Source organism: Nesoenas mayeri, assembly GCF_963082525.1.
Source record: "Nesoenas mayeri genome assembly, chromosome: 11".
NCBI lineage: Eukaryota > Metazoa > Chordata > Aves > Columbiformes > Columbidae > Nesoenas > Nesoenas mayeri.
This window is the reverse complement of record NC_137563.1, coordinates 12,606,109-12,667,056: the sequence shown is the minus strand read 5'-3', so window position 1 is coordinate 12,667,056 and position 60,948 is coordinate 12,606,109. Positions and strand designations below refer to the sequence as shown.

Below are 60,948 nucleotides of genomic sequence, written 5' to 3'. Positions count from 1 at the left end.
GAGGTGGTGGTTGTTTCAGAGGCTCTCGAATTATCTGCTGGGTTGTGGGCAAGGAGGGATGTGAGAGTGGAAGCTGCCCTGTGAGCAGGACAGGGGTTGTTTTATCGATGGAGTCACAATGCAGATTGCTCACTGGCCCTGAGTAACTGGGCAAACAAGTACGTTCAAATCACAGAATCCAAGAGGGAAGGAGACTGAGGCTGTTCAGCAGGGCTGGAGGCTCACCAGGTTAACCAGCCCTGCATTTAGGCACCAAGTCCAGGAGCAGAAGTGTCCCCGCAGCCAAGGCTGTGGGCTCCTCGAGAGCCGGGAGCAGTGTGGGATGGGGGCGTGCGTGCTCTGCGGGGGGAAGAACTGCCCAGCGGTGCTGGGGGGGTCCTGGCTGCCCAGACAGTGTCTGGTGTCTGCTCTGAGCACACCCTGGCACATGGAAAAGCACGGGGAAGAGGGGCCAGAGGAAAGGCCTCTTTTTTGCATAGTTCTCAGGCTGTTAGGGTATTTTGACCCATGGGTATTTTTTTTTGTCTCTCTCTTGAAATGACAAGACTTTGAGAAAATCCATCCTTGAATAGCGGAGAGCGGGCTCATGTTACGCAGCGGCTGAACCCAACGGACAGGTATTTCGGGCGGCCCCTCGCTGCCTTGTCTGGCGTGCCAGGGGGGCTCGGGAATGGGGACAGTGCTGCCTCTGCCAGGGCTGCTCCAAGGGCTCTGCAGCTACACCAGCTCCCAGCTTTGTGCACAGATTGAGCCAAAGATCCTTTCCAGAACCAAATCCTGTTTGCAGGAAATTCACACCCCGTTTGCCATCGGCCGGCAGCCAACAGGGAGTAGTAAATGCAGGCCCAAGACTGATTTTACAGGAATATCATGAGCTCGGTGATTGCAGGAACTGGGCAGTGTCAGTGAGAGCTGGCAGCTGTGTGCCAGCCCTGCGGTCACCCCAGGCACCCCAATCTCCCTGTGTCACCCTGTGGGTCACCCCAGGCACCCTGATCTCCCTGTGTCATGCCAGGGGTTGTGCGTCCCCCCATCTCCCCTTTCTCTTCTGCTGCAGCACTGTTCTTGCCCCTCCTGTGACTCCCAGTTTTGCAGCTGCAGCTCAGCCACAGTCACAGCTGAAGGCAGATTTAAAACCCTACTGGTTTCCCGCTGACCAGAACAAAGTGTGTCAGATAATGAAGCTGTTCCGTGAGGCAGGAGAGCTGCATGGTGCTGCTCTGGCTTCAGAGATGCTGCTGTTTAGGATTATCACAGGAGATGCGGTGGTTGCTATTATCACATTGCAAATCCCTGCCTGGATGGTTGCTAACCTGGGACCCTGCTTGCTTTGCTCCTCATCAACCTCAAAATGAATCAAGGATCTCTCCTGTGTTGATGGGAGGTCCCAAGAGGAGCCGCGGTGTGAGGGAGCTACTGAAGGTCAAGGGGCTCCAGTTTCACTGTTGATGCATTTGAGCTTAACAAAAGCTCCGAGCTGTTGATCACACATACAAGAACCTCAGGAAGAGCTTTTGCTTTGCTACTGACTCCACTGCTAAAGCTTTGGAAACTGCGACTGGTGTTGCCTGGAAGCGCTGGGTTCCAGTGTTGCCAGCCAGCAAAACAGAGCCAGCAGGACGCAGAACAACAAGTTAAGGACAAACAGCCACTGGAGATGTTCCCCTCTGAACCATGTGCTAAGGACAAACAGCCACTGGAGATGTTCCCCTCTGAACCATGTGCTAAGGACAAATAGCCACTGGAGGTGTTCCCCTCTGAACTGGGCTGGCTCTCCATGGACAGAACATTGTCTCTCTGAAGAGCTGTCTGCAGCTCGGCTAGTGTTCCGATGGATTTGCACACTGTATGTTCCCACAGAGACATATTTTTCTCCCTCTTTCACTACAAATGCATCAGTCGTTAGATCACAGCATGGTTACTCCCTGTCTGGTTTGTTCAATCAGGCCCATGAAGGCATCCAGGTCTGGTGAAGTTCCTTTTGATCTCTGCATTCCTTTAGGCTCCTTATCACTCCTCTTTATCCCTGCTACTTGTCTGTCCTCCCCTTTACCGTGTTTATGGTAAAGCTTTATGTCTGTCACCAAACCGGTCCCTGGGTGCTGGGTCTCTGTCCTGCTGCTGCCATGTCACTGGTCCCAGCACGGAGGTCACTGGTGTCCCCCTGCCCGTCTCTGCACGGAGCAGCCGTGCACTGTCAGAGCCTGTTGGGATGAAACGCCCGTGGTCCCTGGCTGCTCCAGGCCAGCCCACGCAGGAGCTGCAGCTCAGGGAGTGCTTGCAGGATTAGTTCAGGATCTCCACGTTCCCAGATGCTTGTTTTGTGTTTTCTGCCCTCACGGCCATTCCTGAAGTGCTTTCCTAATCCCACAGACCTTGTGGAGAACCCAGGGCTCCCTGTTTGCTCAGTGCTTGCTGTGTCTCTCCACAGATTTGCCCTGGGTGTCCTGGGACAGCATCTCCTCTGGTACAGGAGCTGCATTATCTGACTGAAGCTCCTGCTTTTTCCTCCTGAAAACCCTGCTTTCATTTGCTGTGTAGGGAACCAGATTATAATGGTGACGATTTCCTGATGCATGTGTGAACAGAAGATTTTTTTTGGTACATCTCTTGCACCCACTTCTGTTTCCAGTTCTGGCTCCACAGCACTGCCCTGCTCCGGTACAGCCACAGAGCATGTTACGAAGTTCAGTCACAGCTCCCTGGGCGGTAAGTGCAGTCTGAATGTGACACATTCCCTTTAGTTTCACTGGGAAATTCAGCTCCCTTACACTTGTCGGAATGTGCTGCTTAATTAATATGATTTGTCACACAGACGCTGCAGACCACGGTGCTAAAACCACCACAGGTTTCCTGGCTGTCTCTCAGTGCTGTTGTCTCACCACAGCAATTTCACTTCTTTGAAAACTTACTTGCCTTCTCTCAGCAGCAGAGTGGAGACCCAAGACAAGATGCCTTTACATGGATGTCTTTCCTAGCGATATTTCAAAATCTTCCCCTCACAACTGGAACCAGAGTCCCATGCAGTTATGAAAATTAAATCAGCCACTTCCCTGCAAACGTGTGGGAAAAATGGAGGAAATCTGCCTCAATGTTCGTCCACAACCTGAGCTTTACCCGCCGCTCCCACTGCCAAAACAGATTCCCTGCCTTTGGGGATTATCTTCTTTTGGGGTATGTTTTAATCATCAATGAGTACGCAGGACAGCCTGTTCTGTTGGCTGTCTGGGCAGCAGCAGCATTCCTGGTTTCTACACCCACTTCTGACCTGATGAACAGCTTTGGGAAGTCGTATTCCCCCGTTCCCACTCCCTTGCTGCCCTCTCGGTCACACACCGGCGGTTCTGCACTGTGGGCATGGTCTTGTGTGGGTTGGGGCTCTGTGCGCGGTGTGTGGGGCTGAGCGTTCGCTGCGGCTTCCAGGTGCTGCTCTGAAATAGCGGCGAGGAAAAGCCAGAGCAGCCAAGTTGGCAGCCGAGCTTTTGTCAAATTCAGCTCCCAAGAGGTTGGCACACGCTTTGTTTTTCCCTAGGCTCGGGCATTACGCCAGACTGCTTCAGGAGCACAGTGTGTAAACACTGGCTGCACGGAGGTTTCCGTCTAAACATGTTTCCTCTCTTCTCCCTTTCTCGGAGCCCAGAGCAAAATGGGGGTGAAACGAGTAAAATCAGAGAATCACAGAATCATTTTGTTTGGGAGAGACCCTCGAGCTCATCAAGTCCACCCATTCCCCACCCCTGGCGCTGCCCCATGTCCCTGAGAACCTCATCTCCGTCTGTCCAACCCCTGCAGGGATGGTGACTCCACCACTGCCCTGGGCAGCCTGTTCCAATGCCCGACAGCCCTTTGGGGAAGAAATTGTTCCCAAGGTCCAACCTCAACCTCCCCTGGTGCAACTTGATGCCATTTCCTCTCATCCTCTTGCTTGTTCCTTGGGGCAAGAGTCCAACACCCCCCCGGCTACAACCTCCTTTCAGGCGGTTATGTCCTTGCAGTGCAGGCTGTGACTCTTCATGGGTTCAAGAGCAAATGGAGACAAAATTATATCCTCCTCCATGTGTGTGCCCTGCATGGAGATTAATTTATTCAGATGATTAAGGCAGCAAGTGATGCAGGAAGTGGCTGAGTAATTTAATGACCCAGGTAGAAATAGAAAGCAAGGAGAGCATTTCCCTTTCAGTCAGGTTGGGGTTCGATTTTTATGTTCTGTTGCAAACTGATTGATAACTCAAATGCCTGGAGAAGTGTCATATTTTCAGACTGATTTGCTTTTCTGCCTTATAAAATACCTGAGAACCAAAGCTTGTTGAGACTCTGGCTGGGGACAGACGTTGCCGTGCGGTGGCTTGTGCAGAGGCTGCTCCCCCGCCAGCTGTAACTGAGTGAAGCTGTGGGTCTAGGGGTCACTGAGGTCTCTGCCGCTCACAAACGGGGGAGCCAGTACCACCTGGCTTTGTGGTGTGCATGACCACCTCACTTTGTGCTAGTTTGTGACTCTGATTCAAATACTTCCTGAACTCTGACTGCGGGGAAGAGATTTGCACAGATGGTGCCCTTCTAATAGAGCAGAAAGGCAGAATTTGGCACTGTAACTCTGAAAAAACCTCCATGCCGGTGAAGCTATTCCTTCCTCCTATCTCACTGTACAGCTTGGCTCCAATTAGCTTGTCTCAACTGCTAGATGTGCAGGCCAACACGGCTTCTATTTCAGGGGAACTTGCCAGAGATTAATTAGATCCCAGGCCTGTTAGAGGACCGGCCAGCAAATTTTGTGTGCCATTAACTCAGCACTTATCACACAAACATTGCTGGAATAAACATACCCTTTGTTGTGCTGCTGGAAGCGAAGGCTGTCACAAAAATGAAACATTTGAGCAGATACAGAGCGTGATAGTTTCAGGGCTACATAAGCTGCTTAGATCAGGTTTTAGCCGTGGTTACTGAACCAGCACTAAGTGTGTGTGTGTGTGTGCGGCCCCGCTGTGCTCAGCAGGGCTGTGGCTGCTCCCCCGGGGCCCCAGGGAGTGCGGACAGTGGTTCCTGGTGCACAGAACTGCTGATGCACGGGCATCAAACAGGCATCCACTGGATGCATAAGGAGCCATCCAGTCCGCGTCAGCCCTTGTTCCAAAGAAACCTGTGGTTTGAAGGATAAAGTCGCAGACAAAGAAATATGTGGAGCTGGGGAGACAGTGGAACAAATTTCCATTTGGTCTCTGTTTGTCAGCAGTGAAGTGAACTCCTGAGCACCCTTGGGTTGTGCTCGGCTGTTCGTGCCCACACAGAGCAAACACAAGCCGTGGCAGACTGGCCTGTATTGGCTCCTCTCCCTGACAAGAGAGCTGGGAGAAAGTCTGGCCACACAAGTGGGGAACGAGGCGACAGAAGCCAAGAACCAGTGACAGAGTGCTGGTGAGAGTGTGCTGCAGAGTACATGAGGATGGATCCAGCGAACAGGCAGAGAGGGGATGGGATGCGGAGAGGGTGATGTAGTGGGAACTATGTGCCAAGAATCTTAGCAGTGGCAGCTTGAATTAATTTGGAGAGCAACGTGTGAATTCTGGAGAAAAAGACTGCAGTAGATGTGTCCAGAATCAGGGAACAGCTCTGGCGCCATGGTAGGGGAAGGGCCAGAGCACAGACGCCTGTGCAGACCGCACTGCCAGGGCCCGGCTTGGGCTGGAGACTCGAAGGGAGAGCTGCTGAGGCAGGGAGATCCCTGCGTTCCCTCCTGAATCCACACAGCCCGGATGCCAGTCAAATGGACAAGTCAGTCACCAGTAATTTAACACGAACCATCTTGTTCTTGTGCCAACACGTGGCACTAGGGCTGAAAGATGGTGCTTGGGTGCTTTCTGCTTCTACAGGAGGGCAAACAGGGGAAGGCTCTGCACAGGTGGATCTGGCCGATCACTTCACCCTGCACAGAGCTGGCTCGTGAGGAACGTAGTGGGGCTGGGACAAACGTCCCCCCCATCGGCTTCAGCGGAGGCAGCAGGTGCAGGAGGCAGATGCCATTGGGCTCTTGGGGCTGCTGAGCGTCAGGGGAGCAGAGACCCAGCTGGCTGGTGCAAACGCACATCTGCGTGTGATCTGGGGACAGGGAATGGCGCTGGGATCGGCTGAGCACCTGAAACTGCGATGTGCAGCTTCTCAGCACTGACATGAGAGCAAGGGGTTATTTCTAAAATTCTGCTTTCCCTTGGACTGGAGTGACTCAAAAGGAGCTTCCTTTAAACAGCACAAATTTGGTGGAAGGAGGAGAAATTTACTGCTGTTAGCTTGGTCCTGAAAGTCAGTCAATATTTTGTAAAGCTGAAACTTTGGGTAGTAAAAACATTTTTAATGAACCAACTATTTTATATGACAACTCAGCAGACAATGTTCTGATTTTAACAACTCAAACCAGTTCATCTGCCCCGGATTAGACTGGTGCTGGGGCTCAGCGTTAGGCTTGGGTTGGTGAGTGGACATGAACGCTGCTGGCTCATGCTTCTGCAGGTCCTGACGCAAACACTCTGTGGCTTGAGTGTGCTCTACAAATTTGCTTTTTCAATTCTGTACCTTTGGCTAATGAAGGGAAACCACTGCTTGTATTGCCATGGGCAGAAAATAATTGGGGAATCCTGGTCTCACCAGCTTCCAGCTGCTGCTCTTATTTTACCCACCACGTCACTTTGATTTGTGCCTGGCAGGGTCAGATTACCTGTGCCAGTGGCGACAGGATGGCAACGACAGGCTGAAGTGTTGGGAACCAGGGCTCAAAGGGGATTCCCCGGCTACTGCTCCAAGGAGATGCTGGTCCTTGAGTTTCTGTCAGAGGCATCCCCAGGGGGAATGGGGGTGGCTCCTCAGAGACCCTGCGTGAAAGTGCAGCTGTTTGGGGAGAACACCAAAAACATTCAATGGCATTCAGAGCATTAACGTACTTTCTCCAGAGAGTTCAAATCTGAGCTTAATCCCTGTTAGATGAGCTCAGGCTGGGGGTCAGACTCCTGTGGGGAGGGGTTTCAATTTGGAGCAAGGTGGTGCTCCCCAGCCACTCCGATGTGCACAAAATGAGTCTATTTACAGACACCAGGTGTCTTTGCCCCTGAAGAGGTCACCTATAGAGAAAACTGTGTTTGAATCCATGGTTTGCCTGAGCTGATTAAAAAGCAGCGACATTTACCTCGAGCTCTGCTTACATTAGAGGGATGTATCGATTGAATACCTGCAATCCTGCTGCCATAAGCAAGGTTGTAGAGTTGAAACACAATCCCTGCGTTGTAATTAAAGAGTCTCAAAACCGTGCATGACCTTAAACTCTCCGGTGCTGTGGCACTGTGTGTGACAAGGCTGTGAGTAATGGGATGAAAAGCAGATGTTAAATAGACTCGGGCTGAACAAAGCTGTGACCAAAACAAACTGCCACCCTCAGACATTCCTCACAGAGAAGCAGGGAGTTAATTACTCTGTTTTAAACGCTGCCTCTACTCAGCTCGTAAGATCTCTTGCAACTAAGCGCCTCCTTTATTAAGAGCGAGGATATTTGCAAGGCCAGCGATCGCTTTGCATTTGCTGCTCCTGGCAAGCGTGGCCCCGGCTCCCACGCCCCCTCCAGCCACCCGATCTGGGAGCTCCGGCCTCCCTCCCCAGCACGGGGGTTGCAGGCAGTGTCCCCCGGGGATTGGAACCGCTGCCCCGGGGATCCAAGGCGGTGTCCCCGGGACGGCCCCAGGCCGTGCCCGGTCCCGGCCCCTCAGCACAGCAAGGCCCGCCCGCCCTCTCGCTGCTGCCCCCGAGGGGCTGCCCCGGCGCCAGAGCGGCGCACCGCCTGCCGCGTGCCTGTGCCCTGCCCGCGGCGCGCCCCCTGGCGGGCGGGCGGCTCCGTACGGGGTAAGACCCCACTCACACCCCCTCAGGCGGCCTTTAAAATGAGGAAGTTCTTCCCCCAGTTCTGCCTGCTGATTGGTCGCGGCGCCCCGCGCGGGCGGGTGCCGATTGGTTGCGACTCCTGGGTGGGCGGGGCGGCGGGCTAGGGGTGTCGCGGCGGGCGGGGGCCGCCCTGGTCCGGCCGTGGCGGCGGGTGCGCGTGGCGGGGCCGGTGCCGCGCCCGCCCGCCCGCCCGGGGCCGCGCTATGAAGAGCCTCAAGTCCCGCCTGAAGAAACACGAAGCGATCATCGGGGGCAGCACGGTGGGTGCCGGCGGGGCTGGGGGCGGAGAGGCACCCCCAGCGGCGAGGCGGTCAGCGCTGGCTGCCTGAGGGCCGGGGACTGCTGAGCCCCCGGGTTACCGGGCGAGACTGAGCTCTGCGGGTGGGACACGCAGCTCCATGGGGAGGGGGCTGTGGGAGGAGGGCGGGGCTCTCTTTGGATGTAAGGCCGGAGAACCGAGGCGTGGGGTCTGGGGACTCCGGGAGGTGTGTGGGCTGTGGGTGCCTCGGGTGGGAGCAGTGGAAGGGGCTGGGGTGCTGGGCATCGCCTGGAGCAGAGCACAGGGCTCCTGGCTCAGTGGGGAGCTGAGGCTTTGCTGGGGACAGAGAGTGTGGGAGAGCCGGTATAACCTGGGGAGAAGCGAGTCGGTGGGCAATGAGGTTTTCTGGGTCAATTTAAGAACCTCGGCAGCGGGGGGAGCTGGGCTTCAGCGAGCTCAGGCTGTGCGGGATCAGCGGGTTCCCCTGGGTTTGGGTGCAGGGCCGGGCAGTGGGTCTCTGAGCACTGGCGTGGGGAAACGTGGATGAGCACACACACCTCACCTGGCACCAGCCCCTTGCCCAGGCCTCCCTGGCCGCTCGGAAAACAAGCATGTGAACGCATGTTACCTCTGGCCCCAGCAGAAGTTAACACCTTGGGTTTTTTTTCCATAAGATCTTTGGGAGCCACTGCTGAGCTCTGGCTGGCAACGTGCCCCAGGACTTGCCGAGATGTGTGTTCATGGCATTGGCAGTGTCTTGTTCAATGTTAGTAATGTCTGTGGCAAGATCAGAGCAATTATCCCAGGACACAGAGGGAGAATTTACTTGGAAAGTGGGCAAAAAGCTTTCAAAGTGGTTAGTGACTTTATGCAGTTGCAATTTGTGATCATCCAAACTGGGAATGCTGGGCCTGGGGGAGTCGCAGGCTCTGGGAAGCGGGTACTTCTGTGGTGGTGCCATCGTCTGTGTCTGCTTCCCCATTGCTTCCAAATCTTGGGCTAGTGTTAGATGGATTTAAGTGGCTTTATTGGTTTTCTCTTTTACTTGATTCATCTCTACAGGTGACTTTTGATGAGAGAGGTCTATTGTAGCAGAAGAAAGCTATATTTGGAAATTACTTGGTGTGGTAAATCACCTTTAATTGTGACCATTCAGTAAATGCTTCTCTGGGAGTCTGCTCTGGGTTGCACTCCTGAGCCTATTGCTGTCTTGCACTGATTTGCTGAACTTGCCGCTGGCTACATGGAACTGCGGAAAAGGGCAGGTTGATACGATATGCTGACTTGTATCAGTTGTCTTTTAATATATGAGCTGTCTTTTAAAATACCCCTGCAAATTTGTATTGGATCTGAACCTAGGACTTGAAAATAATAGCTCATTTGAAAGATATGTAGATATTCAGGCTTGTGAACTGCTGACTGACCTCGTCTGACACAAGGACAGCTCAGCGTGGAAGCGTATCATTGTGCACAGGAGTGATTCACAAGTCTGTTATGATGCTCTGTAATGTGTAGGCTGGCACTGCTTTATGTGATTCATTAGTTGTCCTATACTTCAGAACTATTTGTTATTTCAGACTAAGCCTACAATATTTAAATTTCAATGCTTACAGCATTCATATTTGTTTTTGAATAGATGTGGAGATTTTTCACTTCTGTAGGTGAAGGCTCAACAAGCCTTCCTTTCAAAGTAGGTTTGAGCAGCATTAGTGCTTTTAAGAGCTGAAGTTATTCTGAAATACATGAAGGAAAATTACTTTCACCATGATCCTTTAAAACCAAGGGTTTGTACCCATAATGTACTCATTTCCCCTGTTTATTATGTGTTTTAGTTATGCGATCGCTCCACTGGCTAACCAAACACCAACTTACAACCTTGTATATAGGGAAAAAAAAACTTCATCTGCATGGGTGGGTGTTAATAGTGCGGCCGAATGGGGATGGTTGGGAAAAGCCGGGTCGCTGTTTATGAAGGAGGGGAAGTGGGTGAGAGTCCTGCCAGCCCCAGTTCCACAGGTCTGCTGGAAACCAGTAAAAGAGCTGCCTGTTGGAGAAACCTCATCCCTCTCCTGTCCCCCCCTGCCCAGTGCTATTTCCTGGGGGGCGGAGAGAAACTTAATCCCCTCATCACGCTTCTGAAATTTTTCCTCCAGGTTAAGGTAATAGTTACGCGCCCTCTCTGATCTCCTGGGAACGGCTTTCTTACCTGTCTCATGATGGAGGGAAGCTGCGAAAAGCAGCAGAAAGTAAAAATGATAGTTAATACCAATTCTGCAATTATCCAGAATGTTGTGTCTGAAAATGGAATTATCTGATTTTTGCCAGCTCCAGCTGGCTGGTGCTTGGAAAATAATCCGAGCGGCCTGTTCAGTAACTTCGGTGCTCTGAATAGTGAGACAAATGCTCCTCGTTTCCCATGGTGGAGCCTGGAGACTTTAAGAGCAGATTCTGTGGTGCACGAAGCCTCCAGGGCACGTTCGTCACTGTCAGTCAGAGAATGATGCCTCATTCACCTCCATTTATGAGATGGATTTTAATTAATATAGTCACTCCTGTTGGGCTGACTGCAGCAGCATGTGCTGCTGGTATTTCTGAGATTCCAAAATACATGGATGTTTGTGATCTAGTTTGTGTTTAGAAAATGTGTTCTTCAAGTAAAGTTAGAAGTTCTGTCTGTAGCTGTACACAGAAGAAGCAAATAGGAAATGCCCATGGGTTCATTTTTCTTGAGAAGATGCTGGGAAAAAGGTTGGTTTATTGTTTGACAGTTATTTTTGTTTCAGACCTTTGCTAACTGATCCTCACTGACTGTTGGCTTCTGTGGGTGGTCAGGAAGGGTTGCCTACTTATTTCTTTTTTTTTTAGCACTTGTCAGATAGCTATGGAGGTGTTCTGTGAAATTTGAGGTGCCTCATTGTATGAACGTGGGGGAGCCAGAGCTGTGTCCCTGTGCCGGGTAGGGCTGCTCTCGCTGGGGTTGTTTGCATCCCAAGATACAACGTGAAAGCCAGAGCTGGCCCGAGATACACACTTCAGAAATCAGCAGCGCTGCCCACGAGTCATGAGAAGGAGCAGATGTGAAACCACGTGAAGGCCTCTATCAATCCTTTCTTCTCCAGGAAAAGTGATGTTGGTTTGTTTTTAATTAAGAGAAACAGAACATGATATATAATTAGCAGAAACCATTGTGCAAGAAACAAAGGCAGACATCTGAGTGCTTGGCCTGGTATGATGATCTGTGGTTATTAAATTAATATCTGGTTAAGTTCTGTAGTTAGTGACAGCTGAACTTGTTTAAGGTTGTGGAGACTGCCCAGTGCTGTTAACTGGGTGACTTTCCCCTGTGTAAGGAGGGAACTCTGTGGATTGACCCAAAACACAATTAACAGCAGAGGTAAGGTACCACCTCTTGTTCTGATCCCACCATTTTTATTAAGGGAATGGAAGAACTCTGTCTGAATATGATGATTAATCAGCAACACTCTATCTCTGTATGTACAGCAGGGTAACTTTGTTAAAAATGATTTGTAGCACCAGTGTGCTGTGGAATACACACCAGTAACTGAAGGAATAAAGTAAAAACTGATGTTTGGTAACCTAGTTTGAACTGACCATGCAAGATCACTCCTGTGTTGAACTTCTTAAACAAAACAAACTCGTGCTGCTGGTAACACGCATCAGTTCGTAAATGAACAAGATTTTCATGGCACTTTGTCACCTCTCTGCTTTGTGCAAGGACGGAACAGTTTCTGTTGGCCATGCTGATCACAATGCTATGATCTATTACCAGAATTTTTCCAGCATTGCTGCTGTTGGCCGGAGCAAAGTTGCTTTTCCCTCTCCCCATTTGTGGATGCGCGGAGGTGACTTTGCAATCCCATCTTCAGGCAGCCCAGCCTAGAGTCAGCACCACTGTCATATTCAAATATCAAACCTTAGGCTGTGGTTGTTCTTTAGGGTATGTTTGCATTCCAGAAAGCTTTATTGAGGCTCATGTTAATGTGTTTGTTCCTTGGAAAAAAAAACCCTTTGTGATTCATTTGCATTTAGTTAAATAGAATTATGTGCTTGTTTGATGTTTGTGGTTGCTGTTGAAGAAACATGAGTTCAGTCAACATGTGCAATTTTTGGTACAGCAAAAGCTTTGTGGTACAGCCTTTTTGCAGGTGCATTGTAATTTTCAGGCTTGTTACAAAGAAGGGTTATTTGTTAATGCTTTATCATTTTGGAATGTAGCAATTAAAAATATTTTGAAAATTGGAGGTACAGCGAGTGCAAGTGTACAGGTTAGATGTCCTTAGCTGCTTTGCAGACGTAATTGCGCAGATAAGGCTGGTTATCTGTTTCAAGTTCATCTGACCTTTTGCTCAGATACAACTTAAGTAGTACTCATCAGTATTTAAATATTAATATTCATTAGCAAGCAAATTCTTGCAATATCTGAGAGACTGATACTGTCTACATATTTTCATTACTTAATGGAGGCCGCACAGGACTGAGTCAGACCGTTCCCTTCTCCGCGGTGTTCCCTTCTCCGCGGTGTTCCCTTCTCCGCGGTGTTCCCTTCTCCGCGGTGTTCCCTTCTCCGCGGTGTTCTGTGCACACATGTTTGAGGCTGTGTGAGGAATGTAATAGTCAGGTTGTGTTTCATCACCCCTGATAATTTCCGATGCTCCATTATTAATAAATGGAAGTATACAAATCAGTTGGTCGTGCCCGAGCGGTGATGCTCTCCTTGCTGTCAAAGGGCAGTGTTCTTTGATGTGTGTAAATGCAGCCCCAGTTAATGTAAAACGTACTCAGACTGTTTTAAAATGCAGCTCCAAACCCACAGGCTTGTTCCCAGAGTGCGTAAGTAGTTCAGATCGCTTTTGTTAGTGTCCAAGTGGGTCTGTATCTCAGGGCAGAGAATTTGAGGATGTTTTGTCAATAAGGTGCACTTGAGTTGTATGCTGGCAATACATGAGGAAATTGTGTTTAAAACTCAAACCAAACCAAATTGAGTATGCTTCCTTTGGGAGCTATATACAGCGGTCTTTGACGCTTGCACTGTATCTTGTGCTGTTGTAGCTGATGCTGGTGGTTTTTCTCCCTACCCCAGCTGGTTGGTACATGTCACTCCTTGCAGATGGACATATGCTATTTGTGCTATTTGACACAGATTTAAGCACCTGTGATGGTTTTGAGAGGACTATTTGACACGCTACTTGGATAGCTGGAAGGAGATTTGAGTATTTTCCTGATACTTAATAACTTGATCTTGATGTGATATGCTAACTTGTAGTAGGAAGAAAAATGCCTTAATAATAGGGTGAAATAATGAACGTTTCTGGTGAGGTTTTAGATGGTTACTACTTGTTTTGCCGTAACGTGTTCATTAGGAGACTCTTACCTGTATGAGTTACAGGATGCAGTTATATAGAACCAATCCATGCAACAGCATGACTGTTACTATGGGTTCTTGACATAAGCATTTTGTGAGCGCTGCAGAACCAGAGCAGGCCTAGGAAGGCTGTTATTTTTGACCGCTTGTTACATGAAGCCTCACCCACTTTATAACATTCAATGACTTTTCCCGTAGATGGAGAAATGGCAGTAAATGAGGTGATAACATGCTGCGTGTGGGAACCTGCGGCTGAAACAAGAGCCCTCTATTCAAGCTGGGGCTGGTTTTCCCTTTGCAGACTAAACAATCCCTCTTACTCCTGTGGTTTTAAACTCCAAACAATTTGTATGTGAATACAGACACATCCTCATAAGCAAGATGTGCTTATAAAATATCAAATGCCATTCCATCACGCCCTCCTAGCTGAGCTCACCCTTTCCTAAACCTGATATGTGCAGGATTTCCAAGGGAACTGCAGATGAGCCAGACGCTGCAGGACAGGGGGTATTGGCTGATGTGCATCTGTACCAGAGGGGGAAGCTGCACCTGGTGCACGTCTTTAAAAAATAGTTTCAGTAGCTTAACCTGTCCTTTCATTTTGTCACTTTGTGCAGTTTTTAAATAAATCAAACTACTTCAAAAGCAACTGTCATTTTGTGCCATAAAGTAAATCACAGGGTGTGTCTGTTCAGACGTTGGTTTTAATCACAAATGCACTCTGACCTCTGTAGAACGAGCAGGAAAATTGCATGTGCAGGCTGACAGGTGAGCAGAGCCTGTCCTTCTCAGTGGTGCTCGGCTTCCAGAACACATGTGTTTCGAATGTCTCCCGCTTTTCTCTGCGGGAAACCGCATGGGACCTAAACTGGAAAAATCAGAATCTTGTGACAAAGATGGGCCTAAAATTAATAATTCTTGGTCTCTTCTTTGACAAGTTATTCTATTTAATGACCTTCACAGACTTTAGAAACTGCAGTTGTAGTTTTGTAACTGTTCCCATAAAAATATGATGTTAGTGTTTTTTTGTCTAGATAACTTTCAGGACCACTGGTATATTTGTGAGCAGTTGCTGTAGGTGGGGGTGGTGGGTTTGACCAGAGCTCTGTGCTCAGGGTGGTTTATGTGCTTATGTCACCCGCTAATGGCATTAGAGGAGGATGTGTCCCCATTGGGTTTTTCCACTAATGGGATTATCTGCCTGGCCCAACAGTGCCGGGAGCTGGTTCACTTTCACAGGTTTATGTCAGCTTTCAGGATGAAGGCTTTAAGAACTGCTTTGAATTACAGCTGGTATTTCTGAAGTGAGTTAAATGACTGCTAAAGACTGCCCATGTTTTATTTAAATATGCTGTTTATTATGTGTCCAGTGTTTTGCAGCTATGTAGGCAAAAGCGTTTGGAGACTCTGGATGAGCAATAATTCCCAGTTCAGGTGCGAGTTTCCTGAGCAATACTTCTATTTCAACAACAACTTAATTTGTAATTATTTTTTCCGCTGCAACAGTAAGACCAGTATTTCTTGTGGCCCTGGCCCTGTATTATCTTTTCAAAAAAGGTTAGTGCATTCTCAAACAGGAGTCGTTCCTCATGAATTGTGCTCAGACTGATGAGCAGAAATCTCTTCTTGTGGGTTTTTTGCTGCCATGAAAAGTCTTGAAAGTTCCATTCTGGCTTCTAGAATTTTACTCTGGAGAATACTCAGGTTGAGAAGTCTAAGCAGAGGAGCTGCTGGGATTTGAGTGTTGTGAATTGTTTTCCAAAGGCCTGCAGGGCTGGGATCTCTGTCCCATGTGAGTCCCTGTAACCCCAGTATTATTATTTCCTCTTGTGTCTTGGGTGCTTTATTAGCTCAGGTTCCTGCGTGGGGACCTGTGGGTGGCCGGGTGTGTGGGGATCCTGTCCCTGCTCCAGGAACACCACCTGCTTTGCTTTTTGTGCTTGAGACAGAGAATGTGCTCAGTAACTCCATGCTCAGATTCCATAAGTATGGTGCTGTCTTTATTTATTGATAAACATGTATCCTTGAACAATAAAACTTTAAGCATTATCTTTGCTAGTTGCTTCTCAGGTTGTCAGCAGTGTACAAATGTATATATATATATATTTTAGCAACACTATGCACTTTCCACTGCCTTCAGTAACTAGAACATATTGTCTGGGTTTGCTCAGAAAAGCGAGGGTAATTAGTCTGGGTACCAAATATGTCATGAGTGTAAATATCTCTAGCAGCCATCGTTAGTGGTCTCACTGCTCTCATCTTTAAATACTTAATCATAATGATGAGTGAGGAACAGCCTGGGTTTCCAGGCCTGGAATTTGAAGAGTCTCCTATAAACCTGGATTCTGAATGATACCATGTGTTCTTCTCAGCAAATAGCTCAGGGTGTTGATTTGATGTTTGTTACCTGCTGGCTGAAAGCATTGCAGAGTGGGAGGCTGTAGTCATGTTATGTGATGGTCCAAAGGTACCTTTGAGATGAGGATTGCGGGTAGGTAAAGTAGTTTGACTTCTCATCTGCTAAATATCTCATAAGATAAGAGATTTTGGGCCCAGAGAATAGAAACAGGTAATTGTTCATGCAGCATGTAGTTACCTTGTACAGTCCCTTACCAAAGCGTGCTGAGGATGCTAAAAGCTTACCTGTACTTGAGAAAAAAATGGATAAGTTAACAGAGCAATTAATTCAGAATTATTAAGCTTGTAGGTAGATTCCCTCTAGTCCAGGAAGTTTAAGGCATTGGTTGAATGCTAGGAGAACATTTGGGAAAGAATTCTGTGCTTGTTTAGTTTACTTTTTCTGAGCACTGTGTGTATCTCCAAGGGCAGTATGATACCAGATGGATGGACAGTGTGTGTGCACACCTGATGTGTCTGCTCAATATCGAGCCCTCAAACTGAGGGCACATCAGATAGAAGCTGATAGGAACAAGCATTACTTTTGATCCCAGCCAGATGGTGGAGATGGAATATTCTCTTATCTTTGGAGACCTGGAGCTGGGAAGAATTCTTGGCAGGCTGAGCTTAGGAAAAGCAGGTGCTGTGTGTTAAGAGAAAATGGGCAATATTTGCCTTAGCTAGGTGTCTGTGGTGGGTTTGGTGATTTAGCACCTCTGGAGATCTGTGCTGCTGCTATAGCTGATTAATGGTCTTTGTTCTGAAAAAAAATAAAATCTGAATTAGGTTTCAAACTTTGGTTACACTGAAAGAATGCAACACAAGCACATTTCCTGAGTTTCCACCCTTCGGTCTGAGAGTCAGCTGCCGTGGAGAGCAGTTGAATGGGTGTGAGTTTGCAGCTGGGCCCTGTTCACTGGAGCTGCTCTGAGGGCTGCGCCGAGGGTGGCGGGGCAGCAGTGGGGACACACTTTAGCAAGCCCGGATCCGGTGGTCAGGACTGTCTTGAGAGGGTCTTCAGCATGAAGGGGCTGCAGGGGGAGTGCAGCTCACGAGTGTCTGCAGGTGGATTAAAATGGAGACAAGGGAAAGCTTTGGGATGGTTAAATCAAAGACTGCACACCTGGAAGCGATAGTCTTACTGAGAGAGTTTCTCACTAAACCGATTTCAGTTAAGGTGTGGTGTGTGTTTTGCAAAGCGTATTTATTTTTCCCCCTAAATGCCATTTTTAGCTTGAGCATACAGACTTGGTTCTGGTCAGAAGATAACTGGAGATGACACAGTCCTCCTGGTGATCCCTGTGCTGTCTTGGAGTGGCTCTGTCACGCAGGCAGTAATTACAGAGGACTCTTGGAAGGTTCTGCTCAGAAACACATTCATGCTGCGAGGTCAAGGGCTGGTGCTCAGCAAATGATGTGGAATAGTTTAGAAGCTGCTGGGAAAGACTCAATTTGTGCAGATACGAGTGAGTGATTTTAAAAATCTCTTTCTCGAGAAGACCCATTGGTGAGGTTATTTGCAGTCTCCTACGTGTGTCCTCCGGGGAGTGTGGATGTGGTTTTCCGGGCTCTGCACCATGTTTCTGTCCTGCACACAGAACAGCACATTGCTTGTCATGTTGACCTAGTCCTCTGAATATGGCACTTGGGAGATCTCCATTTAAATTTAAGGCTTGTGAGAGTCTCAGTCTGCCCTGCTGTTAATCGACGTGCTGTCTGTTTAATGTTTTGACAGCCTCTGTGACTCCTCTCATTTCACATGTTGGGAGACAGGCTGGCAGCAGCAGTAAGCTGAAACCAGGTTCTATTCAGAATGGGTTTCATCATTGGAAAAGAGGTGTTGTGTGGTTGTGTTTTTTGTTTTTTTTTTTTAAGCAGAAGCATGTGTGTTTTCTAATTTAAAATCGGTTACATTTCTGTCAAAATAAGATCATGCATTCCATCTGCTCCACAGTTGTAACTGTCTGCAGTCTGATCATGAGTCTGGTTTCGGCTTTGTGGTGTGGTGGAATGGGAAAAAATTACTCCTGCGAGTATTTCAGTCCTCCTGTGTTATTAGTGGTGACACGTATGACCTTCATTAATGTCAGCGGACAGTTAATTTGACCAATGTGTTTGTTATTTTAAAGTGAGTGTTTGCATGTCTGCAGAACATAACACTGTAGTAAAGTTTCATGCATGCTCGTCTCGTTAGTTAAGGTTGAATCTAAAATGCATTACTCAGGGCACGGGCATGCGGAGAATGTATTAATAGCTATTGCTTTCTATTGCTCAGCTATCAAGTACTGGATTATCAGAAAATAGATCTGGGCTGATGAGACTGTCTACGTATTGTTTACGAGATATTTCGGCTCTGGGCAATATTTACTAGTGAGTTGGAGTCGCTCTGGCGTCTGTCCTCGCACACCCACTGCTCGGGAGGGTTTTCTTGGGCCGCTGGGCTGGACAGGCAGAGCAGCTGGGCCAGCAAAGGCTGGGGTTAGCCCATCTTTTTTTTAAGAGCTATGAAGTCTGAAGATGATCCTGAAGATGGAGAAAATCTCCTTGGGGACCCAAGCTAAGTGAAGGATGGAGCAGGGCGAACTGAGGGCGGTGCAGAGAATCCCTTTCTCCAAGCGCCCTGTGTGAGCTGCGCTCAGCGCTGGGAGCTGCGGCGGTTTGGAACTTGATGCGAGATAAAGCGATTGCTTCTGGCAGCACCACGGGGCAGGTTCCACGATGATCTGTTGGTTTTCTTGTGCAGCCAAAGACACAGTAGGTATCCTGGGTTTCACATCAGTGGCAGTAGCTTGCAACTGCAAAAATGCAAAAGCTTGAATTTTGTAAATGTTTTGTAACGGTTTCTTTTTAATTAATGTGTGTTATATCTGTCTTTAACTACTCTTCCTGTGAGGAGCTTTCCTTGCTTGGGTGACATGATTTCATTTACTACCTATAGAAAATGGATACAATTTATTTAAGTGTTACAACCATAGAGCTGGGGGGAAAGATTTGTTTTGTTTGTTTGTTTTTAAATAACACTCTTGTTAATGAGAAGACTTATGAAATAGGGGCAAGGCATGGTTGTTAAAAGGTTTTCCATAGGTTTGAGTGAGTTTGTGCTGCAGGTATAAGCTGCGAAACTCAGCAACCTAAACCTAGAGGCAAACACGCAAGAAGTGAGCACTTTCCTCTCAGGATGTGAAATGTGTCTTGTGCAAGAGGATTTGGAGGAAACAGAGTTCGATGCTTTGTCTGTGCTGTTTCTAAGGTATTTAAAAATAAAAGGTAGGGCGTTCTAGCAGAGGGAACTTTGCCAGGTCCCCACAGCGTGTGCAGCTTTGCAGTGAAGGGTCATGTCACCAAAGCTGTGACTTCCATACACCAGCCAGGCTGCCTCGGCTTTTAAGCTAATGGGTGTTTTAATTGATTGACAGATCGGTGCTGCACTTTAGCTGGGCAACACTAGTGGTTGTAATTTCATTAGATGTCTATTTTTATTACTTCGTGTCACTTTTAGCAAGTATTGTACTGAGTAAGCTGTTGCTAAGACTTCATGACTACTGTAATCTTGTTTGTCGTGAGAACAGGGAATAAAGATAATGATGATTACAACTCAGTTATACAAATCGTTCTGCAGATGCAGGGGGCTGGGGGGTGTACTGTTTTTATATCTCCTCTTTTATGAGCAGACCCTGCTCTGGGTGAGGGTAGATCTTGCTGCAGCTCTGGGCTGCACTCTAAGAACCGGCTCTGGATCCTGCCACTGGGGATCTTCCAGACTTTAGTGCATTAGATCCTGAAAAATATTGGTCTTTGCTGTCAAGACAGTCTTAAGGAGAAGGTAGTTCTGTCTTGATAGAATGCAGCTGCATTTTTTTAATATGAAGATTGTACATGGATTTTGTATCTCTTTTTGTTTCTGCTTTCACGTGAATACTGTAAAGACATTTGTGTAGTGGGTTTGGTGCTTTAAGGAGGCAGAAGGGTGTGTTGCAACGAACCCAACATGAATGGTATGGGATTGATAGGCTGCTCTCTCACTTCAAGAAACAAAAAGTGTTTTTAGCTGCTCTATTGTGGAACTGATAAGGCTTACCAGTTTTAGTGTTCTTTATTGAGTGAGCTGTGGAACGTCTGATTCACAGTGATAAGTAACTTCATGCATCTATAGGCTGTGTATGCCTCACTGTTATCAGTAAATTATTTTGCTGTGTAGAGTTAGATTTGAATGTAATACTCCTTTATAAGCCTTTTTCTTCTGTTGAAAGCTTCTTGAATATCAAGTCGTCAGTGTCCAGCTTGGCTGTGAGGTTTGTCACCAAACAGAATATCCTGAAAGTGTAAAGCAATTCAGAAAGGATGATTTAGGCAGCAAAGAGAACAAGCTCTGCATTTTGGGGTGGGATGCTTGACCTGTGATCTGAAATTCTAAATTTGAAGTAAACAAGGAAAAAGTGGGGGGTGCTGAATGTCTGAGACTGAATGCATGGTGCTCTATTTATAACTGACTTGGACTTTCTTTGCTCTTCACGTTGCTTTGGTAATTGCAGGCAATTTAGAGCTATAAACTTTCATAGAATCACAGAATCCCAGGTTGGAAGGGACCTCAAGGATCATCTGGTCCAGCCTTCCTTGGCACAAGCCCGGTCTAGACAAGCTGGCCCAGTGCCCTGTCCGGCTGAGTCCTAAAGTGTCCCATGGTGGGGAATCCGCCACGGCCCTGGGGACATTATTCTCATTGTGAAAAATGTTCCTCTTGTGTCCAGTCGGAATCTCCACAGGAGTGACTTGTACCCATTACCCATCACATTCTTTGAATTTCATTCCACAGCTCAATAGGTGTTCATCTCTTCAATATCACATTTAGCTAAATTTTGACCCTTTGAACAGTGAGGAGAAAGTGCGTCATCTTGCATATTTTTAGTGCATCCTGTCTGATGTTAAAATCTGAAAACTGCTTGGGACCTGGTTCAGCTTCATTTGAAAATAAGGATGGGGAACTACTGTGTGTGGCTTTAGTTTTAGGCCTATTAGATAGAACAAAGCAGAATGAGGAAAACCAGAGAGGTTTGATCCTGAAGGTCCAAAGGACCAAAGTGTCTTACCCAGACTGTATTGGAGCACTGCACATGCAATGCTAAAGCCTGACTGAAAAGCTGCAGTGACATTGTACATAAATAAGCATCTCAACAGGTACAACTCTGTTTGCAAACCAAGGCATTTTTGATTGTATTCCCCATATTGCAAATGATTCAGCCTTTTATTGAACTTACTCTAGTAGATCGATGGTGTACCATAAGCTCACTTGCATTTCTAATTCTCTCTTACTCAGCTGAACACAGACTGGAACAAATATGATGACAGGTTAATGAAAGCAGCTGAAAGGGGCGATGTGGAAAAGGTTCAATCCATCCTTGCCAAAAAAGGAGTCAGTCCTAGTAAACTGGATGTGGAAGGGAGATCTGCGTAAGTAACTGCCAGTCCTCCAGTTATACTGTTGGGAAGGTGCTGAAATTTATTCGATTCCTAAATCTTGCTGCTGCTTTAAAAACTCTTTTTTAAATGTATAACCCTATATAACACACCATGGTAGATTCTAACCTCATCTAAACTGGAATACCAGGTAGCTAGAATGTCAAATTCTTATAAACAATCCTCAGTTCAAAATGAAGATCAGTCTTAAATACCTGATCTTGCCAGATTTGACTGCTAAAGAGAACAGGAAGCATATTGGTTTTCACCTGGCTCACTGATTCAAGGTAAATGATAATTACTTCTCCAAAAAGTAATCTTGTTCCTTCAAGTAAAATCTATGAAACTCTTAACAGGATTTGGACGCCATCCAAAGCTGAATTTGTGTTGCATGATGCATTCAATATGCAGCTGTTTGCTTTGGCTTTCCTGATAAATATTACCATTTTTGTCTATAAAACAGTTGTACTTAAGCAAGGTATTTTCTGTTTTCAGATTCCATGTTGTAGCATCCAAAGGCAACCTGGACTGCTTGAACACCATCCTTGTTCATGGAGTTGACATCACGGCCACCGACGCTGCAGGTAGGATTCTGCGAAGGGCTATGAGCCACCTGCAAATGTTCTCAGTTTGGTTTTGATTGTGGAGTGGGATTAAGCTGAGCTATAGGATGAATGTTCTTCCTTTCCCTGTGGTTGGAAAAAAAGTTGTTGTTTATGTGACCCGTTGCTGAACTTAGAGGAAACTGGTCATGTCCAGTAATATAAGTTCTGCTGCATGTTGGGGCATTCATGAACGTGTGAGCTTTGGTTTTGTGCTGTGATTACTGTATATATATGTAGTCTACCCCAGTCTCACTGGTGAGATCAGTATTTCTGGTCAAGAATAACAGTATAGGAACTATTTTAAATGAATTTGTGTTCACTTACATACTAAATGCATTTGACAGAGACTTGTGAAGTACAGTACACAATGAGGATTAGAATTAAATGGTATGGTAGGTGTTGGTGCAGCCATCCCAAGCCCTCTGAAATTCAGAATGCCACTGTACTACCTTCTTGATTTGCACGTGCAATACCAGAGTTTGCAGTAACAGAGCAGATGGAATTACAGGGGAGGCAGACCACAGGGTTTTGTTCAGATGAAATAAACTATGCTAATGCTTTTAGTGAAGAACAAATGAACTTCTTATGAACTTAATGTTATGTGATTAGTAATAGAGTTTGAGAAACAACATCAGCATGTTAAATTTGTGTGCAGTAATTCTAAATGCATGTTCAAAATAGATCCTGAATTGCTGTTAATCTCTCTTTTTAGGTAGAAATGCGTTGCACCTAGCTGCAAAATATGGACATGCTTTGTGTTTGCAGAAGCTGTTGCAGGTACTGAAAAGTACAACTTGTCTATTGTTATGGTTTTTATTCTTGAGAGGGTAAAAGGTGATCTTAAACATACTGATTTGAAATAGGGATATACCAGTAGTCTTAAAAAAAACAAAAACAAAAAACATTAATTTAAAAAAAAAATAAGTTGGTCATGGGGAAAAGTCCTTTTCATATTAAATAACAGGTTGTGGCTGAAAGAGTGCTAAAAGAAAATAAGCTTTTTTTTCTTCTCTTCACGCAGACAATCAAATCAAGTTGTAGTTTCTACCCCTTAGAGAAAAGGGAATTAAGTGTCTTTTAAAGGCTAGTTCACCTTTTCTGAATACATTTGCATTTACGAACAGTAACACTGAAGGGCCTGCTCAGGAGTAGTGTTTTCTTCAAAAGATGGGCATCTATATCCAGTCATCTTTCATTAATGAAACAATATTGTGTGGTTTTCTTAGCTTTGTGTGATTATCTCTTCATTTATTCCTGGGGTCAGTTGTTGCTCACTTGAATTTTTTTGAACTTTCAATGGATTCTCTTCATCTTCTGTTCCCTTGGTGCGTGTCTGCACGCAGATATAAGCAGAACATTTTCTGTGGAGTGCCAGAACTAGTAGCAGTACTGGTAGCAAAGGGGTAATGACAAGTAGCAGAGAATTTTCACCATAGTGAATGAACATTTGAAGTGTTTGTGAAAAGTCCATGATGAATTACATTTTCTTTCCAAGGTCTTAATTTACTTCTATGAATTTTCTTCAATGCATGTAGAACACCGAAGAGCACATACCCATAGCTCTTTCTTTCATGTATGTTGGTATATTTGTAAACTGCAAACTTTTTTTTTTTTTCTTAATTCAGTTTTTATTGCTTTAATTCAAACCTCAAAACATGTAATGTTTTGTAAGTGCAATCTGAATCCTAATTGACAACCGGAATTACTTATTCTAACAGTACAATTGTCCAACGGAGAATGTGGATCTTCAAGGGAGAACTGCTCTTCACGATGCAGGTAAAAGGTTTTGCTTTTTGATAACTAATATGAAATCTAGATCTGATCAATTTGCAGATGGGCCAAATTCTTCTTTTAATTTTCATGACTGCAGTAGGGAAAAATGGTTTACGTTCTCGTGACATTTGTCCTCAGTAGCAAACTTGTTAACAGACTAGCAGAGGTTGGAGGTCTGAAAGTCTCTTTGCTCATAAATCCTCTATACAATCTTAAACAAGTATCAGGAGCAGTGTTTCAGAGCACTGATGTTAGTAGGGTAAGATACCTTTACTTTGGATTGTCTGGCTCCTCCTAATGCCGTGCCGTGTCTTGAACGGTTGTGTTTGATTTCTTTCATGTTCTTTTGAGATAGTTGTGTGAGAACTAAGTCCCAGAGTCCCTAGTTGCATGAGTTTTTGTGAATCATTTGCACCCACGGAGGTGTGGGGGCTCTCGGGCAGTCTGTTTTCAGCAGCACAACCTGCTCTTTCTTCTCTTGACAGCTATGTCCGACTGTTCCTCTAGCATACAACTCCTGTGTGATCATGGGGCCTCGGTGAATTCCAAGGATGGAGTAAGTTGCTGCTTGTTGCATTCTCCTGTTCAAACCCTGCTGGAGTGCCTGTGTTTCTCCTGCTTTCTCTCCCTTTCCTTACTTCTTCTCCTGTCTCTCCAGGACGGGAGGACACCGCTAGTGCTGGCCACGCAGATGTGTCGTCCCATGGTTTGCCAGCTCCTCATAGACAGAGGAGCGGATGTTAATGCCAGGGACAAACAAAACAGGTAATGCATGCAGGGACTTGTCAGGTGCCTGCTGACATTTAAAGGTTAGAAAGCTGATCCTTGGCTCTCAGGCTACAGAGTAAATATGCTAAATTCAGTGAAAAAGAACCTGGGATTTAGTTCAGAAGTAGATGTGCCAATTCAATAATGCAGATAAGCTTGGCCTTTTTGTTACTTTTCTTGCGTCCAAAACACATATAGGCTTGTTACTGCTGGCAGAGAAACTGCAGTTGGTTGATTTAAGGGCTGGCCATCCAAAACTGCACATTGCACACTTTGGTATCTGTGCAAAGTGGGTCACTGCAGAAGTGGTGCTTGAGTGTCACTGGAGCTCCTAAGGGGCTAAGGGCCCTGAAATGTTTGCTTCTGTATTCTTGGAGTGGGAACAGGGGAGGGGGTTCCTGTCTGGAGCTGCTCCTTCTGCAGGCTGTTTCTTGGAGGGGGATGGCTGCCCCATGCCCAGCGACGTGCGGTGGCTGTGGGACAAGCATGGTGCTCCCATGGTGTCCTGAAGCTGCCACGTGTTCAGAAGGCATTGCCAGGGCTCCCAAGCACTCACCCCCCTCAACTTTGTGTAAACTTCTTGTCTTGTTTGTTGAGTCTATTGACATTTGTATCTAAATAGAGAGGAAGCCAAAAATTGTATGAGTTACTGGATGGCTCTCAAAGGGTTTATGCTGAATTTCATGAAAGTACTGCTATTATGTGTTTTGTTTTTGAACAAATATTTAAACATTGGCTAAATGACTTTTTAAAACTTAGTTTCCTCTCTTGATAGAGGACAGATTCCTTGAATCAAGTTTCTGTGGTTAGACACGAGTGTATGAAGGGTTATTTCTGGAAGTGATTGCTCCGTTAAGTGTGACACAATCTGTTCCACCCTCAGGACTGCCCTCATGCTAGGCTGTGAATATGGCTGCAAGGATGCAGTGGAAGTTTTGCTCAGAAACGGTGCCGACGTTAGTTTGACTGATGCCCTGGGTCATGACTGTGCTTACTATGCCAGAATTGGTGACAATATTGACATTTTGGCTTTAATAAAAGCTGCTGTTGAGGATTCCAGCAAAGGTATGAGGAACAGGGCTATAACAATTTGCTGTTATTCTTTCATTTGAATTGTCTGTGTGCTCACTGCTATGTCTTCAGGAAACTTCTTTGGAGGGCAGCTGCAGTCCTTTAAACAAAAAGGTGCTAAACCGCCTGTTTGGAAGGGGAAATAAGGGGAAAGAAGGCTTTTGGGGTTGGTTTGGTTTTAGTAAAGCCTTTAAGGCTAATGCAGGCTGTGAGGTCTCAGGCATTAACATTGCTGAACCTGTCATTGCAGTTATTTAGCCTTATTTGTAGAAAACCTTTGTACTTGTGAATGTTTCTGTATTTGATTAACTGAGGGTAGTGGAATTTATTTCTTTATGTCCTCTCAAGGCAGAAACTTGATAGAGGTAGCTGGATGTGTTGCATGGGTCTGAATGAAATGCATTTCTTAACTTTGTGTTTTTGTGGTGCTTTTTTAGCAAGAGATGCTGTGAAGAAAGGGCAGCCAGAACAGAAGGTAAGGCTGGTCATACAAAGTGTCTCCTAAGACTAGTTTTTGAAGAAGGTGTCAGAGGACACACAGCACTAGTGAAGCTTCCTTCTTGTGGAGTACTATGCCCTTCAGTTTTCCTATTGCTATGAGATCATGTTGGGGTACAGGGTCCAGAAAGACAGGAGATGTTAGAGGTCACTGTTCATTTTCAGTAACTTTCTGCTGTCTAGAACTGGATGTGAGTTATTGCTGAATGAGGGTTTGTTTGTCACTGCAGCATCTTCAAAAGCTGGTTGTTCTGCAAGAGTGTCCCCCAGCTTATGTCACCAGTGTGCAGTGGGGACACTTTATGTTGTAGAAACAGATGGGGTAGGGGAATAAAACGGAATTGTTTTTAACTGACCTAACAAGACTTTTTCTTTCTTTTTTTTTTTTTTTAAATTCAAATTTTAATTCAGATGTTTGGTATATATGTCACACAGAAAGCTAGATTACAGGGGTGTGATGTAAATTTTACCAGGCTGTTGTCTTTGCTGTGAAACTAGCTTGTCGAGGCAATAAATGAGTAACATTACTTTCCATAAGCTACTGACGAATGTGTAATATTTTCTTTTCCCAACATCAGTGCCTCATTTGATAGAGGACAATATAATAATTAAGAAATATGTCAAGATTTTGTCATTTCAAGATCCATAATCGTAACTAAATGCCTGATGCTGTTCAGCGGGCCTGTTACTTCAAGATTTATGTTATAGACATGCTTCAGGTCAAACAACACTTGATGTGCTTTTTTTGTGCACCTGGCTTCTTGCCACATCTTTATACTGAAATGCAGCTCTTTAACTCTGAGGAATGGTTGTAAGGTCTGTTCAATCTATTGAGAGGGGCTTTGGAGAGACTCCTGATACAAGAATAATGTTTTAGCTGTGTGGAATAGAAAGAGGTAAAATGGAAGCTCCCTGCTTCTGACCACTGAAATGCAGTGTGCCACTGGTATTGTTGAGAGGGCGAATTTGCTTGTGCTGTGATGCAAAACTAGTTCAGTATTTTTTGAATTCTTAGTTTCATGTGCAGCTGAGGTGATTGCTTCTATAATCAGATGGTGTGTCTGTTTCTATTTGGAGAGTATTCAGTGATGTGCATGTTCGGGATTAGAGTTTTGACAGGCATCCCATTTCCGGGTGAGATCACGAGTGGCCTCTCCTGAGCAGCGATCTGTCAGACTGTGCGTGTTGGTGGGATCACCCCCAAGGAGGCTGCGCTGGGGGCCGAGAGCAGCTGCCGGCCTCTCGAGTGGGTGTCTGCGGAAAGCAGCAGGGATAGAAATTAACACTTGACTGTTGCAATAACAGATTACTAATATGTCACAGAAGTGGAATCGACTGCATGTGCAGGAGGAGGTGAATGTCAAGCTGTATCAGAAGGATCATAATGCTCAGGTAAGGGAGAAGGATTTCCATGACTTGCATATTCCCATGTGTGTGATGAGCCAGACGTGCCAAAGGCAAGGTGTGCTTATAAAAGAAGCATTAGCAATTCCATTAACAAATATCATGTATATTGCTGTTTATTTAAAACTTAATTGCATGACTGTAGTGTGGCAATTATGCAGATAGGCTGTAGACTTTTTCTGGAAACAAATACTTGTTTGTGTAACAAATATTTGCAATTCTCTTCATGTCTTAACCCTGCCCATCTCTTGACCTTCTGGCTACTACTTCCACCTGCAGTAAAATCATGGGTCACAAACCAGGAAGATTTATTTTTAACATTCTCAAGAGAGATGTTTAAGTGTCTTACTGAAAAAAAACCTATATCATAACTGTTCTACTAACTAGTATTAATTTTTCCATCTTGTTGCTATGTCATTACAGTTTTCAAAAAGGTAAATAATGCTTTAAGCTATGGGGAACAAATCACTATAAATTGAGGCTTTCATTCTGAAATGCTTTGTAATAAAGGGGTAAAGATCTCTAAATGCAACTTGTTTGGTTTGAGCTAAAGTAGTTACCACAGCCAAGGCAGTGATGATCAGGCGAGAGTTGGACATGCTTTACTGTTTGCATGTGAGCACTGAACTGATTGCTCAAAGACCTGTTGTTTTTGTGTGTTTGATTTATTATCCATGACTAGAGTGATTCTGTAGCTGCCGGAGCAGGGAGCACATTTAAAGGTGGTTGTGCTTCGTGTGCTCAGGCGCTTCCCTTACAGCTCTGGCTCCAGTGGTTGGGTTTCAGGAACTGTTTTAACATTAATTATTTTCACTGGTTAACAGTCAGCAGATGAGCAGCTTCTCAAGTGCCATCAGCGTTGAGTGTGACCTTACTCTGGTCATACTTTCAAAAACTATGTACTCTTACATGAGAATGAGCTGTCTAGAGCTGGAAAGCTTGAAGGCTCTGGAACCTGCACTTACGGAAACCTTCAGAATGAAACAAACCTGGAGTGAGGCCACAGAATCATTCGAGGCCTTGTTAGGCGAGGCTTGGTGTCTTTAATGACTGCTAAAATTGTTGGTTCAGATTCTCTAGTTTTCCCAATGTGTGTGTAGTGTGGTGGTGGTTTTCTTAATTTTGTTTATTTGCTTTTTAAGGAACTGGAGTTGGAAAATCAAGATTTGAAAGATCGAATGAGAGAAGTGCAGGAGGAGCAGAGGATGCTGCTGGATAGGATCAGTGGGCTACAGCTGCAGCTGAGCGAGGTAAACCTGGGGATGCATTTGCCTGGTGTGAGGGCTGTGATGACCCCATGTGCTGACAGCCAAGGCTGGTAGGAGTAGAAAGGAAAGGACATATAATTGGGATGTGGACTTTACTGCTTTCCTGAGAATTATTTCTCTGTGTTTCACTTACATTTTCCTCTTCCTTTGGTCTTGTAATAATACTCAAAATATGAGGAGACATTACAACATCATTCACTGACACTCATAAATTTGAACAACAACATTTATGGCTATACTTTTCAGTGCAACATGAACCATGAGGTGTTCTGGTATGTTGTAATTTGGAGAGTAAACTTCATCTGCACAATTAGATGAAGGTGTTGTGTGGCAGTACTCTATCACAGCCACTGCTTATTTTCCAGCTGTTACTGTAAGTGGAAATACAAAGAAAAATCTTCAATTGGCAAAAACAGAAACAAAAGTTTTCAATAGGCAATTTCTCACCCAAATTTGAAACCCTATATTTAAAAAGTTCCCTCTTAGAGGTCTAAATGACCAGTACAATTGAGGAATAAAATAAGAACACTTTTTTTTTTTCTTCATGGAGGCTCACATTTGTTTCCTCACTGTATTTTTGTAGAGGTACATTTTAAAAGTATATGCGGCTTCCCCTTAATGTACCACATGGATAGAAAGAATATTTCTTCTTGCAATGTTTGGCTTGTCTGAACTTTTCTCTTAAGCATTACCTTTACAAACAAACAAAACCCACAAACAAATGCCTTAATACTCTCTTTCCCAAATCAGCAAACTGGAAAGCTGTGCCCTTCTGCCTCAGTAGAGTATGAGTGAGATAATGGAAAGGTTTTCCAGTGTTCTGTGTGCATGCCAGCAGATGGGACTCTGTCAGCATTGCTTTGTGTTTATTTTTGTTTCTCTTGTTGGAGCTCAGGTGGTAAATGGCAGGGGAACAGTCAGCAGCATGTAGCACTGGAAACTGGGGGAGACTTGTCAGCTAATGAACTGTGTATAAGCCCCTTAAACATTATTGAAAAAATTATTTGTGGGGGATTTTTTTGTTATTTTTGCAGGAGCAAATGTTTGCAGATGATCTTGAAAACGAGGTACGATATATCACCTTAAAGTGTAATAGAACTGTGAAATAGGGCAAGTGGCTATTGTATTTAAGTAATGGTATTTTAAGCTATAGAGAAAAGAGGAGCTATCTGTAAATGCTAAATGAAACATCTACTGATATGTACTCAGTTTATACAGCTGCACAGCACTTCTGTTACTACAAATAATACATGTAATCCCTATGACACCCTTAAAGCAGGTTTAATATTACAAGTATCTCTTTAGTGACTTTCAGTAATGCCAGACTAATAAATGCAAATAAATGAAACAATAGCAAATGATGTTGGTGCATATTCCCTTGACTCATTCTTCATGACTCCTTTTGTAGAGGAGCAGAGTTGTGGAAGAACTTCAGAATAAAAAATTCAGGTGTTCTTCCAGTGCTGATCTTGGTTAAAGTTTTTAAAGGTCTTTAAAAGTTGTTTGAGATGTTATAAATCTGGCCCTGTGTGGCTTTGGCTATTGGGCACTCTCTCTCTTTCAGAAAGATGAGTTGAAGAAAATCCTGACTACCAAGGAGAAACAGCAGGAAGAAAACTTAAGAACTATTGAAGCTCTCAAAGCTAAACTCAAATATTATGAAGTACGTTAATTGATTTTAAAATGTAATGTAGCAATTGATATTTACAGTAATAGCAATTGATGTTTACAATAGTATATATTTAAGTAATCTTAAATTGTTAAAAGTCTTAAATTGTTATCTCGCTGTAAAAGCTTTTCCTGCCCATTAATCCCTAGCTTAACATATAGCAAAAATTTGAAATGAATTTTCAGCTTTATTTTTGTGTTTCTTGCTGTTTGCTTTTAGGTTGACCTTGTGGGACCTGGAAGTAACTTCGGTAATAGTGAGTATATTTAGTTTTTAAACCTTGCTCTGAGTGACGTGGTGTTAGAATACATAGACAAAGGGTGGAGTTTTTTCTGTCATCTCTTCCTTTTCTTGCTCTTAACTGTAGCCAAGCTTGGCTCAAGGTGGCTTTTGTGGCTGTTCTGCAGAACAATACCTGGCCTGGCATAGTATGGGTGTGTTTTTTCATTAGTAGGAGTCTGCCCAGGCCTCCTATCTGACTTAATTAGGGGAATTGTTTTAATATCAAGTATTTAAACACCAGCCTGCAGCCTAATGCTGTCCCATTGAACAGAATAAAATTAGGAAGGAAATTCTAGTTGTTGTGATTGTGTGTTACTGTTTTTAAACAGAGGCTCAATGCTGTTTGCTTTGCAACTCTAGGAAAAGAAGATTTATTACTTATGCAAGGCCAAGTGTTTGCTGTGGAATCCCAGGTAATAAATATTGTGCCACTGTAGAGATTTCTAAGCTAGTTATGCTTGGGAAAGCTAAACATACTTATAAATGTACATATGTTAAGCATCGCTCTGAGTACAAAATAGTCCGTAATGCTTTGCCGTTTATTTTTAACTGCTAGTGCCCTCTAGAGTTACACGTGTGACACAGCTCTGATTGCTGTAAAAATACCAAATACTGTAGTGAACATTCTTAAAACGGAACCGCCAGACTGCTGGATCAACAGCCAGTGTGATGTGCAGCTGGCTCTTCACCTCCAGGATTTCTTCCCATTTTAAATTCAGCTAAAACTCAGAAGACTTTATTTTTCTGCCAGCTCTATAATAATTACCTGCCAACTTTGTTTGCTGATAGAGAACTGCATTTTTAAAGCCACAATTCAGGTGTCAGCTGGGCCTGTCAGGCTCTTACAGTGAGGCGTGTGTGGTGGGGACTGGTCTTCACCTACGAACTGTTCTCACACTGGAGTATTTCAGCTGCAGGCTGATTCCGCGAGACGTGGAAGATGCCTAGAAATAAATCTTAATATCCTATGCATTCTTGCTGGATTTTATGGATACAAACATTTTGTATGTTCTGCTGGTAACACAGAAAAATCCAAACTCTTCTGCCATGTTCTACATAAGATTATATTGTCTCAGGATTTTTTATTCTTAGTTGAAGTTTAAAATGAGTTGATGTGCAATTATTTAAAAAACAAACAAAAAACCCCCAACAAAACCAAACAAAAGAACACAAGCAAAACCCCAAACAACACCCCCAAAAAACCCAACTGCCCCCAAACCACAGAACTGAAAAAAACCCCCACCAAAACAGCACACAAACAACAAAAACCCAAACAAAAAATGTAACAAAAAAGAGGGGTTGTAGCCACACAATGCCAACCACCACTGCCACAAAAACAAAACAACTAACACACTCCACACACAACAAACAAAACCCACCATGTCCCAAGCAGGAATGCAGCGGCTCTAAGCTGGCTGGACATCCTTTACTGGACACTACATTAAATGACTGTTTTCCTCAGTCTTTTTAGAGAGAAGGTTCCATTAACCATGACATACTCTGCTCTGATTCCTTTTACATTTATTTTCAAATGCTTGAGGGACAGGGAAATGAAATTTCTTCTAGCAGATGAGTGATTAAATATTAATAACAATGGAAACGAAATTAATATACTATGCTGGCAGTTTAATGTCAGTAGGTTGGGAAACAGTGATATAGAGCTATATTCAAGACTTTTACTATTAAAAGCTGAAATGCACATGTTCTGTAATATGGGTAAGAATAGATTAGTGTGTTTGTGGAATCTCTCAGACAAGTTTTATACTCGTATCAACACACGTTTAAGACAGTTATGTATATGACAGCTCATGTGTCTGTGTCTTGTCAAACTTGTGAACTGGGATCCATTTTTGTGCCAATTTCTCTTCAGTCCAGGTCCATGCTGAGACCCCTGGAGCTCTCCCTGCCCAACCAGTCAGGCAGTTCAGAGAAGGAAACTTTAAAGAAAGAACTTGACAACGTGAGGACTTGCTATGGTGCAGCGAAAGAAGAAATCAGCAAATTGCAGAGAGAACTGTCTCACAAGGCGGCTGAGTGTAAAGCGTTGGCGTCGGAGTGTGAAAGAACCAAGGCGGAATCTGATGGACAGATAAAACAACTGGAAGATGCTTTAAAAGATGTACAGAAACGAATGTTTGAGTCTGAAGGCAAAGTTAAGCAAATGCAGACCCACTTTCTGGCTCTGAAAGATCACCTGACTACTGAGGCTGCTTCAGGAAGCAGTAAACTAGCAGAGGAGTTGAAGGAGCAGTTGAAAGAAATGAAAACCAAGTACGAAGGAGCCTCTGCTGAAGTGGGAAAACTGCGGAACCAGATTAAGCAGAATGAATTGCTGGTGGCGGAATTTAAGAGAGATGAAGGAAGGCTAGTGGAGGAAAATAAAAGGTTGCAGAAGGAACTTGTTAAGTTGGAGATGGAGCGAGATAAAAGGGGAAGAAATGTCATGGAGTTAGAAGGGCAGCTCAAAGAAACGGCAGCAAAGCTGGCCCAGTCTGTAACTTCAGAGAAATTTGAAAACATGAAGAGTTTGTTATCAAATGAAGTGAACGAGAAAGCAAGGAAGTTAGCGGAGATGGAAGGAGAGCATGAAAAACTGCAGGCAGAGATTGGGCTTTTGAAGAGGGAATCTGAGAGTCAGAAAGCAAAACTTGCTCAGCATGTGAAGCCAGAAGACCATGAACAAATGAGGAGTGGGTTTGAGCAAAAACATGAGCAACTTGGGAAGACAATTTCCGAGTTATCACAGAAGAATCAGGCTCTGCAGAAGGAACTTGAAAGACTTCAGATGGATAACAAGACGCTTAAGCAGCAAATCCAAATGCTAAAAAGCGAAATTAAAAGCCAGAATGTGCCTTTGAAAATTCACGAAGAATTGAAGAAAACAAATGATCTGACTGTTGGTGACCTGACCAAAAAGCTTTTTGAAATAACAAAAAAGTACAATGAAAGCAAAGCAGAAGCTGAGAAGTTGCTGGCAGAGAAGAACAATTTAAGTGAGAACATCAGCCACTTGCAAGCCGTGTACCTGTCTCCAGAGCAGCACGAAAAAGAAGTGGAAGCTTTAAAATCTAATGGCGTTGAACTTGAGAAGCAGCTTGCTGAGCTTCAGAAGAAATATGATGATGGGCAAGCAAAAGTGAGCAAACTGATGTCTGAAAACACAGCCATCAGAGAGAGTCTCAGGGATCAGTATGTGTTGGCTACAACACACGAGGAGGTTAAAACTGTCTTGAATAACACGCTAGAAGAGACAACCAGGGAGCTGTCAGATCTGAAGGGAAAAACTGAGGAGATAAAGCAAGCATTCGTGAGGGTAAATGAAGAAAATGGAACTTTGAAAAAGAAGGTGGAACTGTTACAGAATCAGTTACAAACGGAGTATATAAGTTTAAAAGATCACGAAACTACAGTGACTACTTTAAATAAAAGCATGCAGGAACTTCAGGAGAACAATGTTGCCATTACGGCTGAATATAAAAGGGGTCAAGAAGAAATTTTACAGTTGCATGTAGAGATTGAAGCCCAGAAGAAGGAACTTGACACAATTCAAGAATGCATTAAGTCAAAATATGCCCCGGTTGCCTCCTTTGAAGACAGGGAACAAAGCTTGGAAGCCACAGTGAAAGAATTAAGAGCACAGTTGCAGGAACAAGTGCAGAAGTGCAGGGAAAGTGAGGAGGAAAGCAAGAAGTGCAAAGAGGAGAATGAAAAGCTCAGAAATGGCATTTTGTCCATCCAAAACGACTTGCAGCAGAACTATATCCTCGCTGAAAAGTCCCGTGAAATGGAAAAAATGTTTGCAAGTAGGATGGAGGAGTTGAATAAGCAATTGAGAGAATTGCTGCAGAAATACACAGGCCAAAAAGGAGAGAAAGATGAGAGCACCAAGCAGCCCCTGATTCTGCAGCCTCAGCCTCTTTCAGCAGGACAGATTGAAGCCTTGAAGCAGGCGCTTGGTCACACTGTTGAGGATCTAAAGGAAGCCCTCAGAAGTAAGAAGGAATGTTTTGACAAAGAAACACTAAAAGTAGGAGAACTACAGCAGGAACTGTCAGATCTAAAGAAATCTTCAATACCTTTGGTAGAATATACACAAATGAAAGAAACGCTAGAACAAGAAATTGTAGCAACCAAAAACAGCTTGAAAGAAAAGGAAGAAGAAAACAGAGTTAAAAATGAGAAAATCTTGGAGTTGCAGTCCAAGGTTGAGTTTACTCAACAAGCTTTAAGAGACCTGGAGAGCAAAGATGTGATTGACATGTCAGAATACAAATCCATGAAAAGTGCTCTGGAGGCCCAAATTAGCAGCATAGCTGAAAATTTTTCCAATATGAATAAAAGGTATGAGGAAGCATGTGAGGAGGCTTTGCAAGCTAAAAAGAACGAGCTGTCTTTAAAGGATGAAAAGGAATTGCTTCAGTTACGGAGCTGCAGTATTGAGCAAGAAATTAAAGACCAGAAAGAAAGATGTGATAAATCATTGACAACAATTATTGATTTGCAGAAGAGAATACAGGAATCTGCAAAGCAGGTGGAAGCCAAGGATAACAAGGTAGGATGTGTGGGTTAATGCTCTTGATGTTTTCAGTTTAGCGATGAGGAGCTAGACTTCAAATCCAGCTACTCGAGTGCTTGAGCACGACTCCATGTTCTGAGCATTCAGTCCCCAGGACTGGCCCACATCTGCTCAGGTGAAGTCCTGGTTTTAGGAGCATTACACTACATTTTTCTAATTCCTTATATGTTTCACACATCATAATGTAGTATATAAACTCTATAAGAACTTCAAAACTGAGTTTCATTCTTCCGGATTATAAGCTCATTCTTCTGTTGGAACTATGTTTGTTTATCATCTATGGCTCGCCTTCTGACTATTCATTGTCCTTTTAAGAAATTAGACTGAGAATATCTGTAGAGTCATTTCTGTTGCTGGCTGACCCTCAGGCTCCACAGCTTGGTACTGTACAGACCTCAGTGCTAGGAAGCAGAACGCGAAAGCATGTCGTGAAAATGAAGTCCTATCTTTGCGAAGCCTCTTGGCCAGTGGCATGCTGATACAAAGACCCTCCAATGCTTGCTGGTCTTCATCAGACTTAAAAAAAATGTTAAAGAATCTTGGTTTTCAGTAAGTGAGAGGCCCTTTAATGATGTTTTGCGTGTGTTTCTGTGTGTTGTTTTTTGTTTGTTTGTTTTAAGATAACGGAGCTGCTTAATGATGTAGAGCGGTTAAAACAAGCCCTGAATGGCTTGTCTCAGCTGACGTACACCACTGGGGTTCCCTCCAAGAGGCAGAGCCAGCAGGTTGAGATGCTCCAGAGCCAAGTGAGGACACTGCAGCAGCAGCTGGCGGTGAGTGACCGTGCAAGGGGGTGTCTGCAATGCAGTAGCGTTGCTTACAGCTGCTTGTCTAACGAGGAAACACGTGTGCTCACTGGGGTTCACTGTAAGCTTAGACTGCAAAAGTAGAGTATTCCTGATTTTGTTTTATTTTTGACCCTGACTGCTTGCTTCTCTGTACATTTGTCTGCTTCCTTCTGTACATTAGAGTTGCAACATTTGGGAACTTCTCTAGATAACAGGGACACAAACAATTTAGAGAGAATTTGTGCTTGCAAGGTGTGCTACTATAGTTCATGCTGAGATCATTTCTGTATGCAAGTTCTATGTTAATATTTTCTTGCAAAAAAACCCACCAGCCATGGTGGTGGCCTTAAAAAAAAGCAAGGAGATCCTTTCTTAACAGATTTGATTTTGTTCGCTTGTCTGAAAACACTGAAGTGTATTGCTTATCATTGAGTACTACCAGTAAAGGGGACGCTTTTTGGGAAGTGCTGTGATTTTGTGCGCAAACACGTTTGTGGCCCCTGTGACTTCAGTAAAGCTCATAATTAAAGCGATGGTTGTGAACGAAGTTTAGTTACTTGTAAGTCTGTACAGAAGCAGGATGTATCTTTAATGTTAAATTTTTGCAAGGTAGACCCCTATAAGGCAAAGCATTCTTAAATTGGGTGGTTTTAAACAGCTGATGCTACTGAGGAAACAAGTTTTTCCTCCTCGTACCTGGTCCGACACGCTAGATCAGCCTGTCTCCGATAGCCTTCCAGCAAAATCGCTTTGCTGTAAGTAAGCAATAAAAAAAAGTGAAGCAGTGACTTTTTCTCGATTAATGGAGGGATAGAGCTAACTTCAACCTTGACATTCTGCTTTGGCTGGTCTGTAAGTGCATAAAACTAGGCTCACAAAGTTGGAAATGGGCAGGAGTAGGCGTTGAAAATGTGATGACTTCACCTCTTCTTCCTGTCTCCTTTTTATAGGATGCTAAAAGGCAGCACCAGGAGGTAGTTTCAGTTTATCGGACACATCTCCTTAGTGCTGTACAGGTATGATATTCCCAAGTTCTGATTGTTTTACTCTGTCACCTCAATGTAGAGATTCTTGAGACACATTTCTAACTGCTGTATTAGAAGATCTCAGACTTGAAACTAGTGTCAACACCTGTGTTCCTGTTCAAAGTTGAAATTTAGAATGGACTGATCCAACAAAAAAAGCAAAGGCACCTCACAGCTGCAGTCTTATTGTGCCATCTTCTGACTACCAGCTGTCTGCGTGTAACGTGTCACAAAAACCTGCCCGGGAGGGTGATGGTGTCTGGTGCTGTGAGCGTGTTCTTAATTCTGAACCATCCCAGGCAATGCTGGAGAGAAATTGTGTAGAAGTTGAAAACTTAGCACAGACTTTCTCTGAATAAAGAGCTGATCAGCTAAATCACGTCCTGTGACTTCAGATATTTAAGGATGCCAAAGAGGGACTGTTACTACAGCAGTGGGTTGTGGAATCCAGACGACAGGAATAGTGATTTTAATTTTATGTATTTATTTATTTATTCCCCCCATCATCTTTTCATTAAGGAAACGGCTGTGTCAGAGGCAGACCCTGCTTTCTCTCCGGAGAAAAAAATAACAGGATTGCTAAAGTATTTCAGATTTTCCCAGAGAGTGGTAGAAATACAGCAATGAGTTAAGGCTTTTTGGGTAATTTTGAAGTAATGTGGGTAATATTAGCAGTGGACTGTTGACACTTTATGGGATTTTAAATTTTTTCTCTAACTGTTCGCTTGCTCTAGGGTCACATGGATGAAGATGTCCAAGCTGCTTTACTGCAGATCATTCGGATGAGACAGGGACTCGTTTGCTGATGTGCTCAGTGCCATTGCTCCTGCCGGCTGCTGCGGCTCGTAGGAGTGCTGTGGTTATGGTAGTGAGAACCTGCAGGACATCTAGATAATTAAGACAATATAGCTGCAATTAGAACCTCCAAATATGAAACTACTTAAAAAGCTGAAATATATTCTTCTTGTAGAACACTAAATTAGGGCTATTAAGTTTCAGATCTGACACTTCTTTCAATAGATTAATAAAAGATGTAGAACGTCTTTTAAAATTGGTATACGAGCTGCCTGTCAAAATGATGACATAGTAGTTGAATTATTTTCATGTCTGATTGACCACTTCTTAAAACAAGGCCTATACCCAGAAACTCCTGTTTATCCTCGAACTTGAACTCTCATGGTATGGTTAAAAATACACTATGTTGAAATGAGCTTGGCTGAGTATTGTAGCTGTATATCTCCTTTAGTGATTAAGAGAAAGTGGCTATTTTGTCATGTAAGCCGATCAAGACATATTACAACATGCTTAGTAAATCAGCTGCAAAAGCAGATGAAAGGTATTTAGGTATGTGTTGTAACTTGGCTGGCCAAGTTACGGACTTTATTTAAATATACGCTTAAGATGTAGTGCCTTTGCTTTTTGCAAGACTTAAAAATCAGGTTTTCCAGCAAAACACTAACTTGTACATTTGTGTCCCTTCCCCCAGGATCTTTCATGACTGCTTTGTAATATTGATTACTGTAGGCTAAACCAGTAGGACTGGGGTGTCATGGGTTGTAGAGCAGCATTCTGATCTAAATGCAATAGTCCTACTCGTGTACCATTTCATTCTTCATTAAAGCCTCTGAGCAGTTCATTAAGTTGTATGCTAGATAATTCAGGTATTGGATTTTCAAACACTATTTCATGAAAGTTAAGGTATCCTCTTAGCTGTAAATGATGTACTATAATCTTATTTATGGGAAAAGATGAAAATAGTAAGGACTAATTAAATGAGTATTTTTATTTGCTTGGAATCTACCTGTTAAATGAGACAAGGCTTTATTTTGAACTGAAGGATGATGTTCCCATAAGTAAGTTTTATGAAAGAAAACATGAAACTTGGAACTATTTGAAGGAAGAAGTTGAAAATGAACCTGCTAAGGTATGTGGCTGTTTGAATAGAGCCAATGCGGCAAGTGCTGCCAGCAGCCGCGTTTGCTTCAGTCTGCTCGGCTGGAAGCATTTGATTTTTAATGGGTGAGCAGGAATCCGGCTCCTGCTCAGAAAAGACAAACCTTCTCTTCCATCTTCTTGAAAAATACGGATCAGAGTCAGCGCGGGTTCCTGCTGCCCAGCCAGCTGTGCCTTGCGGGCTTGGGTCTCAGATTTTTTTATTAGTATTACATTTGTTTCCTTTTTTTGTCCCTTTTTGGGCAGTCTTGTAGAATTGAAGGGACAGCTGCCATATACAGAAGGATACAGACATAGTGACGAATGTGCAGGGCAGTTTTTATTATATAAATACACTTAATATATTTACTAAATATGTGTCTGTAGTTAAACAGATCTATTGCTGCTTTCCTTTAATTTCTTAGAGGACTATTACAAAAAACATCTCAGTATATATACGATACTTTTTAGCCAAATTCTTTTGATTGCATTACTTGAAACTCTTACTAGAGAGAATTTGTTTTAATATACTAACTGGCATATTTTGATATAGTATGTTTCCTTATTGAGGGAGTTCTATATATGTTTTTCTAAATTTCTCCTCTATTACATTATCAATAAAATGTTTTCTTCTTTTTTTCATTGTAGTGGTCAATTCTGTAAAAGGTAAAGATGTAAATAGTTCTGCAAAATAGGTCAGGTAGTGAAGGATGTTGAACTTGCTTAAATGTTCTTGAATCCCAGGTAAAATGTCTGTTTTTCAGGTGTCTGCTGGAATTATTGGGGTTTTCTGTCTATTTCAAGAGGTTATGGTTGATAAAATGTTGGTGACATCGATCAAAGCTTCTACTGGTTAATTCTCTGAACGGGATGGGCTGGTCTGGCAGTCGGTGGGCTTGGAGTGGGCCAGTGTCATTTTACTACCGCTTGTAGTGAAAGAGTAATTCACTCAACCTGCACTGCTGCCTGATGTCATACTCAGTAATCTCTGTGCACTGATTGTTGGCACTGCCAAAATCCATTCATTTGGTCCAAGTTGAAAGTGAAGGACTCTCTGATTTCATTATGAGCATAATTTTAATTTTTGGTGGTTTGGCTTCTCATCCAGCCTGGGGGACATGAAGATGCGTGAGGTTGTGAAGTCGTTTTGGTGTGAACAGTGTAAGTGGAACTTTATTTAACTGATGACTGGAACAAGGGTTTATTCCTTGGCTCTTGGAAGAAGTTCCTTGTCTTGTGAATTGGTTACGGTTCTTGTAGATCTCTAATTTGGGTGGGGGCTGAAAGTTTGCGTATATATGCACTTGATTTTTTCTGCAGAGGAACTTGCACTTAGAACCGTTTCAAGACCTGATATGTCTAAACCACCCCTTTCCAGTAAATACATTCTGTCGACTTTCCTGAGTCAGCCGATCTGCAGGGTATCGCAAAGTGCTTTTCACCGATCATTTTCTGATAGCTTTGTATATTCTCAGGTGTACTGCGTGGGTATTTTGATCTCCAACCATGTTTCTTCTGTAGAGCGAGGCTAATTATTTAAAAGCCTTTTCAATTATATGTACATTCTCTTTTATCTTTTAGCAGACAAAGTAATTCTACTAGAGCTTTTTACTTCTGCCATCCTTGTTTTAAGCAGACAGAAACTTTAACATACCACTTAAACACCAGCTTGAAACGCCCTCAGAAGCAAGGTGCTCATTGGAAATATTCACTGTTATTCCACAACAGCTGCCTGGAAGTGCTGAGCTTGTGCACTTCAGTTTCTTCTTGTGTTCAGACTTGATTGTTGTAGCTGCTGGAACAGCAGCTGAAGTGGCATCAATCTGAGCTTTCTTGTTATGGTAAATGACTTCAAGATCACTTTTGCAACTTCAACCCAACATTACATTACTTGAAGCATGAATATGATTGCTGACTTCATCCATTGCAAAATGTATATATATATTTTTTTTAAAGGAATAATTTAAATTACCATTTTTGTATGAACTGTGAATTGGTAGCTGGGGGTTGGGAAGTTGTGGTTTGTTTTGTTTTTTAAATGTTTCCTTAATATTGCTTTGTATGTCTTGTTAATCTGTTACTGGAAAGAAGATAATTAAGCTAAGAAGTTGGTGCCTGTTGCAGGACCTGCAGGGAAGCCCCCAAGGTGCAGCAGAGCTTGGGCCAGCGTGGTTTAACTGCGGTTACTTTGCCTGTGCACAGCGCTGGTCTGAATAGCAGGAAAAATGTCCTACCTGGACTTTGAAGTATAATACTTATCTAGAAAGAAAGTCCTACTTTAGAAATAAATGCAAGGTAAAGAATGCCATGGAAATGAGAAACAAGATGTGAATTTCCTTGTGAGCACTGTAATTCAGTATTTCATGTAATATGTGGTAGCTCAGACCCTTTTGTTGCCTTGGTATTGGTGATGCTGTGAAATCACAGCATGCAAGAAAGTAAGCTTAATGTTTTCAGATTTAATAGGTGTGGATCGTTTAAATTCTGCACAAATAGGTATGTCTCCAGGCTCGAACTGAATGAACAGGTCCCTTGGCAATGCTGTAAGTTTGAGGGGGTTTTGGCTCAGTTGACTCGTGAGGGTAAAATCTGGGCTGTGTCCACATATTGCATTGTGTATGGGTGAAGTTCCTGTGATAATCCAGGTGTTGGTAAAATCAACCCTGAGGGGCCAGCTGTCTGGGGAAGGAACCTCTCAGTACTCCTGCATTGGCGGACAAACTGCGGATAAATGAACGGGAGAGGCGGGAGGTCACACAAATGTCAAATGGAACTGAAAGGCATCCAGGAGGTTTGAAGGATGCTGCACAGGAGGTATTTGGTGATCTGTTCCATGAAACGGCAAAGCAACATTAATAAGGCAATGCAGCTTGTAATTGATTGTTGGCACAATGTTCCTATTATATAACAGCACTTTTTCAGGTGAATATGTGACTCCTTTATTTGTTTTGCGTAGCTTGACTCGGAAATATCTCTGAATCCTGGAAAGTTTATAGAGATTACTGCTTTTAAAATCTAATGCTTGTATTGCTCTGCCAACTCAGAAAATTAACTTTTAATAGAAAAAACATACATGTAATTCAGTCACAGCTATTAGATCAGATGGATTTTACATTAAGTGAAAAAGATGTTGAGCATTTAAGGACCATTAAATTGTGAAGCTTTTTACTGTTGCACTTGTAGCCTTCAAGCCAGCACTCCGCTGTGAAGAATATTTATTTTTACATTTGCAAAGTATGCTAGATGATGGGAAGGGAATACATTTTAAAGGAAAATAGGACATGAAAATGTGATGTTTTTCCACTTTGTGAACAGCCAGTTTTATTTCATAATAATTAGTTTTACACTTCATTAAATGTTGGGGGTTTTGGTTATATGCTCTTAGAATACAATGGAGAAGATTTCGAAGATTCTCAGCAGGGCATTGAGTTAGAGTTTTATAATCTAATGGGGACATTTCAAAGTAAGATGGGATTTATTTTTCAGAAGTTCTTCATATCTTGAGGGTTGTGTATAGTATAAGAATTATTTTGAGTGCAAAGACACTTCCAGCTGGCGTCCTGTCTTGCCATGCAGCTCGCAGGAGTGTTGGGCTTGGAAGATATTGTTAAACTTACAAATGATGAGTATAGATGGGGTAAAGCTGTAGTGTGATCTGGTCACAACAGACCTGGACAAGTGACTTTGTCTTCAAGCACCAAGGGGCTTGGTGGGTAGGAATACTTGTGCCTTTGATTTTTTAAAAGAATGAAAGTTGTCTATAAACACCATGGCTATGAAAAAGGGTGATTTTTCTGGCCATGCGGGTGTGCTCCAATCTGCAAATTCCTCTGAAAGAAGTCAGGAAGGGTTTTTCAGGGAAGCAAGGATGGGAGAGGTAAAGGAGATGATCTTTTTGTCAATGAGCAATTTGCTAAGAAAGAGCCAGAAGAGAAACTTGGGGGAAATAAGAAGAGTGTCAGTTGTAGGATACCAGGATAAAAATCCTTCCAGAATACGAAAATGGCTCAAGCTTCAGGGAAACACCCAAGGCTGTGGGGGGGTGTGGTTGGTTATGTGTTGTGGGTTTTTTTGGGGGTTGGTTTGTTTGTTTGGAGGGTGTTTGTATAGGAGGCCAAGGACTTACAAGAAGTACTTGCTGCAAGCAAGAATAATGGACAGGGTTTTAAAAGAAAAGGGTTGAGAGATACCCATTAGGTATTTATGGGCCTGATTTGAAATGAAGGAACTGGAATGTGTTCCCGCGGGTGAGCTGTTACAGGAATGTCCTGGCAATGGCAGAGCGGATGGCGAACGATGAGACTAAAGCTACCAGTGCATGGCCTGAAATCGGAGAGAACGTTGTCCTGCAGGCTTGAGAGCTGCAGCAAGGAGAATGCTGCCTGGGGATGGACACTTGTGAGCTGTGTTTTTTGAAAAGTGTCCATTTTAGGTCGAAGTACCGCAAAGGCAGCGGGCGCTTTGTGCTCTGCCCGCTCCCTGCGGCACTGGCTGCTCTGGACCTGCAGCAGTGCTGATCTCTGCGTGTGCTGGGAGATGCTGACCTGCCAGGCTGCGTTCGAGCAGCCGGCCCCCGCATCTTGGAGCAGGACATGGGATGGCCTGGCTGCTGGGAGAATGCAGCTTTGCTACCACTGTGGGAGAGCTGGAAAAACGTGGGGAGTCTCAGCCGAGTTTTACCTGGTAACACATGAAAAAATACTGAAGTCTTCAGTTTCTTTCAGTAACCCAGGGAAGTAGATACTTTTGCCTTTTATATTTCAAATCTGAAGTGAAAATTACTCCACAATATCTGCTGCCGCTCAGAGGATGCTGACATGATAAATGCACGAGTGCTTTGTAATGCTGGTATGACACGTATTGAAAACAGCTACAAAGCAGCTGGGTCTGCGTCACGCTGTGTGCTTGGCCGAGCCACAGGGCTGGCGAGCGCTGTTCCTCGAGATGTGCAAAATGGCCTTGGCTCCTTCTGGGAATCCTGGACTGCTCGAAAGAGTTGTCAAATTCCTATAAATTCCAATAAAAGACAACTGTGTCTACACATCTCAGCTCTCAAGTCTGACGTTCTCAAGCTGTTGGAGGTTTTTCTTGAGGTGCTGTGTTGGTGTTTTCCACACATGGAGGAGTGGGTGTGATGCACTTGGAAAGCATGGGACCTCTGGTGTTCATGGATATTTTTGTACAAGAGATCCGTGGCAGAAATCCAGGAACCCCGTTCCAGCAGCTTCTCCCAGCCTTGGGCAGTTTTGTCTCTCACATCCTACTAAAAGATAAAGAAAATCAGTGACACGCTGCGATAAGAGGGAGCTCTGGTAAAAAGCAAAACCTTGCAGGACCTTGGGTCTGAAAAACGGATAACGAAGTTCTCTTGGACTTTCATGTTTACCTGGGAGAGTGAGGGAAGTACAAAATACATTCATTTGAGCAGCTTGGAAGAATCCTGCAGTCTTCTGCTATTTTTGTTTTTTCCTCTCTTCTGAATGATGGTGTATGAAGAGCTAAGGGAGGATAATGGTGCTGTGCACAAGGGGGTTCCTCAGCTCCCTCGGCCGCTGTCTGCATACCTGTGGGGAGGATGTTGCTGGGAAGGGGGACAAAACATTGGTCCACCCTCCATGAGGGTCCGTAAGGAAGGAGGAACTGCATTCAGGGGTTAAAGATTTGCCCCAAGTGAAAGGATGAAGATTTGCTGCTCAGATCCACTTCAGCAGATCCCCAGACTCAGATCATGCACATCTGTGCTGTTCTGCTTCATTGAGGCTTCCTCTGGGTCTCAGCCCCGGTAGCTGCAGGGTTCACCCTTGTCCTTACCAGAAAAGTCACCTTACAAAGCCTGAGTGACATTATCTAATGTCCCAGCACACCCACACCCTTTGTGCACTGAGTTCCCCATACCGAGCTCTGGTTGGGGTTTGCTGGTGGCTTTTGATCGAGCATGTGATTTACAAACTTGCCAGGTCACCTTTGCAGTATCTCAAATGCAATTGATGGGGAATCCAGGGACACATTTTAAAGTAAATTACATGGAACAAATAAACCAATCTGCTTCTAAAGTGCTCTTGTGCCTTTGAAAACACTGACACTGACTATGTGCTGGGTTTTTTAAGGGTATTTTTATTCATTCTAATTGAGTAGACTTAAAAAAAAAAAAAAAAAAAAAGGCAGTAACAAAAAAATACCCTGTGATGTAGGTGTCTGCTTAATAGATGCCTGGTTTTAATCTCAGACAGCCGCAGGGGTCGGGATGCTGCAATTCCTCCCTCACAAGAGGCTCTGCTCTCCGCAGGGTCCAGCTCTCGGTGGCCGCAGTGACGGCTGCCCTGGGGCGCAGGATCGGGCACTCGGCCCAGAGCAAGCACGGAAATGTCTCTTCGGAGCCACTTGTGCGGTTGTCCCCGCGCCAGGCAGGGGGACGGGCAGCCCACCAAAGCATCCTTATGCTCAGGGTCACCTCCACTGCTCTTTGTCTTCCTCCTTCTAAATGGTCTTGTCCTCCTCGCTCTGCAGAGAGGTCCCACCGCTCAGGGGTATGTCTGTCATCGGTGTCCCTGGGGATCAGGCAGAATCCACAGCAATTACTTTGCACCATGGGCCCTGTTCCAGGCGTGGGTTAGCGATCGTTACCAATGTGCCTGTGTGCCGTCACATCACCTGGCAGGACACATTTGTCTACCTCAAGCGTGATCCTGTCATCGTATTTGTCAGCCTAACGAGAACAGGCAGTGCTGAGCCCCCGCTGGCTGTGTGGATGTCGTGCCAGCTGTGGGCTGGCAGATGGGGCCGGCTCGGCCACAACCGCTTCTCTGGCTGAGGCAGAGGTTACCTGAGCTGGCACCGGGCCTGCCAGGACAAAGTTAATGTACCAGCACTTCTGGAGCGTGTTTGAGCTGGCTCAGGGAGTTTAGGCTGTATCAGCGCTTCTGGGCTATGTGCTTATGGTGTGGTTTGTCCTGTGTCTGACACCTCTGGGCTGAAAAGTGATTAAAACACTTAAAAGAGGGTCTCTAGTGTAGTCCATCTCTGGCCGTTGTGTTGCAGGCTGGTTTTATTTCTGTTCTTGAAGCTGGGTGAGGTTTAGAGATGATGTTTTCTGCTATGTAGGTCTGGCTTTGGCCATGTTTTTTGTTTCTTTGTTTGTTTTCCTTCGGCAGTTGCAGGTTTGGAGCATCCTTCTGGGAGCAGCGCGGGCTGGGCACAGAGCGAGGGAAGGCTGGGCGGTTCTCTAGGCGAGACAAAGAACCAGGAGGGTCTGTAGACCCTGACTGGTAAGTGGCTCTTGGGGGAGAGGAGGCATCTTGCTTGTCACGTCAAGGTTCCTGTCAGATTTACCTCTGAAAGATGCAGACTTTTGTCTGTTAGTTTCAAATGCATTTAATTTTAATGTACTTAGAGAGCTCCTGCCTGTAGGCTCTGGCAGAGATGATGTTCTGCCCTGTGGCTCCCAGGTTTTTTGTGCCGGTTGACTTTCCTAATTGACAGTGTTCACTCTGCACTGATACAGCAAGTCATCAGCTGTCTAACGAGTGTTACGGGGGAGGGAAAATAGGCGAGAAGATTCTGGCTCTACCTTGATACAAAGCACTTACCCAGGAATGTGCTTATCTGGTGTCTTCCCATCCCAGGCATGAGATGCTTTTGAATTTCTGTTGGAATAGAGATGCCCAGAAGGGTTTAAAAATGCTGCAGATGGACTTTATTTGGCTGCAAGAAGGTATGGTGCCACCCATGCCAGCTGGCTTGCTACATCAGGACAAAGTATGTGACTGTCTTCCCTGTCCCCAGATCCTGGGACCGTGCTCTAGAGGGGCAGGAAAAGCCATGGACACCACAAACAGTCCAGAGCTGGACAGTAAGGCAGAGCTTCAACTTCTGAGCTGGGTCTATGTTTGATGTGTGGTATTGTGGTGTCACAGGAAGCTCAGATTAGTGAAAGCCTGGCTGTGTGGGCGCTTTCCCAGATTAATAGCTCATGAAAAGGTCCACGTGGTTTGAAGTCCTTTAAGCATTACCTAATACGAATATCAGACAAACGCAGAGGTGGCAGGTGTTCTGACTGCCACTAGCACCCAGGATGGCCCAACAGGAGCCCAGTACTGCTGGGCAGCAGCATTGATGTAGGATTAAGAACTCCAGCTGTATGGTGTGTTCTGTACCCATGGCCAAAGGGGGTGGTGAAGAGAAATTTCATCTCTGAGTATTTGTGTGGGCACTTCTTCAAAGCTTCCCGTGCTGGCTATGGAAGTGTTGGGTGGCACAAAGACAAAGAAGTGGAGAGTAAGGGGGAAACACATTATTTTAAAAGTAGCAAGTGACTTTAGAACTTATGTCAGAATGAGAATTTCCATAAATAAGTAATTTAGGGAAAGAAGAACTTCTGAATAATTTCTTTTGAACACTTTCTTCCCCAAAGGGCTGTTGGGCATTGGAACAGGCTGCCCAGGGCAGTGGTGGAGTCACCATCCCTGGAGGGGTTGAACAGACGGAGATGAGGTTCTCAGGGACATGGAGCAGTGCCAGGGCTGGGGAATGGTTGGACTTGATGATCTTGAGGGGCTTTTCCAACCAAAATGACTCTATGATTCTATGTTGTATAGACTGGGAAACAGAAATAAGCAATTTGTTATTATTCCTTTTAAATAAGCAATCCACCCGAATTCTGTAATCTGCTTTGCAACCTGACAAGCAGCAGATGGCTCCGTGCTCTTCGCAAGCACCCATCCACTCCATACCAAGGAATAACTGTGTCATGTTGTTCAACAAGCCGCAGAAAATAATATTTTAATCCAACCTTACTTCCCCCTTCTTCCTCCCACCCCCCTGTGGTTTGTTGTTCTCTCAGTAGCTTGCCATACCGCATTTTGTCCTGCTCTGATTGGAAACACAAGACGTGGCTTTGTTACAAGCTCGATGGCTTCCCCCTACACTTAACATACCGTACAAATTGTTTGCTCAACTTTGGCATCTTGCCTCAGAGGAATTTTTGTCATTTGAAGGTTTAAAATCAGCTATTTGAGCCACTCACGATGGTAAATAATAGGCTATTAGTTTATAAGAGACATGCTCACTGGCATTCAAACCTCTCGGAGGGATCACACTGTCTCGGAAACCCTGTAATGCCTATGGAACCGAGCGCTGTAAAAGAGAAACCCCAAAACACTGCCCTGGGAAAATTCATTTATAGAAAATAAGTGAAATGAATAGACGTTTTTAGCCACATGTTCCTCATTTTCGTTTTATTGCTTTAACATGTCTTCACTGGAACACGTTACCGTGGGGCTGCGGTGCCAGCTGTACACCTGGCTCGAGTGGAGCGCCGAGCTGGGCCTTTCATCTCTGCTGCTCTCTGTTATGGTTGGAACCCGGGATTGGCCCCAGATCAGACAAAGGGTGAGCTGAAAACCATCCTCGGAGCTGCTTTCTAGAGGAAGCCTTATGGGGTTGTGGTGGGGGGTTGGGGTTTGGGGTTTTTTTAGTTTTGGAGCTCTTGTGTCAAGTTTATATGCTGGCAGAGGCAGGAAACCATTGTGTACAATATGGCAAACAGAGCGAGCAGACAGCCAGGCCAAAGGGCTATAAATTATTATTTTAATTTCTTGGTTTATGGTTTCTCATTGACTCCAGATCAATAGGAAAAAGGTGCACTGAGCCACTTCTTTTAATTAAAGGGCTGCTGTGATTAGGCTTCAGTGAGGGATGGAGACAAGTGTGAAAAAGATGTGCCTGGAAGCAGCTGCTGGTTCCCAGTGCAGGGTGTACTGGTTCCCAGTGCAGGGTGTACTGGTTCCCGGTGCAGTGTGTACTGGCTCCCAGTGCAGGGTGTACTGGCTGCTGGTGCAGTGTGTACTGGTTCCCAGTGTGGGAGGTGTTGGTTTCCCCTTTGCCAGGTTAGTTGCTCGTGTTTTCTGGAGCTGCAGCCCAACTGTGGTACAGACGCTCCCCCAAGTTTCCTTCCAGCCTGTTCTGTGTTTCCATTCTCACATCCTAAGCCAGGGGACCTTGTTTCCCATTGAATAAAAAAGCAGCGTTTTTTTGGTGGAATCTTCTGCTTATTTTAAAACAATTCCAATTTCATTTCACCATATACTCGGGACACTTTCCCTGTGGTGCTGAGAAATCATTAGCATTTTGCACCTAACAGGTGCAGGGAGATTTTTCTTTCCGAAGGATTTCCAGAGCGAATTGCACATCTGTAACAAAGCTTGTATTTTTCTGCTCATCGCCCTCAGACATGACCATAATTAAATGCAGATATTAAAACTGAAGCCTAGTTTATGTTCCATAATTCTTAGGAGAATGACCCATCCTATGATACTTGTTTGAAGTCTTCGTTAACCTTTAATCATTTGATGCTGAGTCTGGCTTTGATTTTGCTGCAGAAAAAAAAAAAGTGTATTTTGCAAAATCTTCAGAGAGGAAATATGCCAATCCTGCGGCATTTCTCATTGTGCTGGGAATGTAACGTTTGAAATCTCTTAGGTGATAAAGCCTGTGGAATGAAGGCTTTTTCTGTTTCCATACTCGGGCTCTGCCTCTTCTAAGGCCGGTATCCAGCACCAGAATCATAACTTTGATGCTGCTGGAGCTGCTACATGTGATGGAGCCCGGGACAGCTCGATGCAGGTCTCAGATGCAGAATTTCCTCAATACTAAGCTATGCTGAGGAGATACTTGAGGAAACACAGGTGTTCAGAAAAGCAGAACTAGAAATGTGAACTCTTCAGCACATTCCGTGATAAAATCAGAGCCGAGAGCTCTCAGCAACATGCCTGTTTGGTTTTGCCATGCGGGAGGTGCTGGTGACCTGGGCTGAGCCCTCAGATAAGGCAGTGAGGTGCGGAGTCGCCCTGCCCGCTCCCGCTGCGTGCCCCGGGTGGGGACGTGAGAAATCCGCTTTGCACGGCGGGTTTGGCTCCGTGCCGGGGAGCCGGGCGGCCCGTCAGAGGTGGAATCCTGGGCCGTTGTTCTGATGCTTGTACAAGGTGGGTAGGAGCTGGGAGCCAGGGTCAGATCAGCCGGGCTGCACCCACCTCCTGAGCAACCCAGGGTTTCCAGCACTCCCCACCTCCTGAACTCTGCATCCCCGTGCCAGTGGTTGCTTCTCACCGCAATTCCTTCCCTATAACTCTCGCAGCTGTTTCCTTCTCCAAAGAATGAGAAACAAACCCCGTGAGCTCCAGCCAAAACCTAATAACTGCTGGTAAGTGGCTTGTCAGCAGGGCCGGGGACAGGCGATGGTGCAAGTGAAACGGTGGCTCGTGGAGGGACAGATGTGCTGGAAACCTCGTCCCCTCCTCATGCAAGAGGCTGAACCCAGCTGTGCTGTGGAGCAGGTAAAGCTGCCAAGGGGAGCATGGGGGGGCATGGGACCCCTGGACCGTGGTGAAGTGCTGGGGTCCAGGTGTTGCCCAGAGGTTTGGCCATGGGGTGTGCAGCTGGCGGACAGATCAAAGGGATTGAACATCCCCAGAACGTTTTCTTCCTGCCACGTACATGAATACTTGGCCACTTCACTTGCAGTTTGGACAGAACAGAGAGCGATATTGAGAGCAGGGGAGGGAAAAACAGCATTCTGGACTTGACTGGGGGAATTCAGGCTTTAGAAGCTGGTCCATCCTTTCCTGCTGGTGCTGGTTGAACCTCAGTGGGACACCTTTCAGCCCTGGCTTACAAACGCTGTCACGGGCTTGCTCTGGCCCGTGAGCACTTTCCTGGAACCCTGGTGAGCGCTGGGCATGTGCCCAAGAGCGTGCGGGGTCAGATCTACAGTCCCGTAAGGCTCCTCAGAGCCATCTTAAGCTCTCACGCTTTGAAAGTGTTTACTCACTCCGTGTGAAGGATCTGCCTGGGCAGTCCTGGCTTCCCTGTCGCGAAGGATTTCTGCAGGGTGAGCGGAGGAGCTGGGGGGAACGCTGGGCTCTTTGGACTCGCCGCAGGCAGGTTTCGGTTTGCTCTCCAAATCTCTCTTTGCTTCAGCTTTCTGTCTGTGCGCTGATGATAAAAGCGCTGCTATGTCTCTCCAGGGGCTGGGGAGGATAAACACAGCGGAGATTTGTGAAACATCCAATGTAATAGAAATTGGGACTGGCTAATGCTGAGAGAGCTCTCTGCTGACGTCTCTAAGCACCACGCTGCCCTTCTCATATATTCTCTTATTAGTTTTCTTTTGCTTCCCTGAATGAACTGGGTGGAGAGATTCTCACGTTAACAGGAGACTTGGGTAAGAGCCTCTCTCACTTTGCAGCATCCTGCGCTGGTGGGCCTGGAGTTACCAGTGGTCTGCTGGGGTTGAACACACAATTCTGAAGATCCTTGTGCTCCCTGTTCCCCCTTGGCTTGTCCCCTGGGGAGGGGGTGCAGGGGCTGCGGGTGGCACTGTCACCTGCAGATGGTGCCAGCGCCATGGCCCAGAGCAGGCTGGCTGCTCCGGCAGCTCTGCCCAGCGGCACACAGCTAATCCGGAGATAATGTCGAGAAGGAACGGGAAATTGACAGGAAATCTGTAGCAACAGTGTTCTGAAGTTCAGGGAAAGCTGTTACAAAACCTGCTACTTTGGGTGACTGAGAATATTGCCTTGAAGCAGCAGAAACATTGAAAGCAAGACTAAGGTGTGGAAAAGGTCCTCCACTTCTATAAAAAAAAAAAATCCTTGATAGCTTCTTCATTCTTCTGCTTGGTATCTGCTCTAGCACCAGTTAGGTCTGGTCCTGGAGCCTGTTGGTGCAGTGCAAGGTGATGGAAGTGAGGGAAGCAGCAAGGTCTGCACATCAGCTGCACGGTGCAGGGGTGTCCAAGGGAGCTGCACATCAGCTGCACGCCAGCTCGCTCACCTGCCCTGCCTGGTGTTTCGGCTGTGCCATGAGCATCTCCCCTGGTTCTGAATACCTTTGAAGATGTTTTCATTCATCTTTCAGTCTGAGAGTGTTTAACATAGTTTTTAAAAAAAACCCCTAAGGATAGTCAGGCAGGCTATTGAATTATTCTTTCATTGAGAAAACAGGGCTGTCTGGAGAGCAGCAGTGTATCTGCCATGGCTCATAGCTATCACAAGGCTGAAAAACTTGATCTCTTAATTTCCAAAGATGTCAGATTGACTGTTTGTTTCCCTGTTAAAAACACTTGTAGTTGATAAGGATTCGAGGTCAACTGCAGGTTCTAACAAAAGACATCCCCAGTCCCTCCTGCTAGAGGATGTCTGCTTCCAGCACAAGCCTGGCCTAAGAGCTCTGTTCATACTGGAACCAGTGGATATGCCCAGCCAAGCACAGTCTTTCATGGAAGCCCTGGCTGTGCAGAGCTGGGATGAATCTTCCTTTTCTGAAAGAGGTGAAACCTCCTGCAGTGTCCCCAAGACCAGGACCTCTTCACACTGATGCCCAGGAGCAACATCCTCAGAGGATGCTGGGACCGAGTGGCTGCTGCATGTGGCACTGGGTGAGCTGGTTGTGGGTAGTGCCAACCAGCCTCTGTAGACTTGGCTTTCTTAGTCCAAACCCGCTTGCTGGCAGTGCTCTGCCATGCCCCATGTGCCCACCATGCCGATCTCTCTGCTGGATCCTCGCTGCTCTGGCCACGGGTCACAGGGTGCTGGACACAGCGATTGACTCTCCACTGGCTTTGCAACAGCTTTTGGATAGTATTTATTTTTGGTGGCCAACCCAGCTGGCTGCTGAATGGGGCAGTGCGGATGGCATTTTCCTTTTCAAATTCATTTTCTGTGGAGACTAGTTTCTTTGTAGGTGATAACTTTACAGGAGAGACTAATGACCACATGTTGATGAAATACTGCTGGGAGCACATCTGGAGCTGCCCCGCGTCTGTGGGTAACAGCTGGTGAGCAAAGGCAGCAGAGGGAGCTGCCCCAGCAGAAGTGGAAGAGGTTGACCCCTTTTCTCTCTGACAGGCCTGTTAGCTTTTTAGGATCAAAGCTTTTCACATTTGGTCCCTGTACTTGAAGAAGCTCAAGTGTTTCCACTGCAGACATTAGTGATTCTGGCTCTGCTCCCTGCCACCCATCCCCAGATCCACTTTGCAAGCTTTCTCCTTGAAACTGTAGTTTACAAAAATAAAACCTAGATTAAAGCCAGTACAGCTGCCCTGAGGTTTGAATCAGTGCTGGTATGATGTGTTGCCAAAGAGAGAATTACTCAGGAGTGTGGATTAGAGCTGCTTGTCTCCAGGAAGACCTGGTCTTCAAAGCCAGGGAATTTTCCCAGCTATAGCTGGTGTATCTTCAGCTAGGAGGCTCTGGTGCTCTTCTCCACGGGCACCAGACTGTCAGCTGTCTCGTTTTTATCTCAACTTCTTCATCTCCTTTCCTTCTGTCTGGTTCAGTATTCTCCCATGCTCCTACTCGGGCCAGAATTTGCTCAGCAGAACTGCCCTGCAGCCTTCCCGCTGCTGCCTCTCACCAGCTGTAAAAACTTCAATACTTTGAAAAATATTTTTCTTCCTGTTGGGAGAGAGGTTAGGTTTTTGTGTTGTTGTTTGCTTGTTCTAAACAACCCACGCTCCTGCAGCACTGCTGAGGGTCCAATACTCAAGGAAGGGTTAGAAACTCCGGTTGTTGGCAGCTGCTGGGGCTGGGGAAGGGATGCTGAGCGCTTCAGGAGGCATCTGCGCAGCACTGGTGCTGCACGGCAGCAGCGTCAGCAGTGCAGGGGCTCGAGTGAACCCCTGTCCCCTGCACCGGGCACTGGGGAGGCCAAACCTTGAATCTAGGTGTCAGTTTTGGGCCCCTCATGCCAAGAAAGGCCTTGAGGTGCTGGAGTGAGTTGAGAGAAGGGAACGGAGCTGGGGAAGGGGCTGGAGCACAAGTGTGATGGAGCGGCTGAGGGACCTGGGGGGTTCAGCTGGAGAACAGGAGCTGAGGGGAGACCTTCTGATCTCTGAACTGCCTGAAAGGAGCTTGGAGCCAGGGGGGGTCGGGCTCTGCTCCCCAGGAACAAGCGCCAGGACAAGAGGAAACGACCGCAGGTTGCTTCAGGGGAGGTTGAGGTTGGATCTGGGGAACAATTTCTTCCCCAAAGGGCTGCGGATCATTGGAACAGGCTGCCAAGGGCAGTGCTGGAGTCACCATCCCTGGAGGGGTTGAATAGACGGAGATGAGGTTCTCAGGGACATGGGGCAGTGCCAGGGGTGGGGGAACAGTTGGACTCAATGATCTTGAGGGGCTTTTCCAACCGAAATGATTCTATGATCCATTGAATTTTGCAGGTTTGCAGGTGCTCATCACTGACCTGGGTGCTCAGTTTTCATGCTCGGCTCCTGGGGCTCGAGCTGAAACCCTGCCTGGAGGTTTGGAGTTCTGCTTTGGACTGAAGATCATTGTTGGTGTCCAGTGCTGGGGCATCCGTAGGGCAGAAGTGAAGGCTGGACTTCTGACTGCAGCTTAGGCTGGACTTCTGACTGCAGGTGAGACCAGATGCCAGTAGCAGGAGGGCTCAAGGTCCTCGGAGTGGGCTGGTGGGAATGGTGCAGAGGAAGGGCTTGGGGACTCTCCAGTATGTTTTCGGAGAAGAAATGATTGAGGCAGCAGTGGATGTTTTGATGGATTCAGGCTTTATTTATTAATGTTCCATTTTTGGCTTGTTTGTCCCTCTCCTTAACAAGGTCATGGCTGTAAAACAGAAATAGCATCCATGATGGATCTCAATCTTGCCTATTAAATCCCTTTTAAAAATGCAGTCTGGATCTTTAAAAGAAACTCCAGCCTGGCCCAAGGGAAGGGTGAGCCACCAGATTCCCCACTGAATGGAGCATTTCTTCCAACAAATGGGGACCTGCTTCCTTATGTGTCAAGACCCCAGGATGCTTTAATTTCTGTGTCAGTGCTAATTGATTGGAAGCAACAATTTTGCCAGACAAAGCTGTAAATTAGTTTCAAATGGGGGAAACAGGCCACCCACTGCCCAAATATCATATTGCAGTAACAACATTAAACATAGAGCAAACCATAACCCAGGGAAGGAAAACCCAAGTGAAACCAGATTTCCACTCATTCCCTTTCCCCAGGAAAGTGGAACCAGATGGTTTGTGGCTTTGATAATAAGAGAGGCTGATTCTTTCAGATACAGCTTAAACTAAGTATCACACAAAGGGATGGGCTGAGAAGCAAAACCTCACAGGCATGAATTCTGCCTCTGGAGACCATCGGCATGTGAAACCCTCCCAATAAAAACATTACAGAAAATTGTCTTCCTAATTGCAGCTGAGCCCTTCTCGCTTGGACGGCCCCTCTCCTTGCCTCGTGTGAAATACCAGCGCTGCTCCCACAAGCTTCAGCCGCAAATGCAAATCCCTCCTCGCATTTCGTGGGTGCCCGCCCTGCCTGGGAGCGTTTGCAGTGTCTGAGCATCAGGGCTGGCGTTGGGGAGAGGCTGGCGATGCTCCCCAAGGCAGCTCTCCCATAACCAGTGCCCGCACCCAGCCCCCGCAGCCGCATTTTTGGGCCGATGAAGGGATGGTCAGGGCACACAGAGCTGTGAAGCTCCCAGGTTGGGCTGCACCTCGGTGGTGGAGCTGGGCTGACTCATTATCTCAGCTAATTGGAGCTCTGCAGCCCCAGAGCCATTTCCTGCAGGGTTGCCTGGGTCTGTGTTCGCAGGCCTGGCTGCGGGGGGGCTGTGGGGGTTTAACTGCAAGCGCTGCACTCTCGTGGAAACTCATGTGTTCTCGGTTTGCCCGTGTTAAAGGATCAGCTTTGTCGGTCTTCTGGTTGTGTGACTCTCAGGAAACAACTGTCAGGTCCTTCTAGAGACCAGGTGGGCTGAGTTGAGCATCCACACACCAAAACCCTTATCTGATCCAGGTCTGGTGTCTTGACATTCAGGAGGTAAAATTTCTTCTGGGTAAAGATCTGGTTTTTCTTACCGTCCCCTTGTGAAGCAGAAGGAAGGAACCCATCATGGTCTTTCTATCATGCCAAAGACATCCCTGCCTGTGTTGCCCTGCCTGCTTTGTCCATATGTCCTTCCCTAACAGGGACACACTGGCAGCAGCAAATGCTGCCGTGGGTGAGGAAAGTCCCTCCGGGGACATGAAAGCGTGAGACCTGCTTCCAAGTTCAGTGTAATTATGTAATTACCCATGTGTTCCTGTAGCATCTAGTGCCCTGTTCCTGGGGCAGCACATTGATGTGCTGGGGACAGACGAAAAGCCTGGTCTCTGCCCTAATAAAGCTGGTGGCAATTCCTTGTGACTTCCACGGAGTTTGGTTCTGGGGACAGAAAACCTTGTCTCCACTGGGAAGCCCTTTCTCCAGGCTGGTGCTTCCTGACTGTGCAGCGACCCAAGGGAAAAACTTTCTGCTTTCTTCCCATTGTTTGGTTTTATGTTTGGTTTTCAAATATTACTTTTCTTTGGGCCAAGTGTCCCCACAGCTGCCTGGGGACCTGGCTTGGTGGGGCCGTTCCCTGTGCTGGAGGGGTGCAGGTACGTGCTGGAGCAGACACAGGGAGCTCCTGTCAGCAGCTTTGCAAGGTCTACAGGCTGCCTGGTGATGGGTTCAGGGGAGCTGTGTATACTTTGTGCTTGGATAAGGGCTTTGAAAAACCATCCACAAATAATTGCAATTTCCTCTTCACCTTGTGGTAAGGCTAGATCCGAGCCTGAGAAACCGCTGTTGCTTGCTGTAATGATACACAAAACAGAAATCTCCACCTAACCCCGTACAAAATGCTGCGCAATCACTTCTAAATCACTGTGGGTTGCTTTAGCCACAGATGCAAAGTCTGACATCCAAATGCACAACAGAAGGTGGGTAGGAAGTGCTACGCAGACCTACATATGTGTGTGTGTTGGTCCCTCCTGGTTGCAGAGGGGTTTTTCTGTCTCTTGTTCACCCAGTGTAATCAGGGAGAAGGGGAGTTTATTTGTGCATGGATCTGCTGGGCTTTCTGCCATGCAGTGAGGTGCTGAGCGACGGGCAAGGCGGGAGGAGGGCTGGCTGAGCAGCTCCTTGGAGGGATGGACGGGGTGCTGGAGCCTGGTTTCTGCCGCTGACTCTGCTCGTGCTGCTCGGTGGTGTCACTTGGGTCCCGTGTGGGTCACAGGCAGGACATGGGCCCTGCAGCCCTGGAGCTGTCTCTCACTGCATGTGGGCAGCTTCGAGCAGCAGTGGCTGGAGCGCAGGTGATGCTGTGGCTGTCGCACCTCCTGCATCTCGCACCTCCTGCATCTCGGCCTCTGTGCTACAGCCAGGTCGTGGAAAGAGCCGCGTATGAGTGTGTGTGTGTCCTCATGGCAGCTGGGGCTGGGCCTGACAGGCAGCAAAGCTGTTTCCCTGTTCCTTTGGCAAACGCTTGTGAAACACAGGATGACACAGCCGTGGAGACGGGTAGGAAATTCCCATCACAACGGGAGAACACCCTGTGGTCCTTGAACTTGTGAGGACTAGCAGCTATCATTATGCATGCAGCATCTTCCCCTGGGTGCCTACAGAATTACAATGCTGGGTTCTCCCAGGCTAATCACTGTTTTGAACAACAAGATTGATTGCTTTCTCTTTTAATTATTTGCAGATCACTGAGACTTTGCAAAATGCTCTAGGTGACATAAACCGCAGTTTAGTGTGTTAGCATTTGCCCATCCTGGGGATTTTTCAAGCTTAGCCACCAGCAGGGCTGTGGGAAAGGAGGAAGCACACATCTCTGTCCTCTAATGACCTGCCTGCATGCATGCATTATCCATGCATTATCCATGCATTATCGTCTGTCTGCCTTAATGGGAAGCTTTGGGGAGCAGACCGGGTGTCTAGTCCCTGTCCCAGATCCCTTTCTGATTACTGTGGATGAATCCAAGCACTTAACAGCCTTTGGCTGCTAATTTGCAGCTCCAAACCCGTCGGTGGCAAATTAGATTGTGCTGTTTGTGTGACACCGACAACCTGGATTCAGGCTATTCCGCACCTCCAGCACCATCTGCCTGAAGTTTGGGGCTCTTGGCTCATCCCTGCTTCCCCTGTGTCTCTGTTGGAGGGTCACTCGTCTTCCTTCATCTCTGCTGACCTGGAAATTGTTTCTGCGAGTGCTTTGTACATGAGTTGTCTGGCAGCAGCTCTGCCTGGGAGTCTTTGTGGCGTGCTATTTAAACCTCACAGATCTCTGCCTTCTTAAAAGGTCACAATATCTGCATAGACTTTTACAGCTAAAGCTGCTGGAGGGCTGGGGAAGATATTGTGCTTGTCGAGTCACATTCGGCGGAGAGCAGCTATTCCCGTCGTCTCACAGAAATAGCTTTTCTCATTCTGGGGAGGATGCTTTGCTCTCGGGCTCCTTCGCCTGCCATGGGGTACAGAGACGCCGAGTCAAAGCGCGGGGCTCATCAGAGGCTTCAAAGTCATGGCAACGTGATCTCCTTCAGAGCTCCTGCTCAACAGCACGGTGGTTATTCAACTGACCCCGTCTCGCCCAGCATCTCACCTCCATTTTCTGGCGCTAAAGGCTCAGGAAGGGGCTGTGTGGGGACTCAGCTGACCCTGGAGTGGCCCCAGCTCTGTCCAAAGCCGGGTAGGAGGATGCTGAGTACCACCTTGTCCACTTGATGGATGATTTTTTGTGCTGAAGAAAGAAATTGGCTGTAGGGAAATGCATGTCTCCTATATATTTCCAGTTAAAGCACAGCTTGGTGCTGACTAGGTCTAGAAGTTACATCAAGAAAGGGAAAAAAAGTAAATAAGCAGTATTTTTTTTTCCTCTCGTCCTTTCGACAGATGGAGCCGTGCTGATTAGATTATCTGATCTCTTTCTAAAGAACAAATTGTTGATGGGAAGCTATCTTTGTGGGCTCATAGCGCTGATTCCGCTCCGGGATGACGCTGTGTTTGTTCCCCGCACGTTCTGGGCACCGTCCCCGCACCCGTGTCGGCAGCAGCCTGGTGATGGGCTGGCTGCGGCTGCGTGCCCGAGTGAGGGTTTTCTTAAGTGAAATCACTTCCTTGGAGTAATTACATCAGCTAATTAGGGACCTAATTGGCTAATTAGAGTGAAGTGACAGTTTCTTTGCTGTGCGTGGAAGGAACACTGTGTAACTGCAGGAAATCTGCAATGCTCCTCGCTGCCAGCACCGAGGTGGTGGGGGACCAGGGCTGGAGCAGGTGCTGGGTGACGCTGTCAGCCCGGGCTGCCCTTCATCTTCCTCGGCAACCTCGTCTGGAGGCACACGAGCTCCAGGAGCTGCCCTTGCAAGCAGGCAGCCTGCTCTGCCCGCTGCGGCTGGGGAATGTGGGCAGAAGCTGCGAGGTGGGTGCAGAAGGTGTCCAGGGGCAGAGGGACATCAGGTGTGTTGTTGGAGGCAGTGGCTGGAGCATGGCTCGCTTCAGCCCACCTCGGTCCACTGGGCTCGGCTTTGTTGGTCTGTCTCCTAGGCAGAAAGATTTGGGAAGGACTGAAAGGAAAGGATGGATTTTACTTTCATCACTTTTTTGTTTGCTGCAGACAGATGGAGGCACGAGTGCTGCCCGGTCTGTGGTGTGGTTTGGCTGTGTCTTTGGGAAGCCCTTGGATGTGGTTTGGTTGTGCAGGGCCGGGGTGGGAGCTGCAGACCTGGATGCCGTTCTCTGCCCTGGCACTGGTTTGGTGTGGCCTCGAGCACATTTCTCCACAACCCTAGGCCACTTTTTCTGCTCTTTTGCCAGCCTTGCCTTATAAGTCATCTTCTTGGAGCAGAAACGTGTCTGTGTGTATCCACAGCAGAGCTTTGATCTTGTTTGGAGCCACGTACACCCCATCTCAGAATGACTTGGGCATCTAAATGCTGCCTTGCTATTTCTGTGAGCATCCAGAGCTGACATTGAAGTTCTTGTTCATGTGTGATCTAGCACTGCTCAGGGTGGGTCCCTCTGCTCAACGGAGCAGATTTTGTGTGTGTGTGTGTTCTTCTCCTTGGCGTTGCCCGCAGAGTGTGTCGTGGGTCCTGCCTGGCTCTGCCTTTGCCGTGGGGTGAATGCGGGCAGGAGGCTGTGGTGGAGCCCCGTGTGCTGCGGCAGCAGCGGCTGCCGTCCCTTGGTGTCTCCTGCCCTGTGTTGTGGTGGGAATCACAAGAGTGTGGTTGGTACCCAAGCATCCTCTCTGTGTGGCGGGCGCCTTCCCACACTCTCCTCTGGCAGCACTGAGGATTTTCACGTTGTGTGGTACCACGCCGTGCCTTCCTGCATCAATGCATTCTTTCATCTTAAGGCTCTAAGCAAGCCAAAATCATGGCCCAGCAAAGCCAGAGGTGCTCCCAAAGTCCATCTTTCCATCCCCCTCGTTTCCTAGATCTGTCCTGAGCTGTGCTGGTGCCCATTCTCGCTGAGCAGAGGGGAGCCTGCCCGGGGAGCGGGATTGCAAATGGGGGTCTGCTGCTTTCTGGAAGCCCAAAGCTCCAGGCAAGCTTGGTTACAGTGACTAAATTTCATGTGAAAACACTGCAAAGTGGAATTTCTCACGATCTTCCTCTGATTATAAAACCAGCAGGCTGAGTTTGCTCACAAACCAGCCTCTGTGCACCCCGTGACGGATATAACCTGAGATTGCAGTTTGGACTGAGGGCCAAAACCAAGAGAATTTTGTATGAGTTTAAGTTTATTGTGAAACATTTCACCAGGTTCTAACGTATAGTTACTTGTTCTGGTAACTGCTTATTCGGTATTTAAATTACAGCAAAGGATACTCCCTCTGACGCTGTAACACTGGCTGCAATCTTCCTCTTGCTTTATATATTTACCGCGCAGCAAGGCCATGGCCCTCGGGGGAAAAGTTCAACCTGCTCTGAGATGTTTTTGCAGCTGGAAGAAAAAGGCCTTGTAACGCTTCAGGATAAATTGCTTTCAAAGTATTTTTGTAGCGCATAAAATAATATTTTATATATATAGAACAAAACAGGCAAGGAAAGGATGTTAA

At 45.8% G+C, this 60,948-nt stretch overlaps 1 protein-coding gene across 1 annotated transcript; it reads left to right on the top strand.

Moving 5' to 3' along the window:
- Window positions 1-8,120: 8,120 nt before the first annotated feature.
- Window positions 8,121-37,943, top strand: UACA (uveal autoantigen with coiled-coil domains and ankyrin repeats; the record flags this gene model as incomplete). Its single annotated transcript, XM_080351019.1, has 19 exons — window positions 8,121-8,177; window positions 21,271-21,404; window positions 21,906-21,994; window positions 22,728-22,792; window positions 23,734-23,791; window positions 24,274-24,344; window positions 24,447-24,553; window positions 25,440-25,621; window positions 26,065-26,102; window positions 27,431-27,517; window positions 28,672-28,779; window positions 29,832-29,864; window positions 30,362-30,460; window positions 30,686-30,722; window positions 31,109-31,161; window positions 32,619-35,300; window positions 35,945-36,097; window positions 37,063-37,128; window positions 37,872-37,943. The coding sequence occupies 19 exons, from the start codon at window positions 8,121-8,123 to the stop codon at window positions 37,941-37,943; spliced, it is 4,191 nt and encodes a 1,396-aa protein (XP_080207145.1).
- Between the last annotated feature and the right edge of the window lie 23,005 nt (window positions 37,944-60,948).